This window comes from Diadema antillarum, unplaced genomic scaffold (assembly GCF_040938485.1).
Source record: "Diadema antillarum isolate AM-2024a unplaced genomic scaffold, OU_Dant_1.0 seq00000169_RagTag, whole genome shotgun sequence".
NCBI classification, from domain to species: domain Eukaryota; kingdom Metazoa; phylum Echinodermata; class Echinoidea; order Diadematoida; family Diadematidae; genus Diadema; species Diadema antillarum.
Window position 1 is genome coordinate 1,418,013 of NW_027271238.1, and position 72,089 is coordinate 1,490,101.

General features: G+C 38.8%; 2 protein-coding genes across 2 annotated transcripts in view; one reads left to right on the forward strand and one right to left on the reverse strand.

Annotated features, from left to right (window-relative positions):
* Positions 1-3,222: 3,222 nt before the first annotated feature.
* LOC139728213 (serine/threonine-protein phosphatase PP1-gamma catalytic subunit B) lies at positions 3,223-42,150 on the forward strand. Its single transcript, XM_071639178.1, has 7 exons — positions 3,223-3,410; positions 25,391-25,522; positions 32,750-32,980; positions 35,748-35,852; positions 37,528-37,751; positions 38,355-38,489; positions 40,414-42,150. Exons 1-7 carry the CDS (start codon positions 3,356-3,358, stop codon positions 40,519-40,521), a joined length of 990 nt encoding a protein of 329 aa, XP_071495279.1. The 5' UTR covers positions 3,223-3,355; the 3' UTR covers positions 40,522-42,150.
* Positions 42,151-51,081: 8,931 nt separating this feature from the next.
* The window catches only part of LOC139728186 (PRKR-interacting protein 1 homolog), a 21,981-nt gene continuing 973 nt past the window's right edge, over positions 51,082-72,089 (reverse strand). The window contains exons 2-6 of the mRNA XM_071639149.1: positions 57,995-58,073; positions 55,684-55,784; positions 52,869-52,954; positions 52,156-52,214; positions 51,082-51,203 (exon numbers count right to left, since the gene is read on the reverse strand). Of these exons, the coding sequence (XP_071495250.1) occupies positions 51,082-51,203; positions 52,156-52,214; positions 52,869-52,954; positions 55,684-55,784; positions 57,995-58,073 (447 nt within the window). The remainder of the gene's footprint in view (positions 51,204-52,155; positions 52,215-52,868; positions 52,955-55,683; positions 55,785-57,994; positions 58,074-72,089) is intronic.

Genomic DNA, 72,089 nt, shown 5'->3' on the forward strand with positions numbered 1-72,089 from the left:
ACTTCGATATCATCTGACGCAATGAAATGATAACGTTTCAGCGCGTCAGTTTGTAATCAGTGTAACCATTATTATCTCGCTGACGTGTTGTTGGGCTTGCAGGAACAGTTACGACATAATAAATCTGTTACATAATAACTGTGTATTGCGAATCATCATCTCCCTAAAAAAAAAAAAAAAAAAAAAAAAACCTGTTCTATTCACAATGAGTAATGGAAGGGTATACTGTAAAAACTATAGTACATTGTAATTAATAAAATAAAATCAATGGGGGCTTATTTCTGTGTCTCTTGATCTGTGATTCAATGTTACCATATTGTTCAGATTTTACATCAGTCAATATTCAGTGTTCACTTCAGTAATTATTTCTTATTTATTGGTTTTTTTTGGGAAAGCGTAATCACAAGCTCTGCTTCTAGCTTCCCCTCCGTTTTCAACATTGCGCAGTAAATAGCATGTATACGTTTATTAGTATCTATTTCTTCCTCAATTCATCGGTGTTTATATTGTATTTAGACGTATTGACAATATGTATTTTATTTTTATATTATTTGGTTTTTTTTTCTCGTGATATGTTTGAACATTGCCACTCTGTTGAAAATGAAATAAACGAAATGAAACGAATTTCATTTTCAGGCAACTATAGAGGAGATCTAATCTTCGTAAAGGAACATTTTAGATCGAATTGTATACAAGATCATACTTGGGATTTTTTTTTCTAAGCCCATTGACAGTGATGGACGGGTGAATCAGGCATAATTATCAATAGTACGCATATTACGATACCACAATGAGTATCACCGATTGATTTTCTTGAAGATTGGTCGGCCTACAGGACCGCCGGAACCAGGGGGGGGGGGGGGGGGGAGGGGGGCCGGGTGAGCCTCACCTTTTTTTCTTTTTCTTTTTTTTTTTACCCCGGAAGGGGCACTAGAAAAAAATGGAAAGAAACCTTTGAGAGCTGTAAACCGTTTGTTAAAGTGCCCCCCCCCCCACATTTGAAAACGTGGCGACGACCATCTGGTTGGAAAAAAAAATGGAAGGGGAGGGGTCTTCGCGTTCTTGACAGTTACACTGTTGTTGGGATGTGTGTGCCATATCTTGACCTTGATGGCAACAATGACTATAAAAGACACACAAAGAGGCCTTTTAGTCACATAGCAATTAAAAATTACACAAACATTAATAATAAACGCACACTTTTGCGTCATACGCGCATCCCGCGGTCACCTTTCCTTTTGGGTTTTGCTGGCAAGAAAAAAAAAACATAAGAAAACAGAACAAATTATTCCTTCCATTACCATTCACAAATATATCAGGAAGATCAGCGACCCCCACCCACCCCATCTTTTTTCTTCCATTCACAACAAAGAACACCCACAGACAGACAGACAGACAGACACAGACACACACACACACACACACACACACACACACACACACACTTGAATTGTGATACATAATTTTATATACTGACGTTCAGTTCCATAAGCTTCTGTGGACAAGAAGGCCACAAACCTGCATCAAATTCTTTTTTTTTTTTATCACGCATTTTTCAACTATGGTATGATAGTGATTATAGTGGTTATTGTTTTTATGGATTATTTCAAACGTTGTAATGAAATTCACTCAAAAAACACACGGCATCAATCTAACATTTATCCATTTTGTTGCCGAACATCTCGTGCTCAAAAACAGTCGGTAAGGTTTCATGGATCTAATGTTCGGAACTTCGGAAATCCGGAAAATCTTAAAAAGCTGCCTGTGCACAATTTCAAGAAAACATTTTGATATGTTCTTGCCTTCTCCTCCTTTTAGTCAAAATAGGAAATTTGAATTACATTTTTTTATTATGTACAATGCATTTTACATGAGCTGCAATCGGTAGTGTTTTCTCGTATACTACCTAAACACGTACATTTGTAGTCTCGTTCTATACCTCGTTTTATTTTGTTTGCTTTGCTTCATGTGGTGTTATTTGTTTTGTCCTCTGTCTTAGTATGTTTTATTCTCTCCATACATGTTCCCTTGATGTTATTGGTAATTTTTGTAAATTTCAATTTTGTGCTTGTTTTGACATGTTTTATTCTCCCTGTGCTCCTTTTATTATTTGATATTTCAACGTTTAATTTGCAATATGTGTATGATTTGTTTTCAAGAGTACATTCTATTCTAACAAGCCTCTGGCTTTCTCAGAACTGTACCTGCTACATTTTGTAAGCGTTTTATAATTATCCAAACGATTTTCATTACCAAATAAATGTATGAATTGAATCGAATTGAATTGGGTTGAATTATACTCAGAGGATGTCCCAGTTTTGCATTCATTCCCTGCACTCACCGTCATTTTTATTCCATGATTAAAATGTTTTAAGTTGTAGGCCATTATTTTTCTTTTCGTCATTCATATAATCCTAAAAGGACAAATTTTGTTTAGTTTTGTTTTGTTTGTAACCAGCACCCCGATGATGCAAATAAACCTGGTTTGATGAAAAGCTTCTCAGTCATTCATTTTGATTTAAAAAAAAGTTGTACAGCGGGAGAGTTGTTGTCTCTGATGTGCAAATATCAGAGATCTATACTTTTCACACTTTTTTACTTCACAAGTTCTTTATTATACTTTACTTTTTGATTTTGTTGAGAACATTCTTAATAAGCAACTCTTGCCAACCATGGACATTTAGTTGTTTACTGCTAAACGATTATTCGACGAAATGATTATTGTTACTTTTAGATTGACTGATTTTTTTGTGTGGAATTATTTGAATATGAGCTTTATATAAATTATATATAATCCCAAACGACGAAGGAGAAGAACAAAGGCAGAAGTAGAAGAAGACGAAAATTTAAGAAGAAAAAGAGGAAGGAAGTGCTGAAGATGAAGAAATGAAGAAGAGGAAGAAGATTTGTGAAGAAGCAGAGGGAGAAGAAAAAGATGAGTAGGAGGAGGAGGAAGAAGAAGGAGAAGGAGAAAGAACGAGAAGGGGAAGAGGTCGAAGGAAGAGGAAAAGGATTGGCTCAGATGCACTCTACTGGTCCTTTGGGATACTGTAGCTCATGAAAACGAAGCCCTGCTTTTCATAAGTATGTTCGCACGCACAAACGCACACCATAGAAATGACGAACGAAGATCACACACAATTGAATACAGTTTGTAATGTTTCACTATATAAAATGCGCCGCAGTAACGCAGCACGCGCGCACTTAATCGTATGTATTAACCGCCGCCATATTCCTGGAGGAGGAAGAAGTAAGGATTCGAAAATTCTCCAAAATTAAATCCAGCTCATCCAAGACCATCGTAACATCTTATGCCAGAAATCCAACATCAATACTTATTGGATAGACATATCTAATGGCTGAGGCGGAGAAAGTAAACGTAGACAATATAATAACACGGCTATTGGAAGGTATGTATCGCTACTAGTTCCCGATTATTTTTCGATTTTGTTGCTGGGGAGCCGGTGCTGACCGGCCGAATATCCAATCGCATTCAATGGTTGACGAGTTTGTGTTGATTGTTAGAATACTCTACCCATTAAAGTGACATGTTAGACCGACAAGATTTTAGTGTTCATTGCAATTTTCCGTGCCGTGAAGTGGCAACAAGATTGAGAGGGACACATATACTGTTTAATTGGTTTGACGTCTGGCATTTAGATTGTTCCCGGCGTCACAATCATATTCTTTTCGACATTCATTACCCAACAACTGAAGAGGACGTAGAAACTAACGTTAGTGCCCCGTTCATCATGTTCATATTCATTCATTGAGGGAAGTAAGGTTCGGCCCGGCGTTAGAATTTAACGTTATAGTGGTCTAATTTACTAGTTAAATGGGGTTGGGTTGTAACGTTAGGAGAGTGGATCGTATCACCGGACGCTTTTTTTTTTTTTCATGGCTCTGAATTTCATACTTAGATAGAGGATGAAATTTGGGCCAAAAATAGTGGTCACCAGTTTTGAGTTACCGTAATTCTAGCTACACGCAGCCGCTGTAGAGACAGCGGCTGCACCTGTATTCCTTCGCAGACGTTGTCATTTTTCAGTGTGGTTGTGCGACTCCTTCATGAATATCTTTATTAATCTTGGAAAACTAAAATACAAGGAATTATCATAATCTATGATAATCATTCAATAATCGGTACGCGATTTTTTGTTTAATTACGTCAAAAACTCACCGAAATCTGTGGCTGAAATCAGGTCTGTAAACGTCCTTACTGCTTCACTCCTCATCTGCGTGTTATTTGAATGGCATTCACTCTCGTATACTACAACGTACAACGTAGGTAGTCGGAGAGGCGCCCTCTAGCTCTCCGACTACCTACGTTGTACGTTGTAGTATACGAGAGTGAATGCCATTCAAATAACACGCAGATGAGGAGTGAAGCAATAAGGACGTTTACAGACCAGATTTCAGCCACAGATTTCGGTGAGTTTTTGACGTAATTAAACAAAAAATCGCATACCAATTATTGAATGATTATCATAGATTACGATAATTCCTTGTATTTTAGTTTTCCATGATTAATAAAGATATTCATGAAGGAGTCGCACAACCACACTGAAAAATGACAACGTCTGCGAAGGAATGCAGGTGCAGCCGCGTCGCTTCGCGACAGCGGCTGCGTGTAGTTACCGTAATTCAGGAAGTCTTGAAAATTATGAATTCAGCAGAATTACGAAAATTATTCTCACTGATTTTTGGAAAATAAAAAAGTTGTTTTTTACTATGCGGTGAAAAATCACATTAAAAATCCAGACACGATTTTCATAGTAGGCCCTAGTAGAATAATCGATTTAAAGGGGCCCTGAAATCCAAATGTTAAATGCATGTTGATTTGTGTTGATTTATGATATGATAGAATCATAAGAATGTCTACCCTCAAGGCTCAACATCACTTTTGCGGTAGGCCTAAAACAAATACATATCTAGAAACATTCCATAGGCCCTAGATCTATATTTTGAACGATTTTTTCTTCCATTTTTCTTGAGATTACTTGGGAACGCCCACAAAAAATCCTTCCAAACTAATCAATATTAATATTCTTGAGATGACATCATCTGTCAATCATTGCTGAAGTACTGAAGTAAATGTTTAACAAAAGACATTGGATATGGAATGCACCTTCCTCTCGACTCAGCATAATTGCACAACTTGCATGTTTCTGTCATATCAATGTCAGTTCGGGAAACCCACTCACAAGGGGGGCCCCTCCTTATACAGTAAGTAACCCGTCCCCCTTATAAGTAACCCCGTCCCCCTTATAAGTAACCCCCGGGGCACCCCTTATAAGGAGTCTCCACGCTTTTTTGCAATGCAACGCGAAAATGAAAGGACTGCGGCAATTCGCTTGATTATGTCCATAAAGCTTCACAAGTTTCCTAGTTACTCACGAAATTTGAGCAAAATCGGTTCGAGGCATCATATCTAAAATCATGGATTTAAATGCGATGTCAAACGACCCATGCGAATGCTGAAATGCGAGCGATTACTGGCGTGAGTGTCGCCAGGCGCGGCGGCGCGGCAATGCTTGAGTGCAGACGTGGCGACTGCAGAGGTCATCTCAAGAATATTAATATTGATTTAATAGTTTGGAAGGATTTTTTGTGGGTGTTCCCAAGTAATCTGAAGAAAAATAAAAGAAAAAATCGTTAAAAAAATATGGAATGTTTCTAGATATTCGTTTCACCACAAAAGTGATGTTGAGAGTATCATAATAGGGTGTCTGAAGCATTTTTACAACTTTTGAAATTCTCTGAAAAACGAATTGTGAACTATTTCATATGAAAGAGAATTACATCATTAAGACACATAGGGTTCAAATTTCATGGCGAAATGATGTTTCTATCTCGAGAAATTTAACTTTCAAATCACAGCAATATTACCCACTTTTTCTGTCGAGCACGCTCGAAATGTGTCCAAATCATTACCCCAGAAAGTTGCATTCGCGTGAGGATCTCAAGCGATCGGATAATGAGCGTATAGCGGTTAGAAAATATGTGTAACAAGCGCAGAAGCCACTCCCCCACAATGTCGTCACTCCGCATGTAGTGATTGTGTATGTGTGTGTGTGTGTGTGTATACAACGTGCCCATCACCCTTTACATACCACACACGGCGCAGTTGTTTATATTGCAGACCCACGCACGCAACCCCATCACTAGATAAAGCTAGCGCAAAAGCATGCATGTGTGCTGCAGAGCGAGGATGCCATATGCGCCAGCCGACCGTGCCCATCATGCCTTTACCACAGCGTGCGCAGTGTTGCCTCCGGCAGCTAGCCTCGCCACCGCGCGCCAGTATCAGTACATTTACTCAGTATGTAAGCAGCTAGCTTGCATGCACGGCACATGCAGTGCACAGGGAGCATACTAGTAATCGCCCAGCAGCCATTCGCGTGAAAGTGATGCCAAAATAATTACCACCATCCATAAAAGCATTATTTTATCACAAAAGAACCTATAGGCTAAAGCAATCTTTTAGAAATATCCTCGATTAGAAGTTCAGTAGCAAATATCGGTATTCGTAACTAATCTCGATCGTACTCACAGTTTCCTGTTCAATCGTGTCTTCCACGCGTAGGCCTTGTCTAGGAAGGATCATTTACAGCTGTGGCTCTACGTACAACTTGTTTGTTTGCTTAACTCATGTGATAACTGCCACATCGGCTGTGTGAGAAAAGCGAGAGTCAATGTTATCAATAGTGTTTTGTTTGTGACTGTGGTTGTTTGTATAGCTAGTCTAGCTACACGAAGGCACATGGCATTTAGCATTATCCTTTTGTAAATTGTGGAATTGGTGTGTATCAAACATCGTGCGTTGATTGCTGTCGACCAGGGCAGCGCAGTTTGCAACACAATTAAGCGGCCCGGTTCACATTAGTGACAGGGCTTGCAGGCCCTGCCTGGCGGCCCAACTGTTAGAGCTGCATGCCATGCATGCCTGCAGCTGCTGCTGCGATGCCCTAGCATTTTTTTCTACATGTCATTCCAAATAGGCATGATCTGGAATAAGATCAGTCAAAAACACTTATAGAAATATATATAATTTAGTTGAGTATGGTGTATTTGGTCTTAGGGGTACTAATCATGTCACAAATTTGGTGTCCTAAAACGGTCAATTTTTAAGGCATATTGTTTAAAATATACATGAAAAATGTAAGGCTTCATATGATTTTATCTCCACTGTCTCTCATATATATGGGCTACATATCCTGAAAGTTTTAAGTCTTAATTATGTTTAATTTTTGAAATAGGGCTAATCAAACTTAATCACCTTAAATCTCTGCAGTATTGTAAAAATACACATATCATTTTCTTATGTGTTGTTCTAATGAATCCTTGTCTTCATTTCCTTTCAACCTGTATACGGCTAATCAAACTTAATCACCTTAAATCTCTGCAGTATTGTAAAAATACACTTATCATTTTCTTCTGTGTTGTTCTAATGAATCCTTGTCTTCATTTCCTTTCAACCTGTATAATTCTTTCTTTCCTTCCTAATCATCTTTGCTTTCATCCTGTTTTGGTTCATTTCTAATTTTATTCTACCTAGTGCGTTTCTGTTTTCAATCTGTACTTTTCTCTTCAATGCTTTCTTCTTTACTTTTCCAGCTTCTAAATCCATCTCTCCCTTGTTTTTCTGTGTAATGCAAGTTTTTCTTCTTTCTTTCCTTCCATTATCTTTTAGTTAACTCTCTATTTTGTAAACCTCTTGTTTCATTTTTCCAGTTTTTTTTAATCTTCTTTCATTTCCTGTTGTTGTTATTTTGATTTTAAGGCGTGTGTCTTTCAGTTGTGAATATTTACGCCTAATACCTACTATAATTTATACTAGTGTCTTGTTTTCCTTTATAAGAAAATGAATTCAAATTAATAAAGGAGAAAAAGATATATGCTGCATTATTGCCGCAATTTTGGAAATTCTAAAACAGACTGTCATCACCGATCATGGACCTTTTCCCTTTCCCTTTTCCCCCTTTTCTTAGCCTTTTTTAAAGGCCTTATATTCTTTCACCCTTTTCTTTTTATAACCACATTTTTCACAATCTTCTTTCATGCACACACACACACACACCCTCACTTTTTTTTTCTTAAAAAAAGAAACAAATCATTTATTGATAAATTTATGTTAAAAAAGAGAGAAATTATAGAGGAAGGTACAATTGAGGAATTGTGGACAGTCATCAAGTAGCCAAGTAACCAATGTGAATTTGGAGGAAATATTATAAATTTTGACCATTCCCAGCTCTTGTTTCAGTCCTAGTTTCTTATTTTTCTTGATGATATTGCAATGCACTCCTTTGGGAACTGCTCTTTCTTTCCTCAGTACTTTAGAGCCAAATCATCCCTTTTTATCTCACCTGTGCCAAAGGCTCAAGTGAGCTATTGTGATTGCTCTGTGACCCAGCTGTTACACATACGAAAAAGCCGAGCTGAGGCAGGCCTCAGGCCGGCTCCAGGTTGCCTTTTTCGTATACATGGTCACACAAAAGTGGGGCCGGCCTGAGGCCAGCCCGGCTATATGTGTAAACGGTACCTGGCGCTCGTATGGCAGAGTATGGGAAGGCGAAGTGAGGCCGGCCCTGGGGAAACAGGGTCCATGAGGAGCGTCGTTGCTTGAGCCGGCCCTGAAGCCCATGTGTAAACGGTCCACAAAGCGGCCTCAGGCTACCTTTCGTGTGTAACAGGGGTCCTAGAAGTCCAGCTGGCGTCTTGCATCATGCATCTTGTGTCGTCCGATGTGCGTCATGCGTAGACTTTTTACATTTTCATCTTCTTAAAAAAACCCCATGACAGATTTACACCAAACTTGGCAGGTACAAAATATGCATCCCTAGAGCAACATAGTACATTGATTACTGCAGTTTCAAGTTTGTTCATGGCGGATTCAGGAGTGCCTCCTTGGGATGTGGGTGGGGCATCATACTGGGGCCTAAACTTCATATTTTTATCTTCTTGAAAACCCCATAATGAAGTTTCACCAGATTTGGCAAGTGTTGTCCGTATTGGGATAGGATATCAATTTGTTCAAACGGGCAATATGCTCCTGGGAGGGGAAGGGGGGGGGGAGGAAGGGGCATGGCAGATCCAGGGGTGCTCCCCTTGGGGATGGGGATGGCCTAATTTGCACATTTCCATCTTCTTGAAGACTTTCTGATGAATAGGGAGATAGGATCACAATTTGTTCAAATGGGCACCATGTTCTCCTTGATTTCCCCCAGGGGGCCCACCCCCCCCCCCCCAAAAAAAAAGAATAGATAAATAAAAAACAAGGAGTCTTTTAAAATCTTCGCAAGAACCATAAGTGGTGTAGAGCTACAATATTTGTAAGTTAATACTATGAGTAAGTACATTGATGACTGTAGTTTGTTCATGGGAGATCCAGAGGTCCCCAGGTGTAATGGGCATACAATGGGCGAACACCATTCCTTTTACTTGCCTAAAAGTGGCTTTACAGCACCCAACAGTGTGTTTAAGTAGAGGGCAGTTGCAAGGAACAAAAATTGCAGTATGGAGTCAACATGAAGGAGCCGCTTCAGTAAATACGTGTTCATCCAAAATCTGGTCCCCTCTTTTGAGTGACTTTTCTAGTCGCAACTCAATTTCCCGCTTCCATCCTGAAAATATTGCGAGGAAGTCTCAACTTCTCTGATTGGCAGTTCTATTTTGAGGGGCAAAATGGGTTGGGCATGCAAGACACATGATGGCAGTGAGGATGACAGTCAAGCTCTTTTCTTGGCCGTAATAATGGTTGGTTCATGGCCATGATACGTTGCAAACAAGTCCCATTTTTATACATGATCAATTGTTAACACTGTATTACCCTGTGACATTTAAGAAACTGATATTTTGTATACAACCGGTACGCCTGGGGGTAGGGGGATAGCCAACTGTACAAAATGTACAACCATTAAAGATTTTTTTTTTTTTTTTTAACATTTTCCACCTACAAGTAGGTATCGGTAATAATTGGTTTAAGGAAAACTCTAAGAATATTCAATGTACCATCTGTAAATCTCACAGTTACCTTTAAACTGTTTACCAGTGATAAAAGTGCCATGCTGCCTAGCAAAGGTCTACAGACCTTGAGCTACACTCTTCAAACTTTTTAGATTTGGTTATCATCAGTGTCATGAAAATGGCTTTCCTCAAAACAGGAATTCATATGGGGATTGCATCTAATCCCATGAGTAACTGTACAACAAATGCTGGGAAGCAGATAGTGGAAAGCAAATATTGTCTTGTTGTGGCATTGATAGCATTTCCTCTAAGCTGCAGAATGCTCATTATGCTGGGTTTTTCATCGGCAGGTTTTGTTTGCAATGATATGTTATCTTTACACATCAAGGTTGTACAGTATTGTGTTCAATGATGATCAAAAGGGCTGAAAACACATGCACAATTTTACCGTTAGACAGTTTTTCCTACTGGATTACCACAATACTTATTATGCAGAGACTAATGTGGATCCTCAACAAAGCCCATCCTCTGCAAATGACCAGTATTTTAAGCATATTAATTCATCTGTATATAGTAGACATATTCTTTCTTCATTAATTTTGTAGTTATTGATGTAGAAGGAGGGGACTTCAAAGTGAAGAAGAGGTAAACATCCAGCCATTATTAGCAAACACAAGAATGGCGACTTTCATGTTTGTGCTTGCAAATATTTGAGGGCACTTTTTCCGTCTTCTTTTTAAGAGTTCTAGCTTACAATAGGGAGCCGTAAACTTATTGATGCTGTATTTAAAGCCCTGTGTTGTGCTTTGAATGACATAGTTGGCTGAGGGGGTGGTTGTTTTCTCAGTGAGTCAGTGTTTGATACAGGAAAAAATGCTGCCTAAGGAAGGACAGCAGTGTCAACTGGTTTTCCTGGTTACAGCTTTATGGCAGAGTTACATGACCAGTGTCCCTGTCTGTGCCATCATGTAGTGTAGATGTACATCAGTGCTGCCACAAGCTATTAAAATCAAGTGTGACAAGCAAGCAGAAAGTATGCATGGCATATCACAGACCATTAAGAAATACATTTGACCCTTTGTTCTCTTTCTTTTTTTTTGGGGGGGGGGGTGGGGGTGGGGGAGAGGGGGAAACGAGAGGAACGAGTGTATAATGTATGTAGAAACAAGGTGATTTTGGTACCAAATTTACTCCTACTGGGAGTTTCATTTGTCAAAGTACACTTTATGTCTAAACTGCCCTGTAACTTCAGTTTGTGTCAAATTACTGCTTAAATAATCTCTGACTAATCTGCATGAATTGAGCCACTTGAGTAGGAGTACTGTACTTAGAGTGTATGTATAATCTCAGTTGACTCATCTTGAGCAGCGAGTGTGTACCACTACGTACTGTACACGAGGGTGATATATCTTGTTTAAATATGAGTACGTTGTATGTTGTATGCACAAACTATTTCCCACTGTAAATTGTCATGTACAATCTTATACAGCATGTTCTAAATAAAGCCCATACTCTGGTGCTATGGATTCTTGGCTTTGTACATAATGAATCATTTGTCAACAAATCTGAAAGTGATTAAAGGCGAAATAAACTATATTTTGCAACACCTAAAATGAACGTATCTGATTGATTGATTGCCCGGCGAGTGACATGCAATTAAAAGTACCATTGTATTAGTTTGTCGCTGTCAGCCATGCAATTTTGTTTGAGCAAAAATGGATATGCACAGTATTCCACATTTGCCACGCGCACTGAACAATTACAAGCGCTCTTATATTTGATAAGCATGTATTTTGTGACTCATTTTTGTAAACAACTTAACCGATTGGTCTTGCATAATGTAGTACATACACACAGTCTATGGTCTTTACTCTTACAATGGAACAAGATTTTGCACTTGCTGAAAGATGAGATGCACTATTCAACTCGACTTCGCCTGGTTGAATAGAGCGCCTCTATCTTTCACCTTTTGCAAAATCTTGTTCCATTGCACTCGTGACAATTCACTACACTATTTGTATGAGATACCAGTACATATAGAGTGCTGTATAGTAATCTAGAAAGCGAATTGTCTACCACAGAAGGTGTGAGTTTTGATATAATTTTACTCCACACATTTGCATGTTAGTGTGGGGTTCTTGAGAATGTCTCTTATGTTGTTTCGTTGTAGCAAGGGGAATGTACCCCAGGGCGTGTCTGTATAAAATGCTACAATTGTATGAATAGCTTTCTTTTCATACTGTGTTTCAATAGTTACGTTCAGACGGGAGCCCTTAACCTCGAAGTTAGGAAACTTCGAGGTTAGAGCTTGTAGTTAGGGACCGTGAAGACGCACTCGTAGTTAGCAAACCTCGAGGTTTGCTCGATGTTTCGAGCCACGAGAAATCTTATGGTTAGCGCTCTAACCACGAGCCGCGGGGGGTCCCCACTCGTAGTTAAGCACCGTGTGGACACAAAAAACAACGAACTCGAAGTTAAGAGTGACCTCGCCGTAAACTCCAGCCCCCACAATTTCCCTCTGCTTCCGGGTCAACCTCCCAAACGTACACCACAAATACACTACACGTGAAAAACCTATGACGCACGACACAACAACATCATCATCTTTTCTTCCCATGCGCTTGATCTCTGAAACTGAACACGTCGAACTCGCTACTGTATTCTATATTCTTCTCCGACGCTAAAAAAATGTTTTCGACGAATATCTTCATAAAGGCATAAAGTCATCAGTGCAGTGCTATCTCTGCATACCATGACAGAGAGCAAGAGTACCTGTAAGCGAGTCCGACAGGGTTGGACTAAAGAATAAATAGACGTCTTGTTAGCAGTGTGTGCTGAAACTTCCGGTTTGACCCACTCGTAGTTACGGGGGGCAGAAGCTTTACCTCGAGGTTTCGTAACCTCGAGGTTAAGATTCGTCGTGTGGACACACGTCGTAGTTAGGGGGCAAGAGCTAAACCTCGAGGTTTCCTAACCTCGAGGTTAGGGCCTGCCGTCTGAACGTAACTAATAGTGTAAGAGCCTCAGGGTATTTGATGTTGATTCTACAAGTGGTATTTTAAACTCCACAATTGATCAATTGCAGAGCTGCCAAGTCTCCCTGATTCTGCAGGAGTCTCCCTGAAAATGTCAAAATCTGTTCATGTCTGAATAAGAAAATATTAAAATCTCCCGGATTTGGGAATTATTTTTGCCCACTGAAATGCATGTAACACAAATGATATATCCTCGATTGCTGTGTGGAATCTCCCTGATTTGGATGTGGGAATGTTGGCAGACCTGCAATTAGGATTGTATCATAACTATTACCATAATTGTCACCATTAGTCATTACAGAAGTATTGATTGTGCATGGACTACATTTGTATCTGCTACACTATTACCTGACCCCGCAACCAAGTACAGATATTTTCGCGAATGAGGAGGTCACAGACGTATTCACGAGATGTTCTTTTCGCAAATAGACACCAAATGCACCATTACCCTGGTGCATGGAGACATTTTTGCATGTTTTTAAATATGCGGTCTGACCGTTATTTGCAAAATTTGTGAAAATTAAACTCTTTGAAAATAATAGCACAGTAATGCTTCTGACTCAAGGTAGATGTACATGTATTTCACTAATTATCTGTGATCATTGTTCATTCACTCCTACAGAATGTACATCTGACATGTTTTGAAGGAAGGATTGCTTGAGATATTATGTCTTTCTGCAGTGTAAAAAATGTAGTTTTGGCCAGCAAGACTCACAGGAGTCTAGCAGTACCATTTTTCTGTTCTCTGTGGTACAATGATACAGGGTGGGACATGATTGGAACTTACATTAGCTGTCTCACCTTTGAACTGCGAAATAGGAAAATAGAGGGACATGAAAATGAATTTTACCTCCATTTAAAGAAGTGCATACAATGTAGCAATAAATATGGAGGTGTTACATCCATACATGCCTTTGTACAGTCTATATAGACAGCAATGTAGTAATTTATAGTGTGTTTGAAGTGATCGGCAAATTAAATTGTCCCGACTGTCATGTAAAATGTATATTTGTAATTATCAATACCTAAGAGAGCAAGAAAGCTTACTTCATCAAGCATGTCAGTATGACATTCTATGTTGACAACATGGCATCTGTTTACAACCAGACTACAGTGTATCTAGAGCCTGTGTGCACTTCTACACTAATTATTCAGTGGTCTTCATAACTGTCATTACACCAAGATTAAAATAAAAAAAAATTATGGTAAACTTCTATTTGATAGAGATACATGTAACATGTGCACTGATCTCCATGATGGGTTGAATAACATCTAGGCATCCAGTGGAATCTGAAAACAGTGGTATTCCTGGCAGTAACAAATCTATGAAATATTTTATTTACATGTGCCATCAGACTGGGAAGTTAACCAAGTGAATTGTGGAGGAATAAAATAATAAAGATTGAATCCATGAAGGGATAACAATATCTGATCATAACATTGTTATTGAGTAGGTTTGGAACATATATATACGATGTACATATACCATACATATACTGTACATGTACGAGTACTGCCAAACCAGTCGGAGCAGCTGCTCAGAATAAACACGGTCTCGCCCAATAGTCCACTGCATGCACCCAATGCACGAATGTGAATGCTCATCTCTTTATGCGGTGCCCTTGTTACCTTTGGTATTTAAGCGCCTGTTTTGGAGCACCCCTAGCACACGTGCCTCCCCAGAATCAATATGCTTGGCGAGGGTTGTCGAGAGACGGACGGGAGCAGGAGAGAAAGTGGGAGAGGAGAGTAGACTGATACCATCTTCCCATGCACCCCCGTGACATGGCCGTGGGCAGAGACGCATCAGCGGAAAGCTGAGATGTGATTGCGCACCACTCTTTCTGGAGGCTTTCAGGGGGATGATCAGTGACCATCTCTCCTCATGGATAGATTCATTATGAATTAAGTCTGTCGCCGTCAATTCGGCACATCGAGAGAATGAGCCCCAATAGACTGGTGATCATTCGCTACTGTTCTCATTGTGTAAACATTTGATAAAAACGAAATAAAACTACATTTAAATTAGTGCACACTTCATCTATGTCATTGCTGAATGGAGTTGCCCTTTTTATCAATTAGATGGAAATATAAATCTTATAATGATACAAGATCATTGACTGACAGATTTATGCCACCAATACGAATGCCACTGAAGTGGTTATGTACCATCAGGAGTCTAGCTGATGTGATCAATCAATTCCTGTATTATAAATAAAGGCAATAAGCTATCAGTGATCAAAGCCAGTTTGTACAATTAGCCCATTAGATAAACCAGTGGAAGGAATCACTAGAGGACAAAAGAGGTTGTGATTGCAGTCATTTTATTATTGTTTGAAGGACATTGCATTCAATTAGTTGATAAAATTTGTGGAAGAAAAGACCAATTGCTAATTATGCCCTATTATGAAGCACGACATAGACTCACTATATTGATTTTACTATATGTTTCTTTTAAAGAGACATAGTAAAATCAACAATAACTTAACGTCTTACAACCTTTCCCAGATGTAAATGTACAGTCAAACCTGCCTTAGCAGCCACCTGTCTATAGCGGCCACTGAAAAATCCCCCAGAGAGAAAAGCCCCGTTAAAGACCCTGTGTATAGTGGCCACCTGTCTAATGCGGCCAGCGGCCTCAAATTTTGTTTCCCGCGGTAGATTTTAACCTGTCTATAGCGGCCACAGACCCACATGGAGCCTTAGCCGAGCTGATAATTCAGCATGCTTTTCTGCTTTGTATCCGTGCCAGTCATTCATGGGCAACGTTCAGTGATTGCTATCGCTACATTCATCACTCGTTCAGTCACAATTGATAATGCACTAGTGTAAAGCTTTCTTCACGACTGTACACATGCTACAGTGCAACAACTTGCTGATAACACCTGCATTGTTCAATGCATGAAGTTCAGTCACTTTCATTTTGTTTGATACAAATTGATTGGAAGTTAGAGGAAAAGAGCTCCATCTACATGTACACTGTAGGGTAGGGTAGCTTTATGCGTGTCCGCTGCCTCTGTCAACTGACCCTACTTGCCTTTCTTTCTTTTTCTTTCTGAATCCAGAATGTGTCAAAGCTGTAGTATTCTCCTAATGTCCAGTGTCAGTGTTTTGTCTGCCATGCTTTGATTTGACGTTGGGAGTCAAAACAGCCATTACTGTGGCTATGCTGGCTTTAAATAATCTAGGAGAACATGCTAGAATACAATTAAAGGCCCTCATGATGATAAGGTTCAAAGGGTAATTGTGTCATATGGTCCTCATTGTTGGCTTCAGACCGTGACTACAGGAGCACATTTTGCAGTGATGAACACTATTAATGACAAGTGCTACATTGTACAAGTAGCACCAGAATAAACATGTCACAATCTCATGCCATGCTCAATGTGGCATTAGCAGTTGTATGTGGTTTATTATTTGCTTTCTTTATTTACAACCTTACAACTGTATATTCTTGGAGATTTATTATTTTTTTTCTGTTTGTGTGTTCCTGTGGTAGAAATTACCCCATTGATAGAATACAAGTAGTAATTTCAGTTTGTCTCATTCCTGTCATGGGTAACGAACAGTTGTTGTATTGCGTGATAGCCAGTTAAAGCAAGTTGACGTTATGCCAAGGTTTTCAACCCCCCCCCCAAAAAAAAAAAGAAAGAAAGAAAGAAAGAAATATTAGATAATTTGTTTTCTCTATTAGTTGTTTCTCTGTAGTATAAAGGTTTTAAGCTTTTATGTATTTGTTTTTGTTTTTGAGAAAGCAAGTTGGAAAGGTACCTAAAGATAGAGGTTAAACAAATGTTTGGATATTAGGATTAACCTCCTGTGAAGGATACAATATTATGAACATGTTAGGCCTACACTTTGCATTTGACGATAGAGCACTACAGCATCAGAAAGATGCTGTCAGTGTGACAACAATGAACTGAGACCCAAGGGAGGGCAAGGCAAAATGGTATTCAAAAAGATGCTTGCATAAATGAGTAATGATGCATGCAGAGTGACATTTCAGTGTAGGGTTCAGGGCCTTCTTTCACAGTTCCCTTGTTACATGTTCTGCTTGTGTTGAATAAAAACCATGTGTGCTAGTGTGCTGAGAAGTCTCCTTGCATTGATGTTCTTATAAAGAAATGCCCTACAGAGAATAAATCAAATCAAATCAAATCAAATCAAATCAGATCCCCACAAGATGCAGTACTATTGTATGTTACTTTCCCAAGTACAATACATTATTGTACATGTAGGATTAAAACGTGCCATTGTGTCAGGGCTTTGCTTTTTGTAGACTCAGATGTTGCATAATTTGTCTTTCTACTGTATTTTGAATATCTCTTGGAAAGGAATCTTGATCTTGCATGCATTAAGATGCGCTGTACATACATGTACACTGTACAGTACATGCTGTATGTCTTCCCTTTGTGAATTCAACTTGTTCCTTCTGTGCTGTGTCACTTCATCTTGTACCCAGGCAGCTGCACAGTTCTTTATAGTGCTTGTATGAATTTCTCAATGAGATGCTGCAACCTGCTGCTCTATTAAAAACCAGTAGGCCACCATGTTTGGGATTACATGTATGCTATCTTTGTAGATGACAGTAGACATTTACAGTGCATATCACATGACATCTTTGGAACTTACATGTATAGATCTTTGGAAGGTTATAAGCACCAATTCTTACTTGTTGATTGCATCGCAGAATCTAAAGAGTGATGTTGGAATTGTGCATACAATGGACAGGTGTACAGTGAACGTGTGGTTTTATTTATGTGTGCACTCTTGCCTGTTTGACTCATAGTACTATTTTAAAATACTGTCATGTGCGATTGTCTCTTTATGTGCCACGTTCGCACCTCCAACTCAGTCAACAGCGAACTTCGCATATTCTGCTCAAAAGCACAAAGCCGCCCAAACGGACTAATAAATCACCAAATGCCACAGTGCAATAAAAGCGTGTCTCGTGATTCCATTCCTGCCACAGGTAGCTTGATTTTATGTGGTGATTGGCTATCAAGTGGTATTCCCTACTGGATTTGCGAGTAAATTCTAAGTAAGTTACTGGCACTGTTTTGCGTGCAAAAGTAATGCCTCTTCAATGGCTACTGGTCATTTGAAAGAAAAACGATCGTAGATTTGTCATACAATTTACATCAAAGCAAAGTTTGGCATTTTCTCGACAATTTTGCTCATTACATTTCCGGGGTAACAAAAATCGACTTTTAAAGGACAAGTTCACCTTCATAAACATAAGGATTGAGAAAATGCAACAATATTAGTAGAACACATCAGTGAAAGTTTGAGGAAAATTGGACAATCGATGCAAAAGTTATGAATTTTTTAAATTTTTGTGTTGGAACTGCTGGATGAGGAGACTACTACAGCTTGTGAGTCATATGCGTACAACAGTATTAAGAAAATGTAAAAGAAAATTCAACATGTTTTCACTTTTTTCGCATAATAATAGAGCACTTGACTTGCCTCTTCCTAAAGGCAGGGGGAATAATATTATCCATAACATTTGTCGGTAACGAGTCAGGGGAATGTGTACTTTTTTCAAAAGATGGAATTTTGTGAAATTCTCTTTATATTTTCCTTATATTGTTGTACGCATGTGAAATCTAAGTTATTCATACACTGCAGTAGTCTTCTCATCCAGCGGGTACTGCACAAAAACTTCAAAAATTCATAACTTTTGAACGGATTGTCTGATTTTCCTCAAACTTTCAATGATGTGTTCTACTAATATTGCTACATTCTCTCAATCCTTATGTTTGTGAAGGTGAACTTGTCCTTTAAAGAGATTTGAAAAGAGGATTGTTTCTCCAAAGCATGGCTACATTGTACTGGTGTCTGAGAATAATGTGGCACGCAGGGGGTTTACACCATGGCACACAAAGAGTTATTTGGTCAGTGTAAATGTACTGTAAAAGTGGAAATTTTCGCGCATTTCGCGCAACCAGAAACTAGCGCGAAAATAAAAGCACGCGAATATTTTTGAATGCCATATGTTCCAGTGATTGATGTTTTGATTCCGCAGAATGAAAAACAAGCGAAACTCTTCTCACCCGGCCAAGCGCGAAAAATTAGTCGTGCGAAAATATCCACTTTTACAGTACCTTGGGCTTCTAACAAACACAAATTTTAAGGATAAGGACAAAAGAATAGCACTGACAGAAAGCAATTTGCACCTGTACTCAATTTTCCTTCAGTTCTGATCATAGTTTAGATGAGCTTTGATAAACATTCGTGAGTGAAACTTGTCAAGACTGCTTTGTGACACACCTTGACATGATTATAGAAGAAAGTCAACACATGCACACACACACACACACACACACACACACACACACACACACACACACACACACACACACATACATGTACATTATGGGAGTAGAATGTACTGTGGTACTGTACACTGTTGTGTACAATGTATACATGTAGTGTACAGTACATGCAGTTAATACACTGCCTTTGAGTTTACATTAATTACATAAAAATGCAGTTCTGTTGATAGTGGAAAGAAAGTTCATGTTGCAAGGAAGGGGATAGAATACATGTACATGTGGTAATGGTATCCTGTCCCAGGATTTGAAGATTTTAGAAGAGGTTTAGTAGATGTCATTTGGTAGAAAATTGCATGATATGTAGGAATGCTTTTGCTCTTCTGCTAGTTTTATAGATTATGTTGAATAAATTATTTTCATAATGAACATTGTACATGCAGACCAGCACAAGTTGTACTATAAAAAGTGTACATGCATGTGTAAAAGTGTCTGCAAAGAGCACTGTGGACTTATCAGGGTGATGGACATCTTCATAAAGACATTGCTGCTACAGATTTGTTGTATACGGCATACATAAAGCATGGAGTATAATTTTTTGTAAATCGGGACTTCCCGACAATTTTGCGAATGGTTAAATGCACACTCACAAAGCACTGTAAGTAATGAACAGAGAAATGTCAACATGCATGTCACATTCATAATGAGATCAGAGTTACATAATTTCACACATTGTTAAATTCGCAAATAGCACCTGACTTGTGAAATTCGCGAGTATGAAAACCTCACGAAATATATGGCATCTAGTGGGAGAAACCCTAATAAATATTGAATACATCCCACCGTGCCTGCTTGGCTTTTCCCCAGAAGAATGGCCGATTGATCGACCGCTGAAATGGAACTCCCATACAAACACAGGCTGCTATATAAAGCAGTGTACATTTCATGGATGACAAACCTAGCAGGAAATGAGAACTACTCTTGGCCACCACAGTGATGACCAAGGTAGCAGTCAGTGGATTAGTTCCTCTTCTGCTATTCTGTCTTGCTGCCTCCTCCTCCCCACCCCCCCCCCCCCCTCACTTGTTCCAAGCTGGCTCAAATTTCCATGTATCTGGTGCTCACATTGTTTAATTAGACATTCACACAATACCCAGTACAATGTACAATGTATTTGTAACTCCTAGCACATTCTCCTCTACAAGCATTGGAAGTCTGATATACGGTGCAACCTCTTACTTCCCAAAGAGTTAAGGCCTTCATTAATAGAATGACAGGATATACATTGACATTATGTACGGGTATGATTACAGGATGTACATTGTAGCTGAAATCATCAGGTACAGACTGTACCAAATGGTAATGCAAGTGAAACCTGCAAGGGAAGTGCATGTATTCATACAAGAGGCACTCCTTGAGTACTGTTTGTGGCTTGGTTTTAAGACGAGTTGATGGGCTTCGTACACTGTAGAAGCATTGTACAGATGTAGATATCTTGCTTCCATTGTTGACTGATGACGACCCAACCTTTGTTGTGATGTCACTAGCCATCTTGAGAAGCATGACCTTAAATTCAAGGAACTTTAGGAAGGAACTCAAGTTAGACCTCTTACAATGTACATGTATATACATTGTTGTATCATAGGCCTTTATTATTATTTTATCAAGCTGTGTATTGCTACAAGTTAAATGTAACCTTCATTGCTAGCGTCACAGGGAGGAACAATGCCATGGAGTATGTGCGTCACAAGGATCCATACAAATAATACATTTGTTTGTGTGTGTGTGTGATAACTCTTTCCTGCACAGACATGGAGTAGAGAAGGGAAGGGAAGGGAACAAGGCAGACATCACTCACTGTTCCTCTGAGAATAGATTGACATGTTACCAACACTGATGACATTACACATTAACAAATATACCAACTGTAACTTTTTTCCAGTATTTTGAAATGCTTTTGTTTTGTTTTCTGTTTGTCTTTGTTTTTGTTTTGCAAAATATACTGCAGTTCTCGTGGCAAATACTGGTTTTTTTTTTTCCAAATCGTAACCACAAATATATATTGCAGAAAAGGTTAAAATACAGTTGTACATTTTCTCCACCAAAATGCACTTTCTAGACCTGAGAATCTTGCAGTCACTTTTACAATACTCTACAAGGTGGGGTGGACTTCCCTGCATTGATTTATCAGCCATATGAGGCAGTGATGAGATTTTGGGGGTTGTGTTTAAATTCCTTTTTCCAATTATTTCTTTGAAGTCTGATCAGCCAAGGTGGGACCAATTTTTAGATCGACTGTCAAAGTTTATTTAGGAGATAATGAGGGGAGATGTTAGTATGATGTATGATTGATATCATGGACTTGATTTGTAGGAAGCTCTATAAAACATAACGCTTGCGTCTTTGTTAGAGTTTTAGATAATCATCTGTCCCAATGACTGGATTTCTACGGAGGGATTTATAGTTCTTGGTCATGGTATAGATTGTTACAGCTTTTTTCAATTGAAAGCAAAACCTTTTCTTGCTTTACATTATTTGGCCTATAAGATGTAGTTTATTTCAAGTACCGTACATACAATGTACACTGTATGGTCACAGGTATACAATCTGTTAAATTGTGAGTCATTTACCCTACTCTCCATATATTTTGTAAGTACATATTACGAAGTTATTTTGTTTTTATTGTGTTTGTGTGTTTGTGTGTGTGTGTGTGTATTTAAAAAAGCAAAACTGATGTACTTAAAAACTACAGTGTACCAGATGCTATTGTCTACTCGTCAAGATTTGGTTATGTTGTGAATACATAGGAAGTGTGGCATACACATTGTGTGGATAATCATGCATTCATTAGATATTTTAATTGATTAGATAGTAGGCAACGTACATGTAGTGTTGGTCCCTTTCTTCAGATGATGCAAGGTTGGAAGCACTGTACAGTTTGTGCATGAAGTACAATGTATAGTGCGTACTGTACATGTATGAGGCTTGCAACCATTGGCTCTTGTCATGTTTGCATGCATGCAAGCCTCTCTCTATGAGAGGAGCATCAGCATAGCAACCGGGTTCTCTCTAACCGGCTCCCATCTGAAATGCATGCATGTACGGACGATAGAGTAATGATATGCGTGCATGCACTCCTCACACTCACGCACACAACATCGGGAATTATCGCCACACGGGATCGCTGCTTGTCTTGGACTGTGGAGTCGAGACTAGTGTAGCTCGCTCATGTCAGGATGTGCTAGAAGGGGCGTGCTGAAAACACACACCCACTCACGAGTAGGAAATGCTTGCTTTTAGATGTTTTGCCATGCATAAGCTTACAGGCTTGCACCAAACATGGTGCCATGTTAATACAGAGTAAAATGTGTCATGTGCACGCCTCTGATGCCTTTGTGGGTCAGTGTAAATGACTGTCTTTGAGCTAGACTATCTGTGGGTACATGTACTTCACCATCAGACTTTGCCTGATTAAGTGTGTCAGCTTGGTGTAATTATATCCACATCTGTGCATGTTCATTCCTTTTTTAATCATCTGTAGTGAAATGTACTCATCTGCCCAAGAGTTTCATTCCTGATGTCATTCAGTTGTAACTTAACATGACTTGCATGGATTTGAAATATTAACTGATAGCATCTCAACCTAACGACTTTATTGAGGGAAGTCTATTCTGTAGAAATTTTCGCGGTACATTAATTTTCGCGGATTTTGCGCTACGCTCGGCTAGCGCGAATTCAAAAACGCGCGAATATATCTTCACAATTTTCTACGCACATTTTGAACGGGATGAATTGTGTGCGCTTCATCGATGATACTGCTACGTAGTACAATGTACAGGCATGTTTACGCTAGTAGTACTGTGCGAAGAGACGATACCCTAGATTGCTGTGTACTGTAGCATGCATGTGTGCACCGCACGCATCGATGCTACAGCTACAGTCCCCCGTGACTACGGTACTAGAGTCACAGCTGTACTACGTATTTGAGTGCTTGTACTCGCAGTCGAGCCGCTCGCTACGTCGCTTGTCGTACGCTGGCATAGCAAGCTATGTAACAGAGGCTTTGGATGAAAGCAGTGAATGTGTACTACAGTAAAGTAACCTGCTGCGGAGCGCGAATTTAAGAACCCGCGAATACGTTTTCGAGCCGCTCAGCGCGAAAAATTAATCGCGCGAAAATATTGACGTTTACAGTACTGGTACAACGCAGTAATGCATACAATTGTACTTGCACTGTGCTCTTCAATAAAAATGTTGAATATGATTATAGAATGTACATTCATTCATTGTCAGTTTCATACTGCTTGCACACTATAGAAGTACTGTGCAGTGTTTACTTCAACCAGGGAGGTGGAAGAAAGATGGAGATGGCACTCTGAGAGCTTCCCTCAGAAAAAAAATCAAGTGCTCTTACACCGATTAACTTCTTGAAATCCAACCCTCATTCTGTGATAAATATGTCAAAATCTGGCCTTATCGGTCCACCCATCACCCTCCGGCGCACTAGAGTGACGCAACATGATCTCCTTTCCAGGCCTTCCATAAACACACGCTCGTAAAAATCGGGCTTTGAAGCGATGCGTGGCACCGACAATATGACGTCATATTCAAAATTTTGGCAGTCTATTACATTCAGTGAAAGACGTCCCCCTTCGAAAGCTACAACTTATGGCTCAAGTATTGGGTAGCGTAGTATGTCTATACCTTTCGCTGGTTCAGCAGACTGTGCTGAGGAGATTGCCGTTTGAACCAGCGAAATCGGTACACAAACAACGGAGTTACTGAGCAGTAAGTTTTGTGCGCTAGAGATGTCATCATATTGTTTCTGTATCGATTATGAGAAATCCCGCACATTTCCGCAATTTTTTTATAGTTAGAGAGGTAGGGCTGACCTTGATCTTCAAAATGATATCAGTTACATGAGCGTGTTCGGGCGTGTTTTCAAACAGTTCGAGTGTAAAAGTAGTGCTTCATAGAGACCGAAACGTTTTTTTTTTTTTCGTCTGCACCCAAGCGAGCTGGGGCTTTTCAGCGTACTCGTCGGGTTGTTGTAGGGCCGCCGCGTAGGCGTCGGGACAGCATTCGTTGCCGTTGTTTAGGTGAATTTGAGTTACTAGTAAATACATATTGGAATGGAAAGTTGAGTGTTAAAAAGTGTAAATTAGACATATCAGCCTTGATTATAATAATTTTCCGTAGAGAATTAAAGATGATATCTATAAAAGCCTAGATGTATGATGCTGTAAGTATATTTTAGGGGGAAAAACAGAGCTTAATATACAGTGTTTCGCCTCACTCTCCCTCGATCATTCATCGGTAAATACCGGTAATCGGCTTGACTCTACCCCATGCTAACGTTACAAAAAATTGAATTAAAAAGTAGCAGAGTACACCTCTGGAGCTAGTAGAATCTAACGTTTAACAGTGGTTAGATTCTAGTTTGTGAAATACTAGAGTCTACTAGCTAGGACTATTAGGTATGCTTTTCCTAGGCAGCGTACCTGAGGTGACGCTGCGCTAAACAGTGTCCTGAGCCTTGCCCTTGCCTTGGCCTCCAATTTCCAAAAGCCAAGGCCCAACTAACTTTCTGAGTTTCAGTTTCAATTGCAAATCAAATTTCGTTAAGTTGCTGTGTCAATGTGATTTTGAATTTGCTAAAAGCAATTCCTCCTCAACAAACTCGTCTCCGTCAAAATCACGATCGCCAGAACCACCACCACTGCTTACACCACTGCTTTACAGAATACACTCTATAGAGTTCTGTGCTTACACCGTAGGACGCCATTTTATTCCCCGACCACAATGCATTTCGCGTCGTGAGTTTCCGCCACAAGATTTACGACTTGCAGTGCGCCGAGCGTGAGTAATGGGATTACGGGAGGGGGAAAAAGACGCTGTCGGGGCCACGCATGACTTCAAAGGAAACTCAGAAGAGCACACTCCATCTTTCTTCCACCTCCCTGCTTCAACATTGCTTGCTTTGTAGCACTTTTGATTTGTACATTATATGTGTATAATGTTTTGGTTGAAATAATCACATTTCATCCTTCAATTTATGCATTTTTTGCCAAGGTAATTTATAAATGTTGCCTTTGCTTTCATATCTGTGTACAGCTCGCGGCACCAGACCCGGAAAGAATGTTCAATTGACGGAGGCAGATATCCGTGGTCTCTGTCTGAAGTCGAGAGAAATCTTCCTCAGTCAACCCAATCTGCTGGAATTGGAGGCACCTTTGAAGATCTGTGGTAAGTGGGCAAGGTGCAAGATTTCTAGCAGTTCTGTGGGTGGGTTATCGTTAGGGGGTGTGTTATACAATGTGCAGCTGCTGTGTAATTTGCTATTTTGGGGGTATGAGTCAAGTGTTACATATTGTGTTTTAGACTATGCATGTGTAGACTAGCCTTTGATGACCTGTGGATTTTCACAGTGAAGGTATTAGAAAATGAAATCAACAGGAAACAAAAACAAATTAAACTAAAAACTAAGTGGTAACTTTGCTTTTGTTGGTGTGTGTGGGGGGGGGGGGGGGGGGGGGAGGTTGAATAAGGTCTCAGATACCGTTAAAAGTGTCCTTACAGTATGCTGGAAAAACAGGATGCTTTGCCTGACTGCTAAGTGTGCATCAGTCCAGAAAGAGAAGCGGTCATGTTTTCTTTTTCAAGTTTGCCCTTAAAAATGTGGGAAAAGGATGTGTACTTGGAACTAAGTTTAGATATCCAAGCAGACTTCCTGTATATTTTTTGGAGCCCTCTTGCACTGTATGCAGACTGCCTGTCTAAATGTCCATGCTGGCCTGTCTGGTTTCTCCTCCTGTGCGAGTGGTGGTAGAATGGTTCAGAGGAAAAAAGCAAATGAAACACTATTGAGATGATGTTTTGGAATGCTCTTGATAGTAGCACATCTTTCCCTGTAACAAAAAAAGAAAAAGAAAAAAAAAGAAGCAAAACAAAACAAATTCAAAAACCACCCAAAAAACAAAACAAAGCAAATACACAAAAAAAATCCTCTTCAGCACTAGAGGGCAATGTTCGTGTGGCACTTCAACTTATGTTGCCATCACTGTTAAAACTGATTATCCAGTGTTCATAGATGTTATATTCCATTCACAAGTACATTAAAGGACAAGTTCACCTTCATAAACATAAGGATTGAGAGAATGTAGCAATATTAGTAGAACACATCATTGAAAGTTTGAGGAAAATCGGACAATCCGTTCAAAAGTTATGAATTTTTGAAGTTTTTGTGCAGTAACCGCTGGATGAGAAGACTACTGCAGTGTGTGAAAAACTTAAATGTCACATGCGTACAACAATATAAGGAAAATATAAAGAGAATTTCACAAAATTTCATCTTATGAAAAAAGTACACATTCCCCCGACTCGTTACCGACAAATGTTATGGGTAATATTATTCCCCCTGCCTTTAGAAAGAGGCAAGTCAAGTGCTCTTTTATTATGCGAAAAAAGTGAAAATATGTTGAATTTTCTTTATATTTTCTTTATACTGTTGTACGCATATGACTCACAAGCTGTAGTAGTCTCCTCATCCAGCGGTTCCAAAACAGAAATTTTAAAAATTCATAACTTTTGCATCGATTGTCCAATTTTCCTCAAACTTTCACTGATGTGTTCTATACTAATATTGTTGCATTCTCTCAATCCTTATGTTTATGAAGGTGAACTTGTCCTTTAACTTGAAATCCCCCCCCCCCCCCCATTTTCCTTCCATATCACCTTTTCTGTGCATACTGTAACTTTAGCAAGATGTTTTTGCAGCATGAATTTTTTGGGGAATTGCCACTGGCATTCAATGCATAAAGTGTGAACAAGAACTTGGGGGTGCATTTTAATTTTTGCAAATTTGGGCTCGTGAATTCATGACATTAAGATGCACGCGAGCTTTTCTCGTTTTACAGTATTTGATGGCAGCAGGCTCAGCATAGAGCTTTCAATACATGTAGAATAAGGCTACACTTGTTCAGTGAAGAACTCCTTGTTCGGTTCTTGCTCTTTTTTTTCCATATAAAATCCTTGATTCTTCATTATCCATCCAGATATATTGTAGCTTCCAGTTACCACAGTGAACCACTCAGTTGCTGGATACTGCTTGTTAAAATAGTATTGAATTCTATGGACATGACTTTATCCAGGATGATAATGCAATTAATAATTTCCAGAGTTGTGTGTGATATACAATGTAGATGGATTTGATGATACCTTTTTTTCTAGAGTTTTCTTAACAATGTACACTGATCAATGATTATTGCGGGGGGGGGGGGGGGGGGGGGACTGACATGCAGTAATAGCCAACATTCATGTTGTTCTTTGTCACGAGGAGCAGCAGTCTGTTAAGGATCACAGCTTTTATGAGAGGTTTTTTACACTGTCAACATCTACAAGTTTTTATTCTATTCACATACATGTAGAGGCATTAAATTTTATTGCATGAGTTTAATAGATAAAGACAGGTGGGTTGTGTAATGGTGGAGATTGGATTGTACAGTAGGGAGATACAGGAGTCCCATTCAGGTTCTACAATGAATATTAGCCATTTTGAAAATCTGTTTTTGCAGTGCGATGTGAAAACAGTTGACTCATTGTGTGTTGGCAAAAACTCAATTGTCAGCTCTGGTGGTAACACACATCACAATGTCCTGCAAGGTATTAAAGTGTGAATGGCATACACACCCCCCAAAAATTGTTCCATTTATCTCGTAATGCAGCTTGTCACACAAGGTCTGCACATTCAGTTGCCCAGGGTCACACTCTGGTCATTGTTTAGGCATGCACAGTCTGGAGATTCAAAGCGCTCCATGTGCCTCTGAGTGTGTATCCGTTTTGTTTGTTTTTTTGCTGAGTGTGAGTCAAAGCAAGTCAAATCAATTTTTGCATTGTGATGCAAGAAACAACAACTGTAATTCCTGTGTGTGAAGGCAGCAAGCGATTACATGTGTATGAAGAAAGCGAAGAAAGAAACACCCAAACACATATCAATTTATTGGGTGCACATTGGTATCTGTCCACATAATCTGTGTATTAAGGTCATGTGCACACATACAATGTACACAGACAAACACACACTCACACATATACACTTGTATTACAAGGCAGCTGCAAGCAGTACGGTTATTCATTTTTCTTGATTGGAATACAACCTTACAAAAAGAAAAAAAAGAGGGATAGCAAGGAGCACGGCTGTAAAAAGGAGTCCCTAGTAATACAGCAAGGTCGTTAGGCTAGGAGATTGTTGTATTTTCTCTGTGATTGTACTTAGCTACATCACATTTTTTTCAAGGTTTGTGTTAATTACCTCACTAGATGCCTGGTTGATAGAAGTTGGTGTGTCAGTCACGTGTTAAGACATGCAGTAATGTTATGAAATACATATGGTATTGGTACATTCTGTAAAACCAGAAATTTTCATGAATTTTGCAAGCTGGGCAAAAGATCCACAGAATTATAATCCATGCAAAAGTTCTTGCCTATACACAGGCATGTGATGCAGGTGGTCAGTGAAAATTTCATGCCCTCAAAAAGGCTGTCAACTCCCATTTGTGAAAAATGTCATGGCCCAAATATTTCTGATTTTACAGTATACACTGGATGAAGGCTTTGATTTCTTTCTTCTTCCCTAAAAGTTACACTTGTTTTTGAAAGTGCATAGATGTACATTGTACATGTATCTCCAAGGCTAAATGAGTGTACTTTACTTCCTATTTGTTCCTTTACTAGTTCCTGTATTCCCTTCCTTCTTGTAGTTTGTTGTCTTCAGACCCCTTGTCCACATGTTTTATTACACATTTTTTCCCCAAAAAAACTAGATACGATTATTACAGACTATTAAAGCACTCATGTGTGGTGAGTATCTGTTTCTTCTAGTACAAGCAGCGCTGAGTACAAGGAACTAAAAAAATTAATGTTTGACAGGTCCATTTCAATTTGTTGAGTAGTTTCTTGTCCACCAATCTCACCCGATTCTGTGATACAAATGTAGAAGGCTGGTCACCTCCATACTACAATGTACACTTGCTACACACATGTGGCAGTACATTACCTGTAGATATTAATCACATCCTGCAATTTCTGACAAGTTAACTTTCATGTAATTGCATTTTGATCTCATTATAATCAATTGTATTATATTGAATAATACCACAGTAATATTCACAACCATTTATAGAACAGCTTCAGGAGAAAAAGTGTCCACCTGCAACAATACCCACTGAAGTAGTAATAATACCATTTCTTTCCTGTTGACATGAAGGTATTGTCCAGCTAGAATAGACATGAAAGTGCAGTATACAATGTATTATGATTCTTGCAAAAAAAAAAAGTAATTTAATATAAATTGTACATTCCGGTTATCAGCAGTAACAAACATGCCTGGTATCATGACACTACTTAACAAGAGCTTTCATGAGACATTCATGCATCAAAACATGTAACACCAGAAAAGTAAATAACATGCATACAATTTGAGCAGGCCCTGCTGCATCTGGCTATTAAAGCAATGCAGCACAGTTTTATACCGCTCACTGACCAGAATAACACGGTGCGTATGGTACGATCAGAGGAAATCTGGGCAGTTTTCTGGCTTATTTTCATGGTTTGCTGTCAGGGTAAGGCGGAAATGTCATTTGGCAGGTTCCTGTCCAGAGCAGGAAGCTCTCTAATGGAGCGATTTGATGTGCACTTCAAATAGCCATCCCACTATCCTGAAGGCAAGTGTCTCAATGGGATCCCCCAGAGCGCTGTCAAGGGACATCCAAGATCCATGCAAATTTCATATTCCTTGGACCACTTCACTGACAACATTGGGGACTGTACTACTGTAGGTCTTATTCTCAGTGCATAAAATAATTTTCCTTCTCAACATACTTGTTTTAAATGTAGTGTCAGTCAGTGAACAAATTATGTTTTTTACTACAATGTAAATGGTATTCAATTCTACATGTGTATGTGACGGATTGTCATACAAATTACATTTTGTATTTCAGTCGTACCAGAAATGCATCTAACAATAGAAAATTATTCAGTGTATAAATGGGAATACTGTACATGTAGTATTAACACCTCTGGATGTTCCTTCAGGATGGCACACCGCAAACATTTGGGACAAGTATTGGAAGTCTTTTAGTTTTGGTGGTTACACTGTACAGCACATTTCTTTTCTAAGTAGACTCCTTGAAAGTCCTTTTTTTTTTTTGTCTACTTGAACAGTATGAAGTGCGATTCAATTTCCATGCAAACCCGCTCTGAATGCAAGACAGCAAATGTCTTACATGTGCACAAAGACATGACAAGCACCAAAAAGAATTTTGTGCATTGTGTTTTTGGTGAGTCATATGAAGGGAAATACCCCAAATCATGATTAGTTTTAGGTGAAATGTTTTTGTGTCAATGCGTCATCAGGATTTAATCTTTCACCAAATTGCATTTCATTCTCCCACACCACCTTCCCCTGGAAAAAACAACAACAAAACAGCATTGTTGCGCTGCACATGACTGGCTTTGAGAGGCCACCAGTCTTCTGCAGACCTCATTTCATGAATAAACTGCTGGGAGTTTGGCTGTGTAAACAGGAAATGCATTATATTCACCACTTCTAGGGTAATTTTGAATTTCAGTCAGGCGTTGTTTTAAAGACCAGGAAAAATCAGATACAGATGTAGATGCCACCTGGCCGTGAGTAATTAATACTTTATTTAACCCCCCCCCCCCCCCCCCCAAAAAAAAAAAAAAAAAAAAAAAATTAAAAAAAAATTTAAAAAAATGAAAAAATAAAAATAACTAATAATAATAATAATAATAATAATAATCAATAATATTGTTTTGAAGAGTTATTTATTTTGTTGTGCTCATTGCAGTACTCATTGCACAGAACATATAAATGTACAGAAATGCCTGAGCTGTCTTTCCTGTTGCAGTATCTCATGGGAGTATTTGCAACAAAATAAAAGCTGTGTAAGTTCAAGTATTTTCTCATTAATTTGGATATTAAACATCAAGTCATATGAAAGCTTACTCAAGCTTCATATTCCAATTCTCATATAAATTGTTCAATCTGCATCAAGCACATCTTGGTGCAAAATGCAGTCCAGTTTCACAGGTGCAAAAATGTGCAATCAACAAAGCTGCAAGTACAGTAGTATCAAATTTTGACAGAAATGCCATCAGTTCTTATTGATCATGCCTACAGCCGTAAATCGTTCATACAACATTTACAATCTCTGGGGGTTCGTACATGTATCTTATACCAATTTCGTCGCCTATATGCTAAAGCTCGTTAGTTCTTATTATTCTTGATAGAAAATTATCGAGAATGAATTGCGCAATTTATTTTTTTCCCCTCGTGATCCATCACATGAATACCCAAATGACTGCTTTAATTTGTGCAGAGTTATGACTGACGTTCACATGGAAAATTACAACTGCTGCTCGTAAAATCTGTTATCACTACAGATCTCATGTTGTCAGATGTTGTAAAAAAAACCAAACTCAACTGAGTCCTTTCAGTGACCCTATGTACAGCTGTAGTTCATTCTGATATATATTGGAATAGGTCGTGTGAATACACATAAATTGGGATGTGGTTGACATGGGAAGAAAAAGCCTGCCTGCCATGCATACAGGGTCATTTGTGTGGTCTGTCAGGCTGCCTCACAAACTTAAATACTTCGGGACGTCATAGAGCAGTTTGCGGGTTTAACCTGTGAGTGAAGACGTCAACGGAAGAGCAGATGCAAAGCTTATTCATGCGTAGAGTCATCAATATGCAGAGAAATGGGAGGCCACCGTGGTCACAAGTGGGTGACTGCAAAAATATGAGAGATAAAAATAAAAGCCTTCAGACTGTGGTCTTGGGTTAGAGATACACAATGTACATAATAAAAAAACTGCAAATGCTACCAAGCAAAGATGAGAAAATTTGCATTTGGTGTGCTTCATTGGACGTAAGCCATGTCACTTTGCTTCAAAATACCATTAATGGAAGAACTGCACTTAGTGTGGAATATTAATGTACAGTAGTTTTACCATAGTCCCCTTTTAATCATACTTGTAATTCCTTTGAAGCATTAAAACATCAATACAATGAAACATTACGTCAATCAGTATTGAAATATGAGGAGTCCTGTAATCATACAGTAGGTAGCATGTCTTTCTTAGCTGTTAAATCATGCAAGCTGTCACCTTTGTTGCTTGTTTTTAACATATGTGTATGTAGTCAAGGAATATGGTATATAATAAATGAGTCACACAGGGTGATAAGCACCATCAGTTGGTTCACTGCAAATGAGGACAGAAATAAACGAAAAAGATGTTGCACAATAAACTGTACAATAAACATAGATTCAAGAGTTATGGTATCACGCACTTGAATTTGTATGACCTCGTGCCTGTGCCGTAATCTGTTGTTATCAATCTGCACACATAATCAATATCGAGTCTTATCTCTGTGCCACTCCGTTGCAGGTGACATCCACGGGCAGTACTACGACCTGCTGAGACTCTTTGAATATGGTGGCTTCCCGCCCGAGGCCAACTACCTGTTCCTGGGCGACTACGTAGACAGGGGCAAGCAGTCCCTGGAGACCATCTGCCTGCTGCTAGCCTACAAGATCAAGTTCCCTGAGAACTTCTTCCTCCTGCGGGGCAACCACGAGTGCGCCAGCATCAACAGAATTTACGGATTTTACGATGAATGTAAGCAGCCTTTGCGGTTGATTCCTGTGTGTGTGTGTGTGTGTGTGTGTGTGTGTGTGTGTAGAACACATTTCTTTGATTCATATTTTGGGGTAGTCTGTAATACTATTTTCCTTGCATTTCCAAGTTTTAAGGGCAGATATTTAAGTTGACTTATCGTGATGTTTGTAAGTTAACCTCAAAACAAAAACAAAAATAAAGCAACACATACATCTAGCATGACAGCGGCAACAATAACAACAAGAAAACCCAGCAACAACAAAAATTGCACCTCAGAATACTGTGGTCTCTAGGGAGAGTATAGACTTGGTCCTCTTTCTCATCATGCATTTTGTCACAGGGTGTTGTGGGTGTTTTGTAGATGAGTAATTAACTTGAAGCTCTTACTGGCTGGTAGGATGTGCCCTGGGATTTGCATCATTTGGTCTGCGGTATACACAAGCTGTCAGGGTGACCTCATGGCATACTTACTGTTAATGCAATAGCACAGAGAGTATTCACTTTGGAATGACTCCTTCTCAGTAACAGCCCCTTTGCATACCTTGTCAGGGAGAATACAACCAAGGAGATGTTCTACTATTCTGTGAACATAGTTGTGACTTGTGGGGTGCAAGTCCCCCTTCAAAAACAAAAGAGAAAAAAAAATAAAGAAAAAATAATGTGTGAACATTGGATTGGACAATATCATATCAGCCAATATTGCAACCAGTTCTTACCTTGTTGCATTTGATATTAAGAAAGCTAATTGGGCTTCCTGTGTTGTAGGTTCAGAAAACAAAGCGAGACGGTGCTGTTTCAGCTACAGACCTCTGTTCATGGAGTGGCATTAACTCCAGCCCATGGCTTCAGCCTGTTCCTTTCAGTCAGTACAACTTTGCATGGTGTGTGCAAGGAAAAAGATAATGCCTCCACCTATACCTAGAGGAATGTACACCTTTTGTCATTGCAATTCTGGAATTTTCTCATAATCCTATGTTCTTTGCAAATTGCATTCAAATGTGCGCCTGGGGTGAAAATATTCTCGTACATGTCAATAAGAAGAAGAAAAAAAGAAATCTTTCTCTTTTATATTCGGGAATGTAACTAATTTTGAATCAAGACTAGGAAGTTTGTACTCTGCACTCAATCATTTGAAGTGCTTGATATGTAATCGTTATGGTTTGTACACTGACTGTATGGCTGACTTGTACATCATTCCATTAAAAATGATAAGGTAGAATCTGGCTTCATTCACGTTAGAATGAGAGGAATGTTACATTATTAAAACTTGATGTTGAGAAAGAGACAGAGAGAGTGAGAGAGGATGATACAGTGTCCCTGCAGATACTGTAGCTTGTCTCTTTTTCCATCAAGCATTTTGGATTCAGTCAAATACAACGTGTACACAAAGAATGCTATTAAAGGTAACACAATCTTTGTCAGTGACAGTGTCCATACATGGATAGACAGGATGTTAGTGATCAGGTGAGATTAACTGGAATGCAGTCAGTTTTGGTTTATTTTGTTCACTTGCTTGCTTGATTTTGTGTAGCAACTGCATACTGTGTGAGGTGGGGGATTAGGTGTACATTTAATCGCCCTTCAAAGCATATGACATTTTATCTTACAAATGTATTGAAGTAAAGTACAGGAATTCAATATCACTAGAAGCTTTGATTGCTGCTGAAAAGACTTTGCATAGTTTTTGTGTTAAAGGGGAAGGCTAGTAACTGATCAGTGGGAATCAGTGGAAATGCTGGGAGATGATTGTTCCAATCCTTATGGGATTCATTCAAGAGTTCATTGTATATCTATTGTTGTGTGAAAATGATTTGCTTCAGAACGGTCTCATATTCAAGTAATGTGCAGATTAATGCTCCGTCACTGACCAGGGACGCTAACCTGGAAGCATTAAACTGCACATTACTTGAATATGAGACCATTCTGAAGCAAATCATTTTCACACAACAATAGATATACAATGAACTCTTGAATGAATCCCATAAGGATTGGAACAATCATCTCCCAGCATTTCCACTGATTCCCACTGATCAGTTACTAGCCATCCCCTTTAAGATTCACCTGTACTGAAAAGTTCTAGCTTTTCTGTATATGTTGAAACTGCAGCAAGCATTAAAAAAAAAATCATTGTGAGGGTAATGATAGTAATCCAAAATCATTTCATAATGCCCATTACGGACTCTACACTTGTTTGACATGAAATCAATGAATTTACATTTTGTGGAAAGCATGTGACAGAACTATTCCTTTACGGGGATTGATTACCCTGTGCAATGTGTATTTACATGTGTGTATGTGTGAGTGTGTTTCCATTTGTGTGTGCTTGTTCAGTATGTATATTAAGTGATGCTTTAGGACGTTTACAAGTACAAAGTATACCAGTGTGTACTGAAAAAAAAAAGTCTCATTGCATTTTGGCTAGGTGTAATTACTGTTTTGGCTCACTGAAGTTTACTGTGTGAGAACATTGATTGTATGTGAGAACATTGATTGTATGCACAAGGAAGTAACACTAATGTCCTTTTACATGGTCAGCTGTCTTTTGGCATCTCATAATATATTTCAGGGAGGAACTTGATGCCAGAGGAAAAAAAAAATCATACAGCCAAGAGTAGACATGCTCTGGCTGTTAGTAGGGTTTCCCCCTTTGCCATCTACCAAGTACAGTGTATGTCACATGAATTGAGAATTTGAGACTATTGTGTTTGTGAGGCAGTTGTGTTACAAGGCTGTAAAAGCTTTAATTTTTTTCTCCCTTGCCTTGCAGGTAAAAGGAGATACAACATCAAGCTGTGGAAAACCTTCACAGACTGCTTCAACTGCTTACCCATCACAGCAATCATTGATGAGAAGATCTTCTGCTGTCATGGAGGTTAGTTTCTTCCCTGTGACTATTTCAGTTGCTACGTTTGTTTCCCCATCTTTCCCACCCACCCCCATGGGGTTGTGTTCCAAAAGGGCAACCAACCGCATCATATTTCATGGATGTTGTCTCACATTGCCATGGCATGCAATGTTTGCAGCCGCCAACAAACTGGCGTAGTGTCAGTGAGTCTGTCTGATGCCAACTGAAGCGAGTTTAGAAATGAAGACTGGTGCCAGATTGTGGATTCCCTAGTTTGATGGTCACATTGTAAGTAGGAAGGGAAATCAAGTGGAAACAAATCCTCGTCAAAAGTACAAAGCAGGTTGTTATTCACATTGTGGTTGTTGTGGTTGAACGTTTGTGAGATTCCAAGCCATGTAGGAGGTACTGTGCATTTTGCATGCAAGAGCATCAAGAGAGTCTTTAAAGATTTTTACTGATGGTGAATTATACTTACTTCCATATATACATTACAAGACATCAAGATACGTTTTTTGTATGATGATACCACCTGCTGTGAATGTGTGCGGTTTGTAGAAACCCAGAAAGTTAACCTGAGCACATGTTAATGGTGTGTCATCAGACTCAAATGGTCAATTTCACGGAAAGGTTGCATTTTATGAAAATCAAACTATTTAGTGTAGATGATTAATGAAGCTTAATTAGATGATCTGGTATTGTTTACTCAAAGCAGCCTTTCACAACGGATATTTTGATACCTCATTTGTGAACATCGGTGAACGTGGAGTGGAGTTATGTCCGAAAAACCTTCATTTTTCATGAAAATTGCCAATTTTTGCATAATTTATGTATCATTTCTGATACACTATTATGACCATAATACAGCTTGTGTAATTCTCAGATGGCTTATTTTCTGAATGTTCTTTGGTCATAGATTGGTTTTATGATGTTCTAGAACTTGTTCCGGCATCAGTAAATATTATTCTCTCAATCTCAAAATGTGGTAGTTGATAGCGTCCCATAAGTCACGTTTTTGTGTCCCATCAGTCACACTGGTTTTCCCCCATCCTGCTACTGTACCAATGAGTAGATATTCATACCACTTGGCTCAGGATAAGCACCAACCCTTTGCTACATTCAGGAAAGAAAATATCTTTCCAGAGTCTCTGTGTGTAAGAATATTTCAGAACTTACTTTCCCACGTGAAAAACGGTGGTCCTCGGATGTCCCATAAGTCACGACAGCAATTTTTCGTTGCTGTACGTAATGCAATGATACTTTTCAAACTAAGTATGGTGTTTTCATAAACTGTGATATGATGGATCTAACCATGAACTGAGAAAAATGCATTTGTTGCAACTATTTTCTCAAAATACTGGTTTGAAATTGCCAAAATTGTCACTTTGTCCCATAAGTCACAATGGAATTGACCAAATTCAAATTCGAACTGTATTTCTTTTTTTTTTCACAGAATAATACATATTTAGGTTTAGAGAGAGGGAAATGGGAAAAAAAAGTATAAGAGATCAAAATTTTCCTGAATAGAGCATGGCAGGTGTTTTTATTATAAAAAGGAGTTACTGACCACTTTATAGTGACATGAATGTGTTTGCAGTGCATTCAGTACCTTGGCAACATTTATGCACTACCCTGACCCACCCTGTCCTGTTAAAAAGATCATATGCATATTTTCTGCTGCCATTTCTCCTGTATGCATTAGGTCTGTCTCCCGACCTCCAGTCCATGGAACAAATCCGACGCATCATGCGGCCCACAGACGTTCCCGACCAGGGCCTGCTCTGCGACCTCCTCTGGTCAGATCCAGACAAGGACACGATGGGCTGGGGCGAGAACGACCGCGGCGTGTCCTTCACGTTCGGCAGCGAAATTGTATCCAAATTCCTTCTCAAACACGACTTGGACCTCATATGCAGAGCACATCAGGTAAGCTGCTTTTTGTCTTGATGGAACTCGCCATATCTCCAGCAACTTACAACAATGTATGCAGCAGACAGCTGGCACGATGAAACATATTATAATGATCACCCCTGCCCTGTTCTTTCTCTGGATTTTACTCACTCTCTCATGCTCAAACTCTCATAATCTCTTCAGGCTTATGTGAATTGGGCATCATTTCTGCATCTCTCCTGAATATTGATTTTGTTTTCTTCTGTGACTTCTCGAACAGGAGCTAAAATATCTGCATATGATTGTTTCATAGTTGTCCAGATCAACCTTTTCATGTGGGTGTCAGTTTTCAGTCCAGAATTTCAATTATGATTCAGTGCTAAAATTGTCTATTTGTCAAGTATCAGTGAAGTTTTCATTGATCACTCTTGATTTTTGTTTGTTTGTGTGTTTTTGTTTTGTGTTGTTTATCCCACTGCTGGAAGAATAAATACTCCATAGAATATTCTAGAAAAGCTCAGCTTCTACATTTCACCAAATGATGGAAGCATACAATAGACTCATTGATAATGGCCTTTTCATCTTCTTGAGGTCACATCCTTGGCAATCACTTTCCTTTGTTCACTTCCCGCCCCACAGGTAGTAGAGGATGGGTATGAGTTCTTTGCAAAACGACAGCTGGTAACGCTCTTCTCTGCACCAAACTACTGCGGAGAGTTTGACAACGCTGGCGCAATGATGAGTGTGGATGAAACTCTCATGTGTTCCTTCCAGGTAACGTACTAAGCCCTAGGAAGATGATGCCGTCATCCTCACTTCATCTCTCTGTTAAGATTTGATGAAGTTTGGTGATGGTAGAGTTGAGTTTCATCTGTTTTGATATCCTCATGTTCTGTTTTAGTTTGTCACAATATAAAAGTAATAGCAATCACTGTACATTCAGTATACAAATGACGCACAGGTCTGAGTGCATCAGTTGGAATTGTGTGCATAAGGTAACTATGCAATGCTTAACCCACGAGGCGAAGCTGAGTGGGTTTAGGCTAAATCCCATAGTTACCGCATGCACACTATATTCCGACTGACGCACGAAAAGACATGTGCGTCATCTGTTTTATAGAATGGGTAATTTTCTTGCCAAAAACCCATTTTTCTATCATATTACCCGATTACAAATTTACTGGATGCATTTCCTTTTGGCTAGCCGTAGACGAGAGCCCGCAAACCATGCATCAGTTTTTTCTGGACACATGGCCAACCTTGCATCAGTACTGAGTGCGCGAACCTTGATTACAAGTACGCGTACTCTTGCTACAAGTGCGCGATAACATGTTAACCACTGTGAAGCAGCGTGCGGCCAGTAAAAATCAACACATAGCTCTCGACCAATGAGATCGCAGGATTCTCGCTACCCATTCTATAACACTTTCTGATGGGATGCAGTGACAATATTCAATTACGAGCAATATAAATAATGCTAAGTTTGTGTGTGTATCATTTTTCTGTTACGTAGAGGTGCCAGTTGACTCTAAAATGTGATACCAGTACCCTCTTGCACTGAAAATTCACTGAATACCTATTCCTACATGACCATGTCGGCATCTTAAGCTAAACAACAACATGATGTGATGCAAGATGAGAGAAATCTGATCATCACAGCCATTTGTAACTATTAGGACATGGGACATTTGTGTGTTATTGAAGAATTGCATTCATTCATTCATTCATTCATTCATTCATTCATTCATACATTCATTCATTCATACATTCATCCATCCATCCATCCATCCATCCATCCATCCATCCATTCATTCATTCATTCATTCATTCATTCATTCATTCATTCATTCATACATTCATTCATTCATATATTCATTCATACATTCATTCATTCATACATTCATTCATCCATCCATCCATCCATCCATCCATCCATCCACCCACCCACCCACCCACTCACCCACCCACCCACCCATCCATCCATCCATCCATCCATCCATCCATCCATCCATTCATTCATCCATTCATCCATCCATCCATTCATTCATCCATTCATCCATCCATCTGTCCACCCACCCATCCATCCATCCATCTATCCATCCATCCATCCATCCATCCATCCATCCATCCATTCATTCATTCATTCATTCGAGTTTGGGCGCTTTCAGTCCAGTTTTGTCATCACTATTGTTCAGATCTAGAGATTGACATGCCGACCTGTTTAAGTCTTTGAAATTAAAGCAATCCTTTTATTTGCTCAGAGTTTAAAAAAGAAAAGAAGGTTCTTTCTGCTGTCTTCAAGTCTCGGTACATGATACTTACTCCTCACTGGTAAATTTTGAAACAAACAAGATGTGTGTATATTACTTGCATCTTATTAAAGACTCAATTTACTGGTATTTCCATCATAAAATCCATTGTTTGTTTAAAATGGATTAGTGGGGTCAGTGAAAACCTCTAATTTCACTTTAATAGCAACAGATCTGTGTTGATGCTGTCAGAGTGATAGGAACATAGTATGATCATACCCTTTGTTCTATCCAAATTAATGAGGCACAATTTGCTTACCTGTACCTCATTTGTATGCAATTCTCAAGGTAATTGTATTTTCCGTTCTTTCCTGTAATCATAAATAATTTTCTCTTATCATTTAATTGTTAATCATTATATTTATTTCTGTCTCTCATCCATGTATCAGATTCTCAAACCCACTGACAAGAAGAAGTTCCCCTACAGTGGAATGTCTGGTGGACGTCCAGTTACCCCACCGCGCAGTTCCAACAACAAGGGAGGCAAAAAGAAGTAGAGGATCTCCTGAGCCAGCAACAAAGCATACTTCCTTCACTTCTTTCTTTTTTTCTCTCTATCTCCCTTTCTCTCTCTCACACAATCTATCTTTCTCTCTCTCTCTCTCTCTCTCTGTCTTTTTCTTCTCCCCATAACTTCCGCACCCTCACGACCTCTGTGACCAGTAGCCCAAGTTCCTCTGGCATTTTCGGATATAGTTTGAGAGTGCTGCGGATAGTGTGAATGCGTGGCCCCACGCCCTGATGAATTTAGTGACTTAAGTGTGTCTGTGGGCCGTGGCCTGGTGCTTGGAACTTGGTTTGATTTTCAGAGTACTGATAATGTCTAAATGAAGGTAAAGAGAAAAAGATAGTAATAATAAATGATTAAAGATAATTATGATGAATGATTGGATTGGGCTTTAATTAATAGTAATTACTATCTGCCATAAGTTTGTGTGTCCTGTTTGTGTTGTGATATTTGGTTCCTTCTGAATTATTTATGTTCTCATGTTTCACCCTTTGTTAGGTGTCGTCCAGAGCAATGTCATTGATTTTTTTTTTTTTTTTTGGTTGAATGTGTGTATTTTTTGTTGTTGAAAGTGTTAGAATGTTTTCCAAGAATTGCCCGCCATCATTCAGTCATTGCTAGGTGTGAAGTGTGTCACTTCAAATCACCTGTATTCAACCAGTGAGGGTGCTTGTGATTAAGCCCTACCCTGCTGTCGAGGATTTGATGTACAAGTAGCAGCGCACCCCTACTTAGTTAGTGTATCCAATAAACAAATAGATGAGACAGGTGCACACACAAAAAAGTGGAGCTCTGCTACTGTGAAATAGGGAGAGAGAGAGACCAAAAAGAAAGAAAGAAAGAAAAAAAAAAGATTTTTTAAAAATCCACACCATTGTGTGTAGTCAGTATAGTACATTCAATGGAGCAGTTTCCCCCCAGACTTGTTCACCCATGTAATATCCACAGCCAACTATATATATTAAGAGATATATGTTCAATATGTTCATTTTATGTGTTTGTTGATTTTTTTTCTTTTAATTATGAAGAATATATTTCTGTGTAGCGTTTGTCTGTTGATAGAACAGTACTGTTTATTCAATAAACATAATGGGGAAAAATCCAGCTGTATTCTCAAAATTTCAGTATTTTTTGTTGTTGTTGTTGCTGTCATGCCAAATTTAGAGGTCAACATTGGCTCCCAAAACTGCTGTATGAGGAATGCGTTTGCGCTATCAGGCATATCTTACATAGCTGGACAAATGCAATCACACTATTGATCTCAGTATGTAGCAATTCCATTCTATTTCACTTGTCCTCTTCTTTCCTATCTTCCCCTTGTTTGGGGGTGGGTGGGTGTACAATAGGGGAATGTAGCAGAACTTTGTGAAAAACTCCCTGGCATGTTTGTGTTGAACAAAGGTTTAAAGACATTTCTGGCTGTTGAGCCCCACATCAGCAAATAGGCACTGCCGCATTGGCTGATGCGAGTGGCTCACGTGAAGCGAGAAAAGACAACAGAACTCCACAGTGGAAGTCTGAGTGACATGTTATTTATACCTTTGCTTGGTATGTTCTTATTTGTTGTCAGCAATAATAAAATTTTATTGATGTTGGAGATTGTAACCTCCCCCCCCCCCCCAAGAAAAAGGAGGTACAATATACAAAGCACAAAGAGACATGTAATCTATTTAGAATCCACAAACTGGGGGGGAGTGAAAGGTACCATTCACTTCCTCACGCAGGGGTTTCTTCCAAGGTTGAAGAGATGGCAAGTCTCCAAGGTTTAATGACTTCACAATGCAGTGCAGTAGTTGATCTTGTAGCAGCTTGATGAATATCTTGAAGATAATGTGAGCACTCTTCAAATGTAATTGCAATTTCAAATGTGCTGGGAGTCTCGTACAGCAGTTGAGAACCAGAAGGGAATTGATACTGTACAAAAATCTATAGAGCTAATCCCTTCTGCTTCTCAAGTTATGAAACATGAATATTGGCACCTTGTGAGGAAGTGGATGGGCCAAATGAATTCTCATTTTTTGTTTAATTTGTATAAATGTGTTTTTTTTCATAGTGTGTTAATTCTTATTTGGGATGGGGGTGGGTAGAGGGTATGGGAGGGGGGCGGGTTGTTATGATAGCCAATTCTGTACACAAACCATCCACCACTGCCGGATAGTGTGGGGTGGGACCAAAGCATGACATTATTTATTCATTATCTACAATTGCTCATCATGAATGATTTTTAAGTTACTTATTTCGTTTGTTTTTTTTTCTTCTCTTTTCTGCACTGTTTATCACCAAATAGAATGTGTGCCATGCTGCACATGGTAATTCTTTTTGTTTCGTGTTTCACAAGCTTTGTCATTGCTTTATGGCACCCACTTCACATACTAATTGACAGATTAATTGGCATATGTACCAAGCAGTAATGTTTAATCAGTGGAGACATTGATTAGAGTAGAAATCTGACTAAAACTAAGCAGTGCTGCTAGGCGCTATCAACAGCGAAGAGTGTTGTGCAAGCGGGATTACAAATGTTCGCAAACCGACCAAAGGAGGTGGTTTTAGCAAGCGACATTTCTTCTTCTTTTTTTTTTAAAAATATACAATGTATGCCAGCCTGTACATAGGTGAGCTTGGATTACATGTTTGATAAATAGTTTTGTAATTGTTTTCATGAAAGCTCTTGGAACAAGAACTTTTTAGTGACTGGTGTTATACAAAAGAAGTAAAAAAAAAAAAGCAACAACAACTTGTCTACATTTCTGCTTCTTTTTGTGCTGGATGTGTGAGAAAATTTTATCAGTGAGAATTAATGTGATATCATGTGTATATTGTAAACTCCTTTTTGTTTCCATGCAACCAGGCAAGTTTAACTTATTGACACTTTCTTTGGTTTTTAGGTTTTTTTCCCTCAAATTGCGAATTGAGCTGTTTTGCATAAATATTAATTACATGTGCAGGGAGCTCCTCAGATACATGCCGCATTTGCTGCTGTCAAGAGACTTTCTCTTTTCACTGGGGCAAGCATATTATCTATCCCATCAATTTACAAGCATGAAGAGAGTATTGTGCCACGAGCATGAAGCGCTCTACTGTAGTGTGAATATTTTCTTCCACTGCCATGTCTTACAAAGATTTCAAGCAACGACAGGTGACGAGTGACTTTATAGCATTTTGTGTGTACTTGCCAGTCCACAACACTTTAAACGTCCTTTTTATCAACACATATCATGGGGGGGGGGGGGGGGGGGGGGTGTTGTCAGTGTTCCTTTGTAAAGTGTGATTTCTCATTGTCACTTCAGATGGGGATGTTGTATTACATTCCATGCATCACCATTTTTTAAAAATTTCCCTTTCTGTATTTAATCATGAACTTTGCATGCTATTCTTGTAGAGATGTCCATACATGTGTGGGGGAAAACTGAATCTTGGCATCTTCCATGAGTAGGTACATGTACAATACTACGACTATTTCAGTCAACCTGTGTCAAATGTATATACAGGCACAGAGATATACACCAAACACTCAGGCACACACGCAGGCACAGCTTTTTCAAATGCATTCTGCACCATCATGTATTGTTGGTTTTTTTTTTGCTTTGATAAGTTTTTCAAGTAAGAATAAAAAGTTCCACTTATGTTGTGATTCCTGGTTTCACTCATTGTCTCCAGACATTGCATTCGGTATGTTTATGCAAAACAGCTCACGTTGTCACGAAGTCACACTCTTGTACAAATTTTTCTCGTTTAGTCATGTAGAATTGATGAAATAAACTCCTCACGTTCTGTTTTGTAAATATCTGATAACGGGCTGTTCTCTTTGTGCCTTTCCTTGCATTCCATAGTAGTGTGGCAGTCGCTGGTTCTCCTGGCAAGGTCATGTGGACCCTTTGTTCCTAGTATGACATGAAATGATTGGTTGTGTGTTGTTCTGGACTTGTTGGCATGATGGACTGTGAACTTCGCTCTATTCAGACAATACTCTTGGCTTTACCCAGAGTATAAAGTGATTTGGCGTGTGTGTGTAGGTATATGTGTGTAGACAAGTGTTCATTACAGAGTTGACAGTTAACCTTGTTTTGCTCACCAAATTTTAGTGAATTTCTGAAAAATGTTTGGTTAATTTTTAGAAACACTGAAAGGGTGTGCAATTGCAGTGAGAGAGTTGAGTTGCAATCAGTTGCAATTCATGGCAGTGAATGTGCCCTATGATTCTTTGTATTATACACAAGTTTTATAAACGTAATTGATTATAATTTGTGATTGACTTTTAACCATGTATTGCAGCTGATTGCAACTTTCTTGCAATGCCCCCTGAACGTGAAAATTGAATGTAAGAAGATTTCCTATTACAAATATTCCATCTTTTTAAACATTTGAAATAAGTTTCACATGCTATCAAAGAGCAAGATCCAACCATTAAGACACATCTAGTATGACATATTTCATTATTTTTTTGTTTGTGTGTGTGTGTGTGTGTGTGTGTGTGTGTGTGTGTGTGTGTGTGTGTGTGTAAAACAGTACATTCCAAAAAGGAGAAGGAAACTCAAATATGTGGATTGAGGGAATGCAACAATATTTGTAGAACACATCGGGGAAGTTTAGGAAAATTGGACAATGTCGAAAAGTTACAAATACAGTGCACTCCCGTTATAACGAAATGCTCGGGACCAGCAGTTTTCTTTCGTTATAACTACATTTCGTTATAACCGAACAAATACAATATATCACAAAAACAATGAAACAAGGGAACAAATAACAAACCCTATTTCATTTCTGAACTAACGGACATTTAGGTGTATCAGAATCAGTGTCTTTTGTAATAAAGAACCTTCAAAACAATAAAAAGAACTTTATTTGATTTCAGATTATTGTACACATGTATTACAATAATTCAAGTTCTTCTCGAAAAACGTGCGTGACACACAGAGCCAACACACAGTTATATGAAGCGTTCACTCATGCAGAGACGCTCTAAATGCTTGTTCCGCTACGTATTTTCGAAAGTGATCCGCATTTTGTTATAACGCAACACATTTCTTTTGTTTTTCTTTGTCAGTGGCGCTCGGAAAAGACTTCGTTATAACGAAAATTTCGCTATAACTGTGTTCGTTATAAGCGGATTTTGTACCATAGACTTTCATGGCGATAATTTTGGGACCAGAAGTTTTACTTCGTTATAATGAAATTTCGTTATAACCGTGTTCGTTGTAACGGGAGTGCACTGTACTTTATAAAGTTTTGGTGCTGCAATGACTGGATGAGAAGACTACATTTTGTGGCATCATGTATGGACAACAATATAAGAGTATGAAATGTGACATCATACTGTAAAAGTGGATATTTTTGCGCGACGAATTTTTCGCGCTTGGCCTGGTAAGAAAGGTTTCGTGTGTTTAATAATTCCACGGAATCAATACATCACGCACAGGAACATTTGGCAAGCAAAAATATTGCTTGCTTTTATTTTTGCGGCACTTTCTGGTTGCGCGAAATGCGCGAAAATTTCAACACCGCGAATATTTCCACTTTTACAGTAGCCATTCATCATAACGTCATCACTATCCGTTATTAAAGAAATTGTAAAGAAAATTCAACTTATCTTCACTTTCCTAGTACAAATAACCCTGCTTGACCTCGCATAAGTTGAATAATCACCTAAGTCGAAGGTCTTTTCAAGTTCTTTTCTTCATGTTCGATTGATTTTAATCCTTCATAAGTAGAATTTTCTTCAAGTCGAAGCTTCTTCTTCAGTCCAAATAGATTTGACTTTAATAGGCAAGGTTGGTTGTACATGAATTTATGAAAGAGCACTTGACTCCCCTATTTCAAGAAGCGCAGTACATCGTACTTAACAACATGGAGCTACAAGTTGAGGGATTGTGTACTTTTCATGAAAAATGAAATATTATGGAATTCTCTATTTTCTCTACATCGTTGTCCATGCGTGACGGCACAAACTGCAGAAGTCTTCTCGTCTAGTGATGGCGGCAGTGAAACTGTAGAAATTCATAACTTTTCCAACGAATTGTCCAATTTCTCAAACTGTAATGTTTTCTACAAATATTGCTGCATTCACTCAATCCACATAAGTATATTTGGGTTTCAATCTCCATTAGAATTTACACTGATATCCACATACAAGGAATTTGAAAAGGAAGTTATGATATCATTAACATTTAGGATTATGATATCCCATCGCAGCATAGTAACGAACACACATGCACAATCACACATGCAAATAAGCTGATAAATAATCCTACCTATACGGTAAAACTAAAAATTTTCACATGCATGGAATCTTTCTATTTCTAATTTTATAGCACATTGTATATATGTATGTTTGCTTCTGGGTTTGATTTTTTTTTTTTTTTTTTTTGAGCGGGGGGAGGGGGGGGGGGCTCATTTGAGTTGCATGATTGGGGTTGGGAGACATAAAAATCTTCATTTTATTTTTTTTTTTGGGGGGGGGGGTAGCCTCCTGGAAAGCCTTACTACTAAACACAGCTTTCAAAGGACATATCGAGGATATTGGGCAGGATCTAAAGTGAAGGATTACAGATGTTTCCTGAAAATGTCATAGAAGACCTTACACAGAATGTTAACCTCTCTTGCGAAGAAGTATGGAAATCATTACACTTGACCAAAATACAGTCATTTTACCTCTTGAACAAACACTCTTAGAGAATACCACTGAAAACTCACAAGCGACCAAAATACTTACCATTCTATGAACACTAAAAATACCACTAAAACCATCCTGGGTGACCAAAACATAGTCATTAACTCTACTAATGACCACTGCTTCAAAATGTCACCATATCCTACAGTGTCAGCACAGGTGGTCACAACACAGATGATGCTAGTAGATCAATGTTCAAGAACGAATATGTTTTCTCTTTTCTTCCAATACAATGATTGCCATGTGACACGTCTGGAGGCAGCTGTGATAAAGCTGAAAACATTAGAGCCCACTAAATTTTAACAAAAAAATGTAAATGATTTGTTCAGAAATGGAAAGTTGATATATGAACACATACTGGATATCCTGAATAAATGAGGACAATTTTCAGTTTTTATGAATCATCTTTCATACACTCCAGCTGTGTCTCAAATTTACCTACAGGTTTCATGTGAGTGTCACATCTCCCGCATACTCGAGTGCATCTAACTTCAAATCTTTTTTGCTTTCTTTAATATCTAAAACTTTTATCTTGCTGCCAGCTCTACTGCTGCACTTGAAACATTTGAAGTGAAGTGGGACAAATTATGAACTTGTATCATTGGAAAGCGTAAAGTCTGGGGAATTTGATACCGATCCACCAAAGTAAGAAAGATGATGGTTGGCGATTTGATCATGCTAAGTGACAGAAAGAGCACATCATGCTTACAAGCACTTGGTGTGGACTGCTTTAAAATAGATACATGGAGTTACAGCTCATGATTGCTTTCTGCAAAGGTGTGGTATATGCGTATCAGGGCAATCATCCCCCGAGGGCCATTGTTTAGAGTAAAGAATAGGGTTAGGGTTAGGTTTAGGGTATAGAGTTTGGGTTAGGGTTAGGATTAGGATCAGGTTCTGGTTTGGATTAGGGTTAGGATCACATCAGGAGAAGGGTCCGGGGTAATTGCCCAGGGGATAATTACCCTAGACCCGGTACATGAAGCAACAGCAGAGAAGCATAAAAATTCCATTGGGGTCAAGTAGAAAATTCTTCTAGGAATTTGATTGTTTACAATTTGTTTTCATTTTCCATCTGACAAGATGGCTGTATAGCCCATATTCAGCTCTACTAGCTGCCTTCCATGGGGCCAAGTTGTATGCACTTGGGGCAGACCACTTCACCAGGTTATGCACCCTGTTCTTTGTGATAAAATAAAATGAACGAAGCCGGACCTTTACAAGTATGGGCTTTAACTCTTTCACACATGGGAACTCCATTCCCTGTCTTGTCTGTGGGACAGTATCTTGTAGTGGCCAAAATGAATGAGTGTTGGAGTCAAAAACTGAATGAAGAGTGCCCCACAAAATTTAAATGGTGCTAATGGTGTCTGTATTTTAATTCTTTCTTGTTATGATATGGATCAGAAACTCATTGTACAAATGTTCCTTCTGATATTCATTATTTCATTGCTTGGATGTCTCTCTCTATAAACCTATAAGCAGTTGCAAAAGTGATTAAACAAAATAAAAAGAATCACTATTCAACAATACCAAAGAGCCTGCCCATTGATATGTTTCAAAGGAAGCATCCTCTTGAGAAGTGCTATGTAAATTATGACATAGGAGAGAAAAGGGCAAAAAGCCTAAAACACTCCCCTTCAACCACCCCATGAGAAATCACACACACTACACACATGCAACACACACTCACATGCACACACACACACACACACACACAAATATTGAAAGCAAAAGTCATAACACAAGAGAACTATGACATATAAAAACAGAAAATACTTGTATTGAACTTCACATACCTCTTATCCCTTCATACTCTGTGTATTGCCACATGGATCACAAAATCTTTTTTCCATCGTTTCATCTCTGGTGTTCCAGAGAGAGGGGGTGGATAAGCATAAGAAAGTCATGTTGCGGGTTGATGTTCCACAGTGTGGAGCAATCATATAGTGGGCAGCATAATGACTTCTACCACTTTTGCAACATTCATATCTGGCTAATACATGTACACCAGTGCCGTATATAAAGAGAGTCTGGACAACTGCTACATTGGACATCATGTCATTTCTCAGCGTATTATGCCTTAGAGGGTTTGTGAGTACGCTCAGACATCATAATGAGAGCAAAGCAAAATAAAGGGTAGTTAACAATGTGAATGGGCACTGCATGTGAGCGCAAATTTGGTAATGATATGGCTCCACGAATATAACAAGACCAGTTTTGACCAATCTTAGGCTTCAGAACTCATAAGTCAAAAACAGAGTTGGCCAGATTCTCTTTATATACGAATCTGATGTACACCAGTGCAGGGATGCCAGCCTTCTATTAAAAATGGTATTGCAGTATTTCACAAAAAAAAAACAAAACAAAACAAAACAAAACTACAATGGACATGTGTCATAATACAATTTGATATGAAACAGTATTTTCTATGAAATGTATTTATTTCTCACATGATGTTTCACACTTATTTACAACTCACAAGCTCTTAAAGTAAATATTTGTTTACCATACAACTTGCATGCTTTGGGAAAAGATGAAGGCCTACAACTTGACTTGCTGTAGATGTTCTTTATAAGCCATGGAGATATATCCATTGGTTTAAATTCATGCAAACTGCGGTGTCATAAGTTATCATACATGAATACAAGATTCTGAAGTCACCTGAACAAAACATACTATTGTTTTGGGGGGTTTTTTGCCAAACAAAAATCAGCATAACCCCAGTCTTAGCTTCAAACTGGTATCAAGTGAACCTGCTGCCTTTTGCCACCCTTTAACCCGTTGAGGACAGTTTGATTTTGCTTCAACATGCATTTCCCATAGACGCTTGTCCGAGTATACTTGGGACTCGTCCTCAACGGGTTAAAACCCTTCATGTTTGACACACACATTGGAGTGCTCTCTCTGCCAACAACTGGCAAATTCGTCTAGAAAGTAATTGTCAAAGAAAAGAAATGACCTTTTTCTCCTAATCTCTCCAATCATGTCACCAAGGCCTTCTTGAGGCACAATGCTACATCTGAGTGGGCTTGCTAACTTGACAACAAGGTGAAGTTTTTTCAAATTGTCCATCAGTTGCAATAGGTTAAGTTTGGGTGGATTGCTGATGTGGATGAAAAGTGCCTGGCATGTTACCCCGTTGAGGACGAGTCCCGAGTATACTCGGGCAAGTGTCTATGGGAAATGCGTGTTGAAGCAAAATCAGTCTGTCCTCAATGGGTTAAGCTAAGTGCTTGGGCATACAACAGGTAAAAAGATTAAGTTAGGACTGATATCTGGGGCCCATGCTTAGCCTTATGATACAATTTCAGGTATCAGAGCTGTGTGAAAACTAAAAAAAAAAACTGTCCTGTAGAGGGCAGTCTCCACATATGACACGCTGGGGACTCACTCTGGCTCACTGTGCAGTGGTGTAATGGGAGTGTCTCATGGTGCTTGTTTCACACCTCTCACTATTCACTGTCTACACTCCATCACATTTTCCACATTAGCGCTCTTAAATCCAGTGTGGAGGAATCTTTCACACTTCAGTCGTGATGAGGTCTTGCATCTCACTTTTTGGTCACTATCACCTCCACCACCATCATCATCAGCATCATCTTCAATCCATGATGATATCAGCCATGCTGTACTACATCACGAGACTAACTTTCCTGGTATCAATCTCCGTGCAACAGGAAGAGTAAGAATTCAAGTGGAAAACAAAATTAAAAATCTGCCTCTCAACTCATTCACGCTAAACCTTCCGTCAAACATCATCTGCACCTGAGCCTAGTAGGTATCTCTCATCGAGTGTCTTGGCACAATGTATTGCTGTTGAGATACCAAAGTTTCTACAGCTCTTGTCAAAGACAAGATACCAAGTCCCCCGGGCATCCATCACCTTCCTCCAATCACAAAGCAGTTCTCTTCGGCATCATCTCCCTGATCGTCATCCTTCTCGTCCTCGTCCTCATCACTGTCGTCACTAGCATCTTCCCCTGCTTCTGCCTTCTTTTTTGCTGTCAGCAGAAGCAAACAAGATGACACCAGCTCAACAAACAAACATTATATTGAGGATAATAGACCAGGGCAAAGAATGAGAACAAATTCTAAATATATCTCTTTTTTAAAAATCATGTTTTGTATAATAAGTATTAATTTACATTCATTTAACATAGCTGAGGATCACATTGAGGCCCTTACGTCTTTTTTTCTTTATTAGCTTTTGCTTCTTTCGGTTTTTCTGTCGATTTCAGAAAGCCACTTGCTCTACTGCACTCTGTTCAAAGCAAGTACTGCTGCCATGTGTTATCTCATCGACTACTCAAGCTGATGCAAATTAGGAACAAAGAGAACTTTGTGTTTATTCAGATTTTTCCATTTAGTTTTTTTTTTTTATTGCAACTGATTGACAAATTACCATTCATCGATGTAAATAAACACTAACTATCTCGCATTTCATTCGTAGCCATTATTAAAATTACGGGCATACTATACACTGGTTGGACTCAAACCAATGACCTTCTTATTGATAAACAGGCGATATATCCACTATGGCTATCGGGTGGAAGCTTGATAGTCTAGTAGACACAAAGCCTGCCTAGTAATCAGGAGAATGTTGGTTTGAGTTCAACCCAAGAATGTGTGCCCATGATTTTTCATCATGGCTACTACTAAAACACTGGATAATTGGCATTAATTTATGTAGATGAAGGTCAATTTGTCAATCAGTTGCAACTTTGAGCTTCATATGCTGATTAAAATGTTGTGATATTCATGTTAATTCCACATCAACATGATAACAGCTATCAGAAATCTACCTCTTGCAAATAATAGCAGAGACTGGTAAAGACTCACACAGTTTTACCTAAGTGCACTGATGTGTACTGGATAATATTGTCATATTTCTACCAACTTCTTCAAATTAAAGTCATGCAGGGGAGAAGTTTTCTGGCTTAATTTCAATCTCACCCTTTTCTTCTTCCTCCATTTTTTTCTTCTTTGCTTTCATCTTCTGCTTCTGCTTCTGTCTGCAAAAGATAAAATATGGTACATAAATGGAATTAAATCGTTCCAAGTTGCTATTCCCACATACTATTAAAGTCACACAGAAAGACATCTAATAGGGCTGTCCAATGGTCTGAGCTTGCATGCAGTTCATAACAGATTTCATATCATTTTAAAGGAAGTTTGGATTCCCTATATTGCCAGCAACGCTTAACTATGCCATTTATGCTTAAATGTCCCACTTTCCATCTGTGAGAATGAGACAAACATTTGCATATCGTATCTACAAGACAGGTCATGGGGCTTACATGGTCACATTTACTCTCTCTCTCAATAAAAAGAACAAATAAAACGTCTGAAAAAAAATAAAATTAAAATGCCTTTTGCCTATAAAAAATTAATATATCACTTTCCTGACTTTAGAATTCATTTTTGTATGTGCAAGTGACTCAATTCACATTACATATTGAAAATATCATTGTAAATTTGGGAGCCGTCATTTATGTGACTGGTCACCCTGTGAAATAGACTTCAACAACTTCACAATGCAATCAAGATTTCAACAGTGCATCATGTTCTCTGTGATGGTAAGCATTGATGATGACTTCATTTCACTGTTTAAAAAGGGAAAAAAAATCTTATCTTGATGGACATTCGTAATAAATCAGTCAATTCACCTCTTTGCTCTCTTCTTTGCTGTTCTTTCTTCTGCTGCTTTCTCATTCTGTTCCAGTTTCTCGTGGTAGGTCACGTCTTTGTCTTCCTGAAATGGAGAGAGGAAAATGGTGACAAGTCCAGTCTCATTTAAGTCAGTATTGAAAATGTAACCTCTGTTGTCATCAAAGATGGCATATATATCAGTGAAAAATTACATCACAATAATTGCCAGAGTACATGCATGGATAAATGAATAACTTCACAGTTTACTACTCACTGAAATGATGACAAATCAATATAGGGTAGCATTTATACTTGAATAGACACAAGATATTTCAACTGAGCAGGATACAGCTGAATACGAGTCTACGATTGTCCTTCTCTATGTGGAATAAATTGCTCCCTTTCTCGGATGTCGTTTGGAGAAGTACAGCACTCATGTTGTCTACAAGGACAACACCACCATCAGAAACCATTTGGTTAGTGTCAAAGACTCCAGGCAAACCCTCAGAAGGGATGGTATAGTCTACCAGATCCCATGCTGAGATTATGACAAGAGTTTTAAATAATAGGTGAGACTGGCAGGCCTGTTGGGGAAAGGATATCAGAACACAGATGGGACATTACAAACCACAGGACAGAGATACATTATCTGCAGTAGCCAAGCATGCATAAAGAGCCCAACATCATCCGAACTGAGTGGGTGTGAAATGCAGACATAGCACACCACTCAGTGGTACCCCACAAGAGTGAAGGAAGCTATCCAGATACAACCCAACAAAGGCAACATCAACAGGGTTGTAGGTTCCCTGAATCCTGGATGTGATGTATTTGCCTTCACCAACAGAAGGGACACCCATCCACCGCCACCAACGTTGGTGTAGACATCTCCGATGAGATCCCACCTCCGACGTCCACAAAAGAGTTGCTAAACTGGACTGTCAGCCAGCGGATACAGGATGGCGCACTGCCCGACTTGTGCAAGGAGGCAGCATGCTGCCAACTAGGTCCACAAACACGTTATAACTTATGTGCATGCACCACCGTGTGTCATTGTAAATGCCGAAACTCAGCAGCAGCGAGTGAAACATTGTGCGTCTTACCTGTGATTTCCTCACGAGACTAACGATTACCTTTACCCCAGCATCAAAGATATCAATCCAATTCGAAGGCCTATTCTATTCAGTAACCTGCAAGACTGTTATCCATGTTCACTTTTATTCAGCAAAGTCAACAAATAGTGAAAGGATATGTGTCATTGAAAATGGATGAACAGTTATGGAAATTTAACCCTAATTAGGCCGGGGGGTGGGGGGCCTCTGAGGCCCCCCCCCCCCCTCGGCATTCTGGGCGATGTATCGCTATCGCAAAAAGCTATCGCCTCGACGTTTCATAACTTTTTTCTTTCGAGTCTCCCACATCTTTTGACACCAAATTTGCGATGCCCGGGTGCGCGATTCCAAAGTTACGCATAAATATGTACATGCATGTCAGACCAAAAATTGCTCAAAAACGTGAATTTGTGTACAATTTCAAAGCAAACTGCGCTTACAGGCAAATTTCATAAAAGCATGATTATTTGGGGGTTTTATTGCAGGGGTGTATCCAGGATTTTTTCCGGGGGGGTCGTAATCAAAATTTTTGGACCTTTTTTGCGAGGGAGCGGAGCGACCGACCGGGGGAGGGTGTGGAAGGGGGGTGTCCCCCCTCCCACGGTAGGGAGTTTTTGAATTTTATATCTTAAAATGGGGCCATTTGGTGCATACAAAAGTTACTTTTTCGGCATGGCAGTGCGGCTTAGAAATAAGGTATGACATTGCCATTGAAATTAACTTACGAAATTTACGAGGTTTTTGACAATTTGCTGGAACACCACTTGGTCACTTGTTTTTTCTTGATTGTATATAGGGTAAAAAGCCCTCCAAAAATGTCTCTTACAAAAAGTGGACCTTTTGAAAATTTGGGGGGGGGGGGGGGGGGGGGGGGGGGGTCGTACGACCCTCCCGACCCCCCCTTGCATACACCCATGTATTGATTCAAATCAATTAATAACATATTTTCTTGTACGGAACAATGTCATGGACAAATTCAATCGAAAATTTACACAAAAAATGGGCCTGTTTTGAAATCAATTTTGTGATTTATACCAAATAGTCCGAGGCAATGTGTGAGCCAATTTTCGTTGCGATTGCGCGATCAACGGCCGAGATCTGAAGGCCCCCCCCCCCCCCCCCCCCCCCCCCGGCTCTATCATCTACCTAAATAGCCCGGCCTAGTTAGGGTTAAAGTTAAACATCTTTTTATTGAAATATTGACGTCAATACATACAAATCATGTTTGCAAATTAGATGAGATCATTCATTAGCTCACAGATTCTTCACTAGTTTGCACACAAATTTCCCTAAATTTTGATTTTTTTTTTTTTTTTTTACATGAATTTGGAAAGAAGGAAATATATCCTTCCTATCTTTTCCTAGAGTTTGAAATCTCCCCAAATAATGAATTACCCCACACAAAAAGGTGTTCATGCTTGGTCAATACCTTCCACGACTCTTTGGAAGTTTTATCATTTCAGTGTAAACCCCATAATAATGATAGTAACAAACACAGCATTTGTAATGCACCATTCATCTAGTGACCTATTACAAGGTAGGCCCTACTGAGGGACATAATTAGAGTGAGTTGAATACCTATTCAGGTGTAAAATTAATGAGAAGCGTATAAATAGCCCTATTTGTAGTCACAGGAAGAATCTCAAAATTTTTGTGAATGGGTACCATGTCTCGATGGATGACAGGTAAAAAGAAGACATGAGTAGTTCCACCACTCTCTCACCTTCTCTGCTCGGTTCTGAATGTACGTCACCCTGGCCAGCTCTCGCCGTCTGTAGCCACGATAGACATGGAACTCCCCACTGCCTGCTCCAGCACTAGATCCTAATGAACATACATGAAGATAAAGGCCAAACTTATTACTTGCCAAGTATAAAGGAGAAACCACTGATACATGGACAGAAGATGTCACCAATTCATTGATATACGAGTATTCCAACGCATGGCTACTGCACATACAACCTACCACAGATAACAGAAACTACTGTAAAAGTGGGAATTTGGTGAAGTTGAAATTTTCGCGATTATTTCGCGCAACCAGAAACCAGCATGAAAATAAAACCATGTGAATATTTTTGCTTGCTTTTCTACATTTCAGTAGTTCATGTCTGTTGAGAAACTCACCTAATACACCCCGCCGAGAAAAAAAAATGCTTATAAATGTGAAAATATCTACTTTTTAATACAGTATGAACATAGATTATGCAAGGTAGGATTGTTGGGGCCATCTTAAAGGGGAAGGATAGTAACTGATCAGTGGGAATCAGTGGAAATGCTGGGAGATGATTGTTCCAATCCTTATGGGATTCATTCAAGAGTTCATTGTTTATCTATTATTGTGTGAAAATGATTTGCTTCAGAACGGTCTCATATTCAAGTAATGTGCAGATTAATGCTCCGTCACTGACCAGGGACGCTAACCTGGAAGCATTAAACTGCACATCACTTGAATATGAGACCATTCTGAAGCAAATCATTTTCACACGACAATAGATATACAATGAACTCTTGAATGAATCCCATAAGGATTGGAACAATCATCTCCCAGCATTTCCACTGATTCCCACTGATCAGTTACTAGCCTTCCCCTTTAAAGGGGGTGTACAGTACTGGTTGAGGTGGGGATTCATGTTTTTTACATTCCTAAGTGAGATAATGAGAAACCTCTTATGAAATACGAAAGAGCATGTGATTTTAAGAAGGATTCAACGTTTATTTGATGAAAATTGGTTTTCAAATGGCTGAGATATCCAAAAAAGTGATAATAATAAAAGGCAACATGCCACAACTTTATTAGGATCTCTTTGTTTCACCTTGTTTTTGGATATCTCAGCCACTTCAAAACCGATTTTCATCAAATAAAATTTTGATACCCCTTAGAATTGCATGCTCTTTGACATCTCATAGAGTGGTTTCTGAATATCTCACAAAATGTTAAAAGCTAAATCCTCACCTCGACCAGAACTGTACACACCCTTCAAGATAATGATAAACACTTGGCAAAGGACGTAAACAAGGGCTTAAAGGGTGAGTACAGTTCTGGTCGAGGTGAAGATTTCGCTTTTAACGTTTTGTGAGATATTCAGAAACCACTCTATGAGATGTCAAAGAGCATGCAGTTCTAAGGGGTATCAAAAGTTTATTCGATGAAAAACGGTTTTGAAATGGCTGAGATATCCAAAAACAAGCTAGGTGAAACAAAGAGATACTAATAAAGTTGGGGCATGTCGCCTTTTATTATTAACACTTTTTTGGATATCTCAGCCATTTCAAAACGAATTTTCATCAAATAAACGTTGAATCCTTCTTAGAATTACATGCTCTTTCATATTTCATGAGAGGCTTTTCATTATCTCACTTAGGAATGTTCAAAACATGAATCCCTTCCTCAACCAGTACTGTACAGTCCCTTTAAAATGAAAGGGTTTAGCCAACCTAAATTTGATACACATAATACATGTATCAATTCAACTAACAGATAATGAAACAAAGTTCTAATTGGATTGGAAGAGGTTCATCGTGGTGAAGAATGAATGAAGAAAGTAATCAGTTGTCTCACGATGTGCAAACGTTGAGAGGTTGCGACGTTTCGACTGCAAACTGCTTCGTCTTCGTCTTCATTCAAAGTTCTAATTTGCAAATTTAATGCAATCAAAAGAACAAAAACCATGCTAGCAAGTCTTGTGTAGGTAATTACAAAACCCAGAAATCAAATCTTGCCAATAATTATGGCCTTTAGTAAATTCACATTCAAATGTCAAAACTCTAGTTTGTTGTTCATGTGGTGTAGAAAACCTTAGTCACCTGATTCTAGCATTTCAGTGTTACTGCATCTTCAGACTTTAGAACCCATGCATACCGTACTCTTGTTTTCACTGTAAATTTTTTAATTTTTGCATTATTCATCAAATCTCAGTTTAAACTATCTATAAATTTTAAGAATTGATGCACAACTTTTTCCACACAGTCCATATCTAGGATGAATAATGTAACTAGACCAATATTTGCTTGGTGATTGGCCTGAGGAAACATACCCATAACATCTCGCACAAATTCAGCTGGTGCTCTCGGGCTCCATTCTTTCTTTTTCTCCGGTACGTAGACAGGTTTATCCTTGATCAAAAAACAAAATGAAGTAAAACTCCTTTTCAATTTCAATAAAATATACAGATATATGTAGCAGAAACCGTAATGTAAAATTGTTATCCTTAAAAATCACCTTGAATTTACCTTGAAGTGCCAAACCTCCAGCTTTAAGTTGATAGATTGCAAAGAGTGTCAGAGTTCAGGGGCCTTTGTAGCCCATTAGTATAAACCCAAACTGGATGTCCATGTTTCTGTTTTTTAATGTGAGGAGTGTTGGTGATTGGATGACATCTTCCGGGAGTTTGTTCCAACTGTCTACCACTCTCTGGCTAAAGAAGTTTTTTTCTTATGTCCAGTCCAGGGCATGCTTCTGGGAATGTCTTTGAGGACCATGGTATGTTGCTTTCTGGAAGATGGAGTTTGGGTCAATATTGTCTACATTCTATAATTGTGCCATGATGCGATAACATGCTTGAATAAAATCACCCCTCTTCCTTCTATCTTCCTGAGATGTAAGATTATGTCTCATAAGTCTGACTTTGTAGGGTAGGTTTTTCAGGCTGGGGACGAGTTTGGTGGCCCCAGGCCCCAAGCCTGCACTTTCTCAAGGACTTTTTTGTTTATCTTGGACACCAAGCCTGCACACAGTACCCCGCGGTAATCAAACTGTGGTCTGACAAGTGACTTCTACAGAGTTTTAGGATTACATCTCTACATCTGTAAAAGTTCTTCTTGATCATTCTGAAGACTCTATTGGCTCTTCTTTAATTCATGAAAGAAAAAAATTCTTGTTTCATCATGTTTATAAAATCACCAGATCAATTATGAAAAGAAGGAAAATAGAAGGAAATCTAGCTGATGTGTTAATAATCACATGAATCGATTGTACATTGGGTACTTGACTTGGCCTTTTTTACCAAGCTTTTCATTTTCAATTTAGCTATTTTTGCCATACGCATATAGACCTGTAATGTTATTCGTGCAAGTCACCTGGTAGTATATTCACAACTTGGGAAAACATTGCCTTTGCATTCATAGATTATGCCTCACAATCATGACAATAGAATAATGAAATGAAATTTGAAATTAAACAAGTTCTGGTAAAGTGGGAAATAGCCAGAAGTTTTCTCTTGAAATGGGATTTATTTCTCTTCCATCTTTGTGGGCCTTAAAGGACAAGTTCACCTTCATAGACATGTGGATTGAGTGAATGCAGCAATATTAGTAAAACACATCAGTGAAAGTTTGAGGAAAATCAGACAATCTGTTCTAGAGTTATGAACTTTTGAAGTTTCTGCTCACTGAAGGCTGGATGAGAAGACTACTATAGCTTGTGATGTCACATGAGTACAACGATATAAAGAAAATATAAAGAAATTTCAACATATTTTCACTTTCCCCGCTTAATAATAGGCTTTTGACTTCCCTCTTTCAGAAGGCAAGGGGAATAATATTACCCTTAACATATGTCTGTGACAAGTTGAGGAAATGTATACATACTTTTTTTCAAAAAGTAAAATTTTGTGAAATTCTCTTTTTATTTCCTTTATGTCGTTGTACGCACATGGCATCATACACTGTGGTAGTCTTCTCATCCAGCAGTACAAACTGGGCAGATACTTTAAAAATTCATAACTCATGAACGGATTTTCCGATTTTCTCCAAACTTTCTCTGATGTGTCAATTGCTGCATTCACTCAATCCACATGTATGGAGGTGTATCCTATTACTGAACGATTTTTATTTAATTTCTCCAGATGGGCAACATTATGCTTCAATTTAGCTAAAGATCTCCCAGAAGATACCGTAATTAAAATTCTGATAAATTTAGCTGTAACAGTATAATTTGAAAACTAAGCCACGCACTTGACAAAATCTGTACCCTGGTATTTCAAATAACCCTTCCACAAAAACCGTGTCTTTTTACTGACCCAAATCGTATTGTACTTACCGAACATGCCCCCTCAGTGTGGGAAAATTTAGGCATTGCATTTTCGGTCAATGTTATTAACGCAGAATAACAAACATCAACATTTCAGCGATTATTACTAAAATTAGCATTTTTTGCTGCAGTTTAGCAATTTTCTGCACCAGCTCCCTTGTGAGATAACAGCGTATGTGTAGTCCAATGGATGCACGCGTATACGAGTTGTTTTAACAGGCTTCCATTGAAAATGTACGCGTTCGGTAATAGGATACCGGTACCTGCCTATATATGAAGGCGAACTTGTCCTTTAATAATCCAGAGTTCAAACATTCACGGAAAATTGTCAATAAATCACAATTTGGTGGAATCCATGTTGTATAGAGTTCCAGTCATACTGGTACTCACATAAACACTGTAACGTTACTAAATTATCACTCTTAAACTTTAACTTTATTGCTTTAGGCCTACGGTTTAAATTACATGCCTTGAGGAGCAGAGGCTAGCGCCATAGCGGTTAGTGAGGTTTGACTTGAATTTCTCCCCTTTCAATAATATTTATCTAATAATTTTTCTTTCATTATCATTGACATTGAGGAAACTTTGATGACATAAAAGTTAAAACATCGTCATCATATAATAAAGAAGGTCGAGAGTTCAATAGGAAATGTTCATGTGTCTATGAACACAACACTGACACCTTACGTCCTTCTTAGCTTACCGGGGCGTTAGCACTTGCTAGGTGCGTTAAATACGTTAGAAATCTAACGGACAGACGTGACTGCAGACTATAAATATTAGGCCTATTAATTGACGACTACCGCCTACACTACCTAGTCTAGTCGCAGTAGAAAATTATAGTATATGGCATTATTATATACGATAATATCTGCATAATAGCATAGGTTCTAGGCCCTATCCTCAGATTCAAAAGGGGGTTGGACAACTCGACCGCGGGATAAGTCGTCCCTGGACAAGTCGTCCCTACCCCTGGACAGCTCGACCGGGTCGAGTTGTCCAGGGTCAGGTTTGCGATTGGACAACTCGACCCAACTTTATTTGTGCCAGATTTTTGCAGAATGAAACACATTTTAGTCATTAAAATGGCATAGGTTAGTGGAATGATGTATGAAAAAATGTTTTATCGCATTTTTAAGGCAATTCCTATTTATTTTCTGATGCTGCGAAGCAATATTTCACGGTATCTTCCCTGCTCTGAGAATCTCGGTGACTGAGCTTTTTCTTGTGACGACAGCCTGTATGGTAAGGTGACATTTGTTGAGAAATTTCCATTAAATGCTTATAACCAGCAATAAAATATAGTATTTTACATAGTTATACGTGTTTTCTATCCTTAGTGACATTTTCATGAGCAGAGGAATCATTTCAGTATGAAAAATGAAACAAATGTCTACAGTATGTCGATTCGTCTTCGTTCGTACTTGTTCGGTTTCCATATCGTGGGACGCGCGCTGCTAGCTAGCTGCTAGCTGAGAGGCTAGGCTGAGCGTGGCGCTCGCTCGCTCCCTGGCCACCAGACCCCCTCCCACCGATACCAGCCCAACTTGTGACGACATCCTGTTTGGTAAGGTGAAATTTGTTGAGAAATTTCCCTAAGATGCTCATAACCAACAATAAAATATAGTATTTCATATAGGTGCATGTGTTTTCTATCCTTGGTGACATTTTATGGGCAAAGGAATAATTTCAGTAAGAAAAATGAAACAAATATATCTATGTCGAATCGTCTTCGTTCGATAGGTGTCCACACCGCGGCACGCTGCTGAGAGTGGCTCACGCTACCACCGATACCAGCAGAACGGGATACCGGCCCGCGGGCCCCGCGGGCCGTAGGGCTGGCAGTCGTGGTGCTCGCTCGATGGGTGGAGCGAGCTGTGTCGCTGCGTAGCTACGAAGTCGACCGTGATCTTTTCTTCGACATTTGGACTAAATTCCAGTCAATGAAACTATTTCATACCTTTCTCTTAACTTTGAACGATGTTATACTGACTAAATGGTTTGAAAAGTGTCTGGAATTCACCGGCACTGTATTGATTCATAAGTAAGTCATCAACAACATGACGACCAGTCTTATCTTGCAATCCCAAATTCTCTGTACTACCACACTACCCACAAGCTAGTATGGAGAACCCGACTCCATATTGATACACTTATTGTTTTACTGTACTGTCAACAAATAATGGGGAAAAAATATAGTGACAAATAAAGGAAATAAAATTTCTCACTCTTTTTCTTTTACTTTTTTGTGGTTGGTTTGTTTATGTTTTTGCCAAAAAAAAGGAGAGTTGTTCTGCATGTCCTGCATGAAATTCATAAAAAAAAGAAAAAAAAAAAAACGGGTGTAGGACCTACTGTAAAAGTGGATATTTTCGCGCGACTAATTTTTCGCATTTGGCCGGGTCAGAAGAGTTTCGCCTGTTTTTAATTCCGCGGAATCCAGACATCATGCACAATAACATATGGCAAGCAAAAATATTTGCATGCTTTTATTTTCGCGCTAGTTTCTGGTTGCGCGAAATGCACGAAAATTTCAACACCACGAAAATTTCCACGTTTACAAATATTGTCTGAAAACTCTTTTCTTTTTCTTTTTTTCTATGCACTTCTCTCCCGGTCTTTGCCGAAGATATTTTGAAAAAAAGAAAATGCCTACCGGTAAATACTTACACTTGAACACTTGTAACTTATATTTACTGGTGATTTCTGACAGTACTTTTCTGAAGTTGATGATATGATCTGAACTAACCCTTTTTAAGAAAAAAAAAAAAAAAGGGATGAAAGGGGGGGGGGGGCATCCCAGGCCTGCGTAGAACATCATTCTAATACCCTGGACAGAGTTGTGTTAGAAAAACAGAAATGTATAATTCTTAATTTCATTTTGTTACGTATGCATCATACAGGTTACAATGTCTCTCTCTGTCAAACTCAAAGGTATTTTTTTTTCTTAAAATAGAATGATGGCCATAATAAAAAAAAAATCTGTATGGTACGGTATATACTTAAACATCTGTCTTTGCCAAAGATATAACTTGCGAAAACTGTTTGACGTTACAGACACTTCACTACACATTAGTTACAGTGTAACATTATCCTAAATTCCTAAGGCCACGTTAAAGTCCATCAAACCATCCAGATCTCTCTAAACCTTAGTTTCATCACAGAAAACAATGTCACACCTTTGTAGCAGCACGTACCCCGTTAGTTTGACAGTAAGTCACTGGCCGAGAGAGGGAGCCATTTCAATCGGTAGTATAGTCATGTTACTCTCTCCGGACGCTCCCTGATGGCAAAAAGAAACAAAAGAGCTCATTTTCGCTGACCAGTCCTTTGACCACGGTTACGTAAAAAGGTACACGTAGGCTTATCCCATAATACTTGCCACGTAGCCCCTTTTTCCTAACATTAACCGTGGACAAAGCTCTTTTTCTCACTCTGGCTCCTTAACCTCCAAAGGAGATGGACATACAGTAGACCATAGCTCTCCTGCGTCCAATACAAAAAGGAGATGCAATATTACTTTCCAGAGTCACGTCCTTTCCTTATTGAGACGGTTTTGATAAATTCTCTAAGTTCATACATGTCTATTTTACACCACATCGGTGAGGTGCTTGGTTCCAGCAACATTGATTTGAAATAGTTTTGGAACAATTATTACGGAAGAGGAGTTGCCTTCCTGTCACACTTGCGGATGCTGCATGAGGCTATTGCATCAGAGCTCGTCTCGCATCTCCTCTCATTGTCAACCCTGTCATCAATGACTGAGGATGAACTTCATCCATTTCCAGCTCACGACGAATTAGCGCAAATGTGAATCTCCAAGCTGGGATCGCATCATTGACAATCGCATTAGTGTCAGCGCTAAGTGATGTGAGTGCCAGGCGACGACCAGGCGGCGAACACCCGTTCCAAACAGTGTACACGTCAGCATCTCGACCCGGAGCTCATCGTGGCAGTGCGCACTGCAGTTCGCGATCGCGATCGAGATCCTCTTGGAGAGTGACGTGGCCATATTTCACCCTTGACGCGACCTGGGACTCTGCTCGGACTGTCACGGTGGTTCTATGAATAAAGGGAGAGTAAAATAGTCCTATTTGGACAAGTCAGCCATTTACGAAAGGGGAAGGGTACATTAAGGGAAACAAAAAGAATACTACCTTGGTCAAGTCAGCACATTGCTGCTACTAACTTTTGTTTTGTCTCGATTCCACACAAAGACATAACATGGAAAATAACTCCTGACCAATCACACCACTATCCCTTCTTACATAACTTATGTTACTTCTTGTCTGGAGTGAGAAATAAAGAGTTGTATAGCATCTACACTTCTGACCAATCATAAAGAAGGTCATTCTTACATAACTTATGTTATTCATTGTCTGAAAATCTATTCAAAGAAACACAAAAGAAAATTACTTTTAACCAATCATCTCTCTGTCTGGACCAGCAATGTATATCTCTATTTCCTGCTAGCCTCCTACCCTAAGGGTTAAGACCACCCAACCTTTGAGATGTTTGTCCCTGGACAGGGGATTTATCTTACATTAAGCTCCTGGGGACTGCCACCTGTTGTGGTCTGGAGATGGGGATGTACTATACAGTGCTATACATTTAAATGTGAAATGGACACTACTGTACGCATGGGGTATTTCCCACAAAATAATTGGGCTGACGTGACTATTGTGTGCATCTCACAATTATCATAATCACTATTGCTATTGACTGACTGTGCACAAATTGGAAAAGAATTTCACCGCTCTGTCGGTATGGCTTCCTGATTTTGAGGCCATCAAAAGTGTGCTGTTACCATGACACCACACTTTCCTCTTTAAGAATGCATCTTGCACTTCAAATATCATCTTTTTTATGTGTCCTTTTTTCCTGTCATTTCAATAAAAAAAATGAAGAATTAAGTCTTATTTGCTAGTCCTTTACTGCATTTAAAGGGTTATGATTTGTTGTTGCCATGACAACACAGTTTCTACCACTGATTAAAATGTGTCTTTCTCTTTCTACCACTGATTAAAATGTGTCTTTCTCTTCTTCTGGCTAATGCAAACAGGACTCCACAGCTATGGGATGTTCAGTTGCAGGCGCAAGGTTAGCAGTGCATAAAAAAGGGACCCCCCCCCCCCCCCCCCATGGATTCCTTGTGCATTTTTGTTGTTGTTGGTCTAATCAGCAATGGCCAACACAATTCTAATTATTGTCATAATTAGATATTTCTATATGGTAACATAGCATACAAAACTGTGTTAACCCCATTCATTTTATTCCAAGAAAGTGTTTCTATGGAGCTGACAGTAACAAACTGACAACCGATGATCATGGCATAAAAGGTGAATGCACCAAACTTTTTAGGTGACACTGATTAAATAGATGATGACTCGATCCCTTCACGCAGCAAATCGTCAGTGTAAACCATTAGGGTCAGGGTAAATAAAAAAATGCATAACATGGACAGATTGATGCAAAAGGACTCGTACAATCAGAGACACTTCCTCTACTTTTTTTCAATGACTTTGATCTTTAGTTTTGTCATGGATTCCTTGTGCATTTTTTTGTTGTTGTTGGTGGTCTCATCAACAATGGTCAACACAATTCTATATCAGGGATCCCTGTATAATTTTGTCAGGTAACTGGACAAACAGGTTACAGTTGGACTTTTTTTGTGATAGGTAACATAATAAATTGTATTAACCTTCCCCACCACCACCACCACCACCACCTCATCTCTCTTTCCAGGCTCTCTCTCTTGTATCTCTATCTCCCCTTCAAATCCTCCACTTACAGATTAAAATAGTTTTTGAATACCAATTCTGTGAGTTATAACTATGTCATTTTGGATGTCAGGTAGTCAAATCACATTCATTTGCAATCTTTACACTATGGATACATGATTGAGTTTTTTTTTTTTTTTACTGTAATGTTCTGATTGTTCGACCGTTTCCCTCCTTGTGTGTGTGTGTGTGAGTGTGTATGCAATATGAACTTTAATGAGGAAAAAGATAGTAAAGTCAATGAGCCTGGTATGTTTGACATTTTTATGGGGGGGGGGGGGAGGGGGGGGGGCAACATGACTGTTATATATTCTGATGATTGAAATGATCACATGATATTTCTTTGCTGCTAAAAGACATTATGTGGTACACACACACACATGTGCATGCACAAATGAAAAAAAAAAATACCGTGACATCATAACTTGACCAAAAATTTACCATCTATTTTCAGCCTTCTTAGTTAGTTTTTTAAGAATACTGATCGTCTTTTAATCAGATTGTGTTATGTTATCAATTGTATGTGAAAACAAACAACCATATATGCCCTATGGGTTAGAAATGTGAAATTGCTCATGTTATAAAAATGCTTGTGTGTTTGTCCTATAGGCATCATAAAATGAAATGTTTTCCTAGTTCTACAGCATACTCCTACGTACACACTTTGTTTTTTCAGTGTAGCAAAAAAAAAAAAAAAAAAAAAAAAAGAGAGAGAGAAGAAAAAAAACAACAACTGCTGTTCAAAAACTGCTTAAATCCAATTGTGGAGAGCCAGTGGAGTAAAATGGAGTCAAATGGGCCTGAGCTTTCAATCCTAGCAGAATCTCTGTCAGAGGCAAAACGACAAACAGGCAGGGAAAGCAATCATATAATAGGACTTCACCCATAAAGAACAGTCAGAGACTCGCTAGGGACACAGAACAAGGAAAACAAAAGGGGAGGGTAGGAAGTCATGGGCAAGGAGCCCAACAGGTATAGGGAGGGGGATTAGAGTGGGAGGTTGACAGACAAAAGGCTGAGGAGGGTCAGTGATGATCCAGATCTGAGGACCAAAGGGGGAAACCTTGAAGGAACAGGATGAATAAGGAGGCAAAATCAAACAAGATAAAGAACAACAGAGGATAAAGAAAGGAAAAGAGTGAAAAGCATGGGGGGGGGGGGGGGGGGCTGAGCAAGCAGTGAGCCTTAATAAGGTGTACCAAGAGGAGGCAACAAAATGAAAGTGAGTGTCAACCAACCAATGCAAGTTCTCAATCATATCAAAGGCAATAATAATAATAATAATAATAATAATAATAACAATAATAATAATGATGATAATGATAATATTAATAATGAAAATGATAATAATAATAATAATAACAAAATAATAACAATAATAATAATAGGGACCTAATAATAAGAGTAATAATGATATTGATGAAAGAAATAAAAATGATAATTAAAAAAAATATGTATAAATATGAAAAAGGGAGGAAATACACAAAATCCCTGGGAGAGAAAATGCATTTTAGGTTGAAGCTGGCATAAATACGCATAGAACCACATTCAATTTCATTTCATGAATCCGGACTATCTGTGCAGATCAGACATCTCCCCTTTTGCTTTATATTCCACAATTTCTATCAAACTTTAGTGACCACTTCATTCTGAAAGGAGTTTGCCTGTGTTGCAACAATTTTTCCAATCAGGTCGTACAAGACAACAGCAATGTATTAGTTGAAAATGTGACAAGCATTATTTGAGTTTGTGTCTTTATCAAGATAATGCCGTTTCTTGAAGGTGTGGTGAAGGCTAATGAATTCATGATAATGTAAAGCTACATAGTACATGTATGTTCTTTTAAAAAATTAATTATGAATGTATTTTAATCTGTATTCATAGTTTTTAGGCAAATATCTCAAACTTTGGTACACATGATGACTGTGATATGAAAAAGTCCATGACACATCTTTGCAGTGTCCTGAATTGGTTGCTATGGTAATGGCATAGCAAAAATAAAGGATGAAGCATGATTATTAAACCTTATCACAGGATACCAGTAATTTTCATGAATTTTGCCACTATTGTTGGCCTCGATAAGAGAATGCAAGACACTAGGTTTCCTTGACATGGTCATGGCCTGTTGCATTATAACTCAGAGAAAACCTCCCAGAGAGAAGGAAACTGGATGGAGACAGGAGTACCTGTATACAAGGTAATCACCTTCATACAGTAATACCACATTTTGAGGTTTCATTTTGAGCAGAAATACTACCTGAAGCAAGAGGAATCATTCTGAAGGTTACAGCTCGTTATTCGAAAGGTTCGTTATTCCGAAGGCTCTTTAGTCCTAAGATTCGTTATTCTGAAGGTTCTTCATTCCAAATTTCATTTTCGGATTAACAAATCTCGGGAATAACGAACCTTCGGAATAATGCCACAAATGTTAAGACTAACGAACCCTTTTTCATTTTCGGATTAAAGAACCTCTAGGTATAGGGAATTTGCGAATTAAACGAACAGCACCCCATTCTGAAGCTGGTACTAAAAAAATTAGAGTACATGTAGTTTGATCCACAAGACTTTGTAAAGGATGGTCCATCGGTCAGTCCATTGCAAAGTCTTGTGGATCAAACTACCCTCATTTTTTTAGTAGTACTTGTACATTGTAAACCTAAATCTTGGCAGGTGTAGCCGCTAAATCACAGGCAGATATGCGCGACACCTTTTCCTCCCTATTAATTGATAACTGCAAACTTTATGAAAATCATGCATCTAAAGTTGTGGATTGAAATATATTCTCTCAATTGGCAATTCAGTTGTATGTTTACAATCAGTAGGCCTATATTTTAATGTGTAGTTGTGCAAGACACTTTTGTGTGAGTGTCAAAAGATGTCTTGCCACTGTAACAACATTTTTGTACAAATCATTAAAAATTGTAGAATTCTCAAACTACTACACTGTAGTATGCTGGTTTTCAAGAGATTCAAGCAAAAATTGACTCAATATAAAGTTGTGCAAGATATATTAGTATACAAATGCATTCGAAGGTGTTTGCCATGACAATTGTAAGCCCTACATGATGGCCCAGGAAATTACAAAAAGACTTACAGATCACACTTCTCCAGTTTTTAAGTGATGACATAAGTTTAATAGCACACATTGGTCATGTTAGGCTCAATGTAAAGCTGTGTATACCCTTAGGCTGCGTTAACATAGAAGAATTCAGTATTCGTTATTCCCTATGCGTCGTCAAGTCGACCCAGTACACCATCACCCGCACCATCCGAATGTCTTCCTCCTACACAACCATCCCAGCAATCTTATTAAAGGACAAGTTCACCTTCATAGACATGTGGGTTGAGAGAATGCAGCAATATTAGTAGAACACATCAATGAGAGTTTGAGGATAAATCGGACAATCCGTTCAAAAGTTATGAATTTTTGAAGTTTATGCTCAGTCACGGCTGGATGAGAAGACTACTGTAGCTTGTGATGTTATATGAGTACAACTATATAAAGAAAGTATAAAGAAAATTCAAGATATTCTCACTTTTCTCACATAATAAAAGAACACTCGACTTCTCTCTTTCAGAAGTCAGGGGGAATAATATTACCCCTAACATAAGTCAGTAACAAGTCAAGAAAATGTGCACTTTATTTAAAAAGTCAAGTTTTGTGAAATTCTCTTTTTATTTTCCTTATATCGTTGTACGCATGTGACATCATACACTGTAGTAGTCTTCTCATCCAGCAGTGATTGCACAGATATTTTAAAAATTCATAACTTTTGAACGGATTGTCGGATTTTCCCCAAACTTTCACTGATGTGTTCTACTAACATTGTTGCCTTCACTTAATCCACATGTATATGAAGGTGAACTTGTCCTTTAACAATTTCTAAACTGCATCAGAATGTCAGTCTATATGATTATTTTTGCTAAAGGGCTAATCGAGACCAAAGTTGTTACCATTTCAAAATCGAAAGACGGTATACGCTGCTCAAAAATCGAACAAGCGCGATTCCCACTATGCTTTACTATTCTGTGCTATTCGGCATATTCAAATAGTGCCCTCTTACCCGTGTTAGAAAATCATATCGTTCGATTCAAGCTATTCGCGTGCCCTCGAAAACGCGTACCGTACTATACCCGAATAGTATACTTCTATGTGAACGCAGCCTTATAGGCCAAATTGCATTTGGCCAAATTGCATTTGGGGGGGGGGGGGGGGGGCTTTATGCACTGCTAGCCACCTTGCACCTGCAACCAAATATCCCAGCTGTGGAGTCCTGTTTACATTATAACATTTTAATCAGCACTGGGGAGAAAGTGTGTTGCCATGGCAATAGCAAATTATAACCCTTTAAGTGCGGTAATGGACTAACAAATTAGACTTAATTTGCCATTTTTTTCAATTAGAAATTACCAGATATATGGAACACATAAAAAAATTGATATTCAAAGTGCAAGATACATTTTTAAAGAGTAAAGTGTGGTGTCATGGTAACAGCACATTTCTGATGGCCTCAAAATGAGGAATGCCATGCAGGGTCATGAAATTCTTTTCCAATTTGTGCACATTCAATCTGTAGATATAGTAAGTGTTATGATATTTTTTTGAGGTCAAATAGGCACCAGTACTTCAAGAGGGGGTATAAATCATTTTGACAATGACATTTCTGGTTTTCGTTTATACTCCTGTCTTTAAAGGGCTATTCAGCAAAATTTGAGGTTGTTCTATCTAGATACCAGATAAGTAGATTGATGAGCTCACATCAAACTGGGACATATAAAATAAGACAAGGTGGAATTTAAAATGCACCTTTGTTTATGCCCTGATAAATGAAATGTGATGAAAATTAGTCATGTCCAGACCCAAAATATGTTGTGAAGAAAGGTGTGACATTGTTTTCTGTGATGAAACTAAGGTTTAGAGAGATCTGGATGGTTTGATGGACTTTAACGTGGCCTTAGGAATTTAGGATAATGTTACACCGTAACCGATGTGTAGTGAACTGTCTGTAACGTCAAACAGTTTTCGCAGTTTATATCTTTGACAAAGACAGAATTTTAAGTACCGTACCATACAGAATTTTTTTTTATTATGACCATAATTCTATTTTAAGAAAAAAAAAGTACCTGTGAGTTTGACAGACAGAGACAATGTAACCTGTATCATGCATACGTAACAAAATCAAATTAAGATATACATTTCTGTTTTTCTGACACAACTCTGCCCAGGGCATTAGAATGATGTTCTATGCAGGCCTGGGATGCCCCCCCCCCCCCCCCCCCACCCATCCCCCTTTTTTTTTCTTAAAAAGGATTAGTTCAGATCATATCATCAACTTCAGAAAAGTACTGTCCGAAATCACCGGTAAATATAAGTTACAAGTGTTCAAGTGTAAGTTACAAGAATTTTTTTTTTTCTTCAAAATAGTATCTTTGGCAAAGACCGAGAGAAGTGCGTAGAAGAAAAAAAAAATAGAGGATTACATATTTGAAGTTTTCAGACAAGCTAAGACAGCCAGTACCAGTACTTCATGTACTCCCTGTTCTTTTCTTTTTCTTTTCTTTTTTTTTAATGAATGCAAGACATGCAGGGCAATCCTTTTTTTTTTTTTTGGCAAAAACAGAAATAAACAAACCAACCACAAAAAAAAAGTAAAAGAAAAAGAGTGAGAAATCTTATTTCCTTTTTTGTCACTATCTTTTTCCCCCATTATTTGTTGACAGTACAGTAGTACAGTACTGGTCCCCACTGTATCAATACGGAGTCAGGTTCTCCATAGCTTGTGGGTAGTGGTGTGGTACGTAGTACAGAGAATTTGGGCTTGCAAGACAAAGACTGTAGCCTGGTCGTCATGTTGTTGATGGCTTACTTATGAATCAATACAGTGACGGTAAAATTTCAGACACTTTTCAAACCATTTAGTCAGTATAACATCGTTCAAAGTTAAGAGAAAGGTATGAAATAGTTTCATTGACTGGAATTTAGTCCAAATGTCGAAGAAAAGATCACGGTCGACTTCGTAGCTACGCAGCGACACAGCTCGCTCCACCCATCGAGCGAGCACCACGACTGCCAGCCCTACGGCCCTCGGGGCCCGCGGGCCGGTATCCCGTTCTGCTGGTATCGGTAGTAGCGTGAGCCACTCTCAGCAGCGTGCCGCGGTGTGGACACCTATCGAACGAAGACGATTCGACATAGATATATTTGTTTCATTTTTCTTACTGAAATTATTCCTTTGCCCATAAAATGTCACCAAGGATAGAAAACACATGCACCTATATGAAATACTATATTTTATTGTTGGTTATGAGCATCTTATGGAA

What these genes read in the sequence shown, in the direction of transcription:
- LOC139728213 (XM_071639178.1), top strand. Translation starts at nt 3,356, where the DNA reads ATGGCTGAGGCGGAGAAAGTAAACGTAGACAATATAATAACACGGCTA. An exon ending in TTACGGATTTTACGATGAAT is followed by an intron (nt 32,981 to 35,747) that starts GTAAGCAGCCTT and finishes CTTGCCTTGCAG; the next exon opens with GTAAAAGGAGATACAACATC. An exon ending in TCATATGCAGAGCACATCAG is followed by an intron (nt 37,752 to 38,354) that starts GTAAGCTGCTTT and finishes CCCGCCCCACAG; the next exon opens with GTAGTAGAGGATGGGTATGA.